The sequence below is a fragment of the Nicotiana tabacum genome, chromosome 10 (assembly GCF_000715075.1).
Source record: "Nicotiana tabacum cultivar K326 chromosome 10, ASM71507v2, whole genome shotgun sequence".
NCBI classification, from domain to species: Eukaryota; Viridiplantae; Streptophyta; class Magnoliopsida; order Solanales; family Solanaceae; genus Nicotiana; species Nicotiana tabacum.
In genome coordinates, this window is record NC_134089.1 from 8519528 (window position 1) to 8591616 (window position 72089).

The following is a 72089-nucleotide window of genomic DNA, read 5'->3' on the forward strand; positions in this document are numbered from 1 at the left end:
CCATGGCGAAGTGACAGAGTGTAGGAGCTCGCCCGCTTGGTGTATCATTGGTGCGTACTTTTGGCATTGCTCACACTTCTTGACGTATTCCGCTGCTTCTTTTTTCATAGTGGGCCAGTAGTATCCTACCCGAATGAGGCATCTAACGAGGGACCGGTTGCTTGTGTGGGCACCGCAGTGACCTTCGTGTACTTCTTCGAGAACAAGCATTGTTTGATTTGGTCCCAGGCATTTAGACAAAGGACCGCCGAATGTCCTTTTTTAAAGATCGTTATTTCTGAGACTGTACCTAGCTACCTGCATTCGAAGCTTTTTGGCTTCTTTTTTATTTTGTGGGAGTGTTCCTTCCTGCAAGTATGTCATGATACGGTTGTGCTAATCCCAAGTTAAATTTATGGAATGTACCTCTACTTGGTCTATTGACGAGTGGAGGAGGGTGACCACGTTTTCCTTGGTGATGTTTTTGGTTGTTGCTGCTAGTTTGGCAAGGCCATCTACTTCGATGTTTTGCGCCCAAAGTATCTGATCGAGTTGACATTCGTCGAATTCTGGCAGTAGCTTATGGATTTCTGCTTTGTATTTCTGTAGCCTTTGTTCCTTGATTTGTAAAGTCCCAGTAACTTGATTAATGACGAGTTGCGAGTCGCACTTGAGGACGACTCGTCGTGCACCACATTTGAGGGCCAGTTTCAATCCTGCAATTACGGACTCATACTCGGCCTCGTTGTTAGTCATATCGGGGCACCGTATAGATTGATGAATTACTTCGCCTGTAGGGACTTCAAGTATGAGTCCCAGTCCAGGTCCCAGTGCATTAGATGCGTCGTCGGTATAGAGGACCCAGAGGTCGGGTTGCCCAGAAGAGGTGAAAAACGCTTCTTGCTCGACCTCAGACAGTATTTCGACACTAAAGTCGGCGAGTACCTGTGATTTTATCGCTATTCGCGGATGATAGGAGATATCATGCTCGCTTAATTCTATGGCCCATTTGGCCAATCTTCCCGACAACTCGGCCTTATGTAAGATACTTTTAAGGGGAAAGGTCGTCACCAAGCTTTCGTGAAGCTACGGCCAACGCCAGAACCAGTTTCTCGAGGTGGGGGTACTTCATTTCAGCATCAATCAAGGTTTTGCTAATATAATAAATCGGGAATTATGTACCTTTGTTTTCGCGAACCAGAACTGCACTTACTGCGACCTCTGAGACACCTAGGTAGATCAGAAGGCGTTCGTCGGGGTCTGCTTTAGCGAGTAGTGGCGGTGAGGACAAGTATGCTTTTAACTTTCTCAGGGCCTCGATGCAACCTGAATTCTACTGAATCCCATTGTCCTTCCTCAGTACGTTAAAGAATTTATGGCATCTATCGGATGATCACGAGATATACCTTGACAGGGCGGCTATCTGGCCCATCAATTTTTGCTGGTTAGTATTTCGAGTATTCCTTCGATGGCTTTGATCTGGTCTAGATTGACCTCGATGCCTCTCTGTGATACCAAGAAACCGAGGAATTTGCTCGAGGTTACGTCGAAGGTGCATTTTTTGGGATTTAGCTTTATTCCATGCCGCCTTAATATGCTGAAGGCCTTTGTAAGGTGGTCAATGTGGTCCTATTTCCTTTTGGATTTGACCAGCATATCGTCGATGTAAACCTCCATCATCTTGACAAGTTGGTTTTTAAACATTTTGGTGACTAATCTTTGGTATGTTGCCCCCGTATTATTCAATCCGAACAGTGTGACTCTATAGCAGTATGTTCCTTGGTGGGTGATGAAAGTGGTTTTTTCCTGGTCTTCCTCCTCCATGAGGATTTGGCTGTAACCCGAATACGCATCCAGAAAGCTTAGCAGTTCGTGCCCTACTGTTGCATCGATGAGTTGGTCGATATGGGGCAGTGTAAAGGAATCTTTCGGGCAGGCCTTATTTAGGTCTATGGAATCAACGCACATCCGCCATTTTCCATTTTTGTTTTTTACCATATTCGCGACCCATTAGGGATATTTTGATTCTCGGATAGAATCGTTGATGAGTAGCTTATCGACTTTAGCGCTGACGACCTTATTTATTGTGGCATTAAATTTTCTCCTCATCTATCGCACCTGCGGATATAGCGGGTCGACGTTCAGCTTATGCGTAGCGATGTCTTTCGGAATGCCTGACATATCTGAATGGGAGAAGGCAAACATGTCGGCATTGTTAGTTAAAAATTTATGGAATATACCTGGTTCTGAGAGATTGTGTCAGATATAGGCCCTTTTTATGCTATCGTTGTTGTCTAGTTGGACGGGGCCGAGATCCTCGATGGTTGACTCAGCAGCCTCTACGATGTTAAGATCTTTGATAACGTACGTTTGTGCGTCGGGTTTGGTTCTTGACGTTGCTAATTGCTATGCTTTTGCGTTTGCTTTAGTTATTGGGTGTGTGCGCAATCTTGGGCGATACGATAACATTCTTGCGCGATGCATTATTCGCCTCGTATGCTGAATATTCCCCATGAAGTAGGGAACTTGATTACCTGGTAGAGACTTGACGGGATGGCTCGCATGGCGTATATATATAGTCGCCCTATAATGGCGTTGTAGGCTGTGTCTTGGTCCATGATGTGAAATGTTGTTTCCAGGGTGACTCCCCCGGCTAGGACGGGTAGCATTATTTCTCCTAAAGTTCATTTGACTATATTATTAAAACCCGTTAGTGTTATGCAACGCGGTATTATTTTACTTTCGAGCCCCATCTGTGCGAGGACTCGAGGATGGATAATACACGCGCCGCTTCCGTTGTCCACCATTATTCTTTTCACATCAGTATCTGCAACACGTAAAGTAATAACTAAAGCATCATAGTGAGGGAAATACAAACCGTCGGTATCTAACTTATCGAAGACGATACTATCTTCGAGGTTGTCATACCATTCGTGTGTGATCAACCATTTGAGTTTGTGTGTATTGGTGAATTTCACATGGTTGATTTCTGTCCCGTCACCTCCACCGATGATCATTTGTATGGTGCGAGCGGGAGAAGGTGGTTTTGGAGGTCCCTGGGGTTGCTCGCGTTTGCGGGCAAAATTGGCTCACCTTCGATCGCTCATCAGTTCTCTCAGGTGTCCCTGATTTAGCATCCTCACCGCCTCCTGCCGCAAACCTATGCAGTCCTCGATTTTATGGCCCCATTCCTGGTGAAATTCGCAGAGGGCATTTGATTTCCGAGTACTTGGATCGGACTTCATCTTCTGTGGCCATTGTACCTTCGTGCCGAGCTTCTCTAGCGCGTACACTATTTCTGAAGGAGAAACACAAAAATTGTGAGCAGATAAGAGTGGATGCATACCTCTTTCATATCACGGTGTCGTGGCATGTCGAGGAGGGCCATTCATGTTCCGCGGGGGAGGGGGGAAGGGTGTATGATGGTTGCTCTGAAGGGTTGATGTCTCTCTCGACCGAGACGGGGACCCAACTGATCCCTTCTACCATCATTGAATTTCTTCGCAAGTGGTGGGTGGATATTTCATGAGTCTGCTTACTAGCTTTCTGGATGCTCTTGACCCATTTCTGCTCAATCCATTCTGAAAGACTGCTACCGCTATCCCTTCGGATACATTCGGTAGGCTCATTCTCACCCTGTTAAATCGGGCTAGGAAGTCCCTGAGTCCCTCGCCAGGTGTCTGCCTGACGGCGAATATGTCATTTACCCTGGCTTCTGCCTTTTTAGCCCTTGCATGGGCGGTGACAAACTTGTTTGCCATTTCTTCGAACATTGCTATTGACCATGCTGGTAGTTGTGAGTACCAGGTTAGGGCTCCCCCTATCAGGGTTTCGCCGAACTGATTCAGTAGTACCGATGGTACTTGTTCTCTCGAAAGATCGTTGCATTTTACCGCTGTGACGTAGTGAAGGATATGATCTTCTGGGTCTGTAGTACCATCGTATATCTTCAAGTACGGTGGCATTTTGAAGGTTTTAGGAATGGCATGAGGGGCTGCTTCCTCATTGTATGGTTGTTCGATGAATCGGCCAATGTCCCATTTTGGTAACAACTTTGGGGCGCCTAGTATCTTATCCACGCTTTCTTGATGCTCCTTTATCTAGTCACAGAGCGCCTTATTTTCGTTTTCCATTTCCTCCACTTTCTTTAGAATGGCTGTGAGCGCGTCACTACATGCATCAACAATAGTGTGAGCATTACCAGTTCAAGGGGCATCGTGCTCGTCGGTGTCTGTCGTGATTTCTATGTGTGCAGCGTCCCTGTTCTCCCTTTGGGTGGGTTTGTCAAGTATGTTATTTAGAGTGCTTGTTAGCCATTCTTCCAGTAGCCTTTTTACCACCGATGGCGCCTCTTCCATCATTGACGTAAAGACTTCTTTTTCACGCGAAACAGTAACGCTTTCATGGGGGGGGGGGGTGAAGCATTTCGCCTAAGCGTAGCACTTGGCGTCACGTTTTCATTATCTTCCCTGTCGACTTCATTGATAGTGTTCAAAATGTTGGCGGTAACATCTGCTATCGCTTTCAATCTCGCATCTCCTTTCCCTGCCATTGTTAGTTTATGAAAAGCTAAGAAAAGATGGCTATCCCTTTCTATGATCTAGATGAAACTATAATTTCAACTAAAGAAATCCTCACAGACGGCGCCAAATTGTTTGACCAAAAGAAGTTAAACCCTTTGATTAAACCAATATTATGATTAGAAGAAGGCTAAATCTCAGTTAAGAATAATAAAATCTAGATCAAGTGATAAAGGAAATAAGCATGATAGATGATAATAGCTGCTATGTTGGAATCTGTGAAATACTTATAGATGCGATAACCTAGATGCGCAGCAGATATAAGTAAATGCAGTTGGAGCAGAAAAGAATAAATATCAGATGATTGTGGAATCTTTGAGCAAGGTTGTTCTTGTACTTACTCTCAAATGAATCTTTTACAAAGTGTTCTTCTGTTTTTTTTTCCTGAATGCCCTTTTCCTTACTCACTCTTCCTATTTATAAGGGACAATCCCCCATGAAACCCTAAAAGTACAATCATAAAGAATATTCAAAAAACATCTTCTCACTGTCTCTTATTAAGCTTACACTACCGCTGAGGTCTTATTTCGACTGACCGCTCTTGATCGTCGTTCTTCACCATGACGACCATCACACGACGCGTCGTGATAACCTCGTTCCTCTTTCTATTCGGTGGTTGTCATAGTTGCCAAATTCGGACCCATACAAGTACCAAATCCTCTTGCTCCGTGGTCCTCTCTTAATTACCTCCGACAACTATGACATAGTGAAGGAGACAAAATAAGCCAGTGAGAGAAAAAGAAAGAAAACAAAAACTTACAAATAGATATTTGAAAATTAAACACCATCCATACCAAGAGTTTCTTCTCTGCTAGAGCTTCCTCACTGACAGTTGATAATTATAACTTTATAAGAGTTTTTGTCCTAATAATTTTTCATTCATCACATATAAATAACCTTCACCAGAAGAAAATATGAAAAAGAAGAAGGATTGAAACGAACGATTTCGTTTTAATTCCTTATTTATCATGGAGAAAGCTCATCACAGGAAAAAAAATAAAAAGTTGAAGGTCGTAACAATTCGGAAAAGAAAAAGTTTGTAACCCTTGAAAGTGTTGGTTTTCCTTTCCGTATATTTTTGAAATACAAAGGCTTAATTATTAGAATTTACTAATGGATTATTTTATTGAATTGAGCGAGAAAAAAATTAAGAAAATGACAAAATAAATAAAAATATTTCCTTGTCTATGAGATGTGCCACTTCATCTCTCAATGTCCCTACTTTATATATATAGATTTTCCAAAAGGAAAATTAAACCTATGATTTCTCTAGACCCTAGTACAATTCGGCATTCTTATGGATGTAAATTTAGTTTCACTTAACAAGTAGTAATATTCTCACACAGTTAACGAATAGTGAAAGCGCTATAAACTGTAGAAGTCGAAATCGTAATACACAATTTAAATTGTGACATCTTTCACTTATCAGTATTCAAAACATGTCTCCCAAAAAAAACCAATGTTGTACATTTTTTTCAAATAAAGTTTCACTTTTCATCAATACACAAGCAGAAATTACAAAGTAAATAGCTTTTTTTAGTTGTATATATGCCAAAGTAAATCACGATTACTACTCCATAAACTTTCAACTGCACAATTATAAGATGAAAATTTAGTATTTTTAATTTCGATTATAAAAAGGACTAGAAGGAAAAACTTATATAACAATCATATTCATGTCATAAAAGTGTCCATGCTAAAATACGAAAAACCAGAGTAGATTTAAAGATGCAATACTTTGACAACTCCATCGAGCATTTATTCACGCTAGACGCTTTTTTGTGTTCAATTTAAAATCTAATAATTTTGAGAGAATTTTGCAGATCCAACTAATCTAGCTATCGGGGTAAAGCGCTTCCTATCAAACAAAAATTCGTTGAAGCGCTCGAACTTGAGATATCTGTTTAAGGATATTTTCTTTATTTTATTTGATTTGTTTTGTGTTTTGCCAATTTAATGGCATTTCAAATCCTAAAAATAAATAAATAAAAATTTATATTTTAATCTTTACATTTTAGGCCCTAATTACATGTTAATTGCATCTCTAAAATATGAAAATCACAAAATACTTCTAATTACTTTAGTTTCTGCATTTTTAGGTTGATTAATTAATTAGTTTATTAAGTCGCAATATTAATTAGTTCAGTAGGTCAAATTTGCAAAATAGTTTCAAGTAGAATTCATTAGGCTAGTTTTGAGAACCAAATAATAAAGAGAAGAGGGTCTGTTTGCTTACTCCACATTGGGCCAGCTTCAACGGATGGCCCAAATTCCACAAGACATCTGCCCCAACCCATCCTTTGATTCGACCCAGTCCACCTGCCTCTTTAATGAACTACTAAACGACGTTGTTTCACTTGTTCTAATCTCCACCATCCATTGATTTCAATCTGACGGCCAGGAACTCAAAACCTCTTCCCTTAAAGTTGTCGGAACAGACCCTTACCCCACCCACCAAACATCCTCTCAGACCCCTGTCGTTCCCTTACTGTTTCACCAACGTCCACCGCTGCCGGAAATCGCCTACGGCGGCGGGCCACCTTCAAATCCGCCCAAATCTTCACCAAACAATCCCTGTCCCCTCTTCTTACCAAGCCCCCTAACGTTGTCTCTCAAATCCCCATAGATTTTTCCGTTTTTTAGATCTAAAATTCCCAAAGTTGTATGTATCCTTTCTGATTTTCTTCAATAATTTGTTCGATTTGGCTCAAACTTACGTGAATCTATTTCGCTTGACAAGAGAAATCGATTTACGTTGGTTTGGCTCATTTCGAAGCCCCGGAGGCCGGTTAAAACGCCGTTGACCGGCCAGGAGCTGACTTTCACTGTCCGTTATGTTTCCTGCTAGCAGTAGTTTTTTACTAAGGTTAATAGCTTCCTCCTATTCTCCATTTCTTTTAGTTAGTTGACTAATTAGTAATTTGTTGGTTAATTGTTTTAGTCAGTTTCAATTTCTGTTAGTTAATGCATTTGCTGCTACATGTTTAGGTTAATAGCTAATTGTGTGTTTGATTTAGGGTAATTGTATTTTTAGGTTTTGTTTAAGAGAATTTTTCACAAAGCACCATCTTTTAGTCCTAATTATCAATTAATAGAAACTCTTTGCTATATTACGTCCTATAGATATCTTTTGTGTAATTATATAATGTATTTAAGGTAGTGTATTTAATAATACAACAAAAATTAGCGGCGTACAAAAAGGAAATTCAGCTATTTCTAAAATGTATTTACCTGTATTCAAACGTATGTAGCGCTAAATACGTAACGTATCTGCGCAATATCTGGGTCGACGAAGATGTTAAAAACGGAAGGAAATCAAATCAATTCTGATTTCCCTAATTTTACTCAACAAACTTAAAAGTTATCCCATCAATCTGTATTCTTCTCAAAGTCAAAAATACAGAAACGTGAAAGAAGCGAAGAAACAGAGCAGATTGCTTCTATATTGTGTGATTTTCTTCTCCTCCTTATCGATTGCGACAAATTATATACAGAAGAAGGTATAACTCTTCTATATATATGGCAAGCTTGACAGTTTTGTTGCGTCATTCTGGAAAGTGGAACAATGAGGGCAATTATATCGACTTTTTAATTGAGGGAATACTGATTAAGGAGTATGCTTCCTTTAATGATCTAGTTTGTTCAATTTCTAATCAACTGGGTATAGATTTGAGCACAAATACCATTAAAATACAATACAATGTTGAAGGCAATCGCACACCAATGGAAATACACAATGATATGGGTTACAGAGTGTATGTAAAATAGAAAAAAGAGAACAGAGAATTTGGGATGTATCCTCTGTGCATTACAACTATGGAAAAAGAGCTTATCTCTGGAGATGGTTTAAATCAAGGCGACATTGTGCAGATAGACGAAGCAGTTCAAATGTACGATTCCGATACAGATTATACACTAGCCATAGAACTTGCCAATTCAGGAGAAGCGATTGGAGTGTTCGAACTCCACAAGGATTTTATAATTTCAAAAACTAATCAAAAGGAGGTTATGGCTGGACAAGTGTATAAGGATAAGGCTACATTGAAAGAGGTGATGAATAATTATGCTATAGCTCAAAGGTTTCAATTCTGTGTTGATCGGTCTAATGCTGTCAGGTTTGATGTTTGTTTAACTTTGTTGTATTTAGTTGTAGTTGTGTGTATCCTCCAGATAATGAACACCTTTGAAAATTTATATTTGTTTAGTGTTCTTAATAATATGTATTCAGGTGTATTTTACTATTGAAAAAATACAACAGTGGCTATGATTATTTTCATATTATGTCTATAATGTTACTAAGTGTTTGATTATTCATACGAATGTATTTAGTTGTATTTATTGTATTTAATCACATCTAACAATATTGGAATTCGTTAGTATACAAAATTACATATACACAGATATCAATTTGGTACTTTATGAATAAGAAGTATATATGTTAGATTCGTTAAGTTGTCTAATGTATGAACTTTTCTGTCCAGCTATGCATTAATATGTATTTCAGAAGATTGTGATTGGAGGTTTAAGGCTTCAAGCATTAACAAATCGGAATTATTCAAGGTGAGAGAATTCAATGACAACCATACATGTCCGCTGAAGGATAAAGTGTACGAGCAGCGGCAAGCTAGTAGCAGCCTTATAAGTGGTATTATAAGGACAAAGCTTACAAACCATAAGAGGAAATACACTCCGAGGGACATTATTGATGACGTGAAATCAGATCTAGGTGTTGATGTTAGCTATATGTTGGCGTGGAGGGCTAAAGAAAAGGCAATGAATTTTCTTAGAGGTGAACCGGCTGATTCATACAAAAAATTACCAGGATACTTATATACAATGGATAAGACATATCCAGGTTCTCACATAAGAATGGAAAAATCGTCAAAGAATGAATTCATGTACGTGTATATATCATTGTATGCATTTATAAGGGGGTTTGATCATTGTAGACCAATTATTGTAGTGGACGGAAGTCATCTAAAATCCTACTACACCGGGACATTCGTTTCTGCAAGCACGTTGGATGGGCCAGGTGAGTACCTTAATAATAATACAATTTGTTAATGTTTAAAGCATTGGAAAACATGTATTTAAAAACAATTATATTCAATTGTATTAAACAGGTCATATATTGCCACTAGCATACGGTGTTATTGATTCAGAGAACGATGCTGCTTGGACGTGGTTCTTTGAGCAATTCAAGATAGCGTACGGTGTAAGGGAAAACATGTGCATTGTTTCGGATAGAAATGAGAGCATCATTAAATCTGTATCGAGAGTATATCTGGATTTACCGCATTGTGCTTGCATATGGCATCTATGGAATAACGTATACAAGAAATTCAAAAAGAGTCATGCCAAGTTGAGTGAGATATACTTCTCGATGGCAAAAGCATACACACAAACTGAATTTGATAGTCTGATGGAGAAGGTTGAGAAGGTAGATATTAGGGTGAAAGAATACTTAGAGTTAGCTGGTTACGAAAGTGGGCTAGGTTGTATGCACCTGTTAACAGGGGATGGATAATGACGTCAAATATCGCTGAGTCAATCAATGCACACTAGTTTCAACAAGGGAATTGCCAATATATGGCTTCCTCGAAGAAGTTAGGAAGATGTTTGGTCGTTGGAATTGTAGTAACCGTAAAGAAGCTACTCAGACATACAAGACGCTTGGGAAAAAATACCAGGAAATGCTGGAGTTGAATGAGACCATGTGTACCCGTATGACTGTAAGTTAATTTTTTATGGCATTTTTGTATACAACTGAATACATTTTTTTAGGCGGAACTACTGGTATGCATTTTTATGAATATCTGCTTGAACTAGTAAATAATATAGATGAATACAGGTAAATACATGTTATTATTAAGACTGTATGCATGTGATAATGGTTACAATGGAATTCAGGTGATTGATACAGTTTAAATTGATTGGAAATACCTGAAAACATCTGCTAAAAAAAGGTTGAATACAAATGAATACAAATGCAGACTGTAGAGTAATACAGTTGAATACAGTTGCATACAGCTGTTGGAATCAGCTGAATTTAACTGAAATTGAATGAAGTTGCAATTTTTGAAGTTGATAGTAACCATTTAACTCAGTAGTATATATTTGTTAATTCATGTAAATGTGTTCAAAACGTATATTTCTGTTTTTAAATGTAGGTGGTACCCTCAACTGAATACTTACATACTGTTAACGATGGTGGGAGGAATTACACAGTCTGTCTGCTCGAGAGAAAATGTGTTTGTGGGAGATTCCAAATTGATGAATTGCCATGCCCACATGCCTGGGCTGTATTGAAGAGCAAGTTTTTAATGCCTGAAGAATATTGCTCTAGCTATTACAAGCCAAGTACAATTGTAATGACATACGATGTGCCAGTGTACCCGCTACCGGACAAAAATGACTGGAATATACCAGAGCATGTTGCAGAGGAGGTTGTACTACCACCCAAATGGAAAAGACCTCCTGGAAGGCCAAAGAAGAAGCGCGACAAAAATTTAAGTGAATTGCTGTTGCCGAAAAATCAACATTCATGTAGCATATGTGGGCAGGGAGGACATAACAAGCGAACTTGTAGGAATGCTCCACGTAATAAATAGTTGTATTCTGACATGTATTGGTGACTCGACATTATCAGCTATAATGAATTCTTTTTTCGAAGTAATATATTGTGGAATGACTTTCGTTAATATTTTATGAATTTATTTAGTTGAAGTATTTTTATATATATAAATATATATGATTTGGCTGTGAGAATATCTTAGTATAGTTGAATACAACTAATTCAATTCCTTAATATAGGTGAATACAACATGTAGAATAGAGTTGCATATAGGTTAATAACACAGTTTAATTCAACTGACTTTGGTGGAATACACTGTAATACAGTTGAATACAGATCTGGACATCTGGTTGAAACAGTTGAATTTAACTGACATTGGATGAATATAGGTAATTCAATTGTTTAATACATTTGAATACAACATGTTCAATAATGTTGACTATAGGTTAATTCATATTAAATTGACTATAGCTGAATACATATGAAATCAGAGAAAAATACAGCTGAATACAGTTGAATAATACAACTAAATACAAGTTAATCAATATAACTTGTATTGTTTCTAGTCAATTCAAAGTTACATCTGAATGGATGCAGCTGAATATACTTGCATACCAACTGTAGACAACTGATAAATACACTTTAATACAACTGAATTGAACTGAATAATATAGATTAATACAATAAGCTAAACAGAATAATACAACTAAATACAAATGCTTAATACTGCAAGATAAAGTTGATCTTATGCAGCTGAATACAATTCAAAAATTGGCATTAACAAAAATCATTCAGCACATAAAGTTTCAGAAATTTTAACTAACATGTGCGTTAGCTAAAACCTGTTCAAGCAAACTTAACCAAATTTCAGCATGTAAGTAAATAGCATCTACGACCAAAACCGCTACAATAAGTATCATTGTTCAAGCTAAACTCAAAAAAAAAAACTAAAGCTATTCTAAAACTATCTGCATTTTTGCCTCCGACTCAGAGATTTGCCTTTCAATCTTTGAAGGTGCTTCACTCTCGCTTATTGCATCAGCATCTATCTTGCGCATAGTATAGTCCCATAACAGAGCACCATATCTTTGACGGAGAAGAGTGGCATCAAATGGTGTTTTTTGTGTAATCTCTCCAATAGTGCTCAGAAACTCCGCGAAGGCTGCAACATGCACTCCACAATCCCTAAACAATAATTGATTGAAACAGAATATAAATTAATTAATCCATATACTGTGTATAAAACATATAAGAATGATGATTGGATACTTACATGCTGCCCGCTTTCTGTTGAGGCAGATTTGGAACGAAGATAACTTCAAAAGGTTCGTTATGATCCTTGTTTGTGTATGCGGGATAAGCATACCAGTGAATGCCTTGACTATCTCTGTAAAAGCCACTAATTGACAGATACAGAGGTAATAGCTTAGCTAGCTTTACAATCTCAGAGACTACGTATGCATCATGACCGGAAGACGTGTACGAGTCGTACACTTTGATACATCTATCTTTGAAAGTCACAAAAACCAACAACCAATGAAGTTTTTCCTTCAAGTTCACTGGTATCAAGACATTATCCACTGTATGCCAGGGTATATTAGCATGTAATCTGTAGCCCCTAATATACTCACATACAACGTCTTCTTGTTTTGCTACATTAGCATTACTATCTGTATCTTCACACCTGTCATATATTTCATCTATTCTTGTCTTGAATATACAATCAACAGTAGTAAACGTGAAGTCCCTATGCTGATTGTACTTGCCCGTCTTTCACAAATAGTAGAATATGACATCCATATGCTATAAACAAAAGAGGTTGGTAGATAGTGTGAGTTTATTTGCTTGAACTAAGAAATAATATATAAGAATACCTCAATACAGATGCTAAAAAAAAGTTGAATACAACTGAATACAGAAAATAGAGGAATACACTGTAATACAGGTGAATACAACTGTATTCAGTTTATGGAATACAGTTGAATTCAACTGACATTGAATGAATACAACTAATTCAATTCCTTAATATAGGTGAATACAACATGTAGAATAAAGTTGAATATATGTTAAAAACACAGTTCAATTTAACTAACTTTGGTGGAATACAGTGTAATACAGTTGAATACAGATCTGGACAGCTGGTTGAAACAGTTGAATTTAACTGCCATTGGATGAATACAGGTAATTCAATTGATGAATACAACTGAATACAGAAAATAGAGGAATACACTGTAATACAGGTGAATACAATTGTATTCAGCTTATGGACTACAGTTGAATTCAACTGACATTGAATGAATACAACTAATTCAATTCCTTAATATAGGTGAATACAACATGTAGAATAGAGTTGAATATAGGTTAATAACACAGTTCAATTCAACTGACTTTGGTGGAATACACTGTAATACAGTTGAATACAGATCTAGACAGTTGGTTGAAACAGTTGAATTTAACTGCCATTGGATGAATACAAGTAATTCAATTGATCAATACAGTTGAATACCACAGTATCAATAAAGTTAATTATATGTTAATAATACAGTTCAATTCAATTGACTATAGCTGAATACATAGGAAATAAGAGAAAAATACAGCTGAATAATACAACTAAATACAAGTTAATAAAACAACATGTTATTGTTTAAAGATAAGATTATCATTTTTGGGAAAGACTCACATTGTCATCCCATAACTTCCCATAAATGGATAGAAGGTAAAACCAGTTTTTGGAATCAACTTGATCAACTCCAAAATCCAATGGAATGTGAAGTATAGACTTGTTTTTCTTGTAATGGTCGTCGAGATTACCTCTACAAGTATGATATAAAACTCATTATGTACATACCTTAAAAAAATGAAAACATAATACAATGAACGGGGGAAAACTCACTTCTGATCATGTCTTGCTAGAAGACCTTCACGAACCCACTTGTCATATTCTTGAATGAGTAACATAGGATGTGGACCCATTATTGGATCTTCCTCAAACGGGTGTCTTTTTTCAAAGATGGGTGTCAACTTTACAGAGGAACATGCTGTAAATAGAACATGCTGTAAATAATCACGATGAATGCTGATTATTACGTTTGTAAAATCACTTACCTCCTGAGTCGAAGTTAGACTGATAAGGCGAAGAGTTCCATCTACTTGGTCGCCTATTTCGTTGAGGTTGCACTGGTGTGGCTTCATCTTTTTTTGCACTTGCGTGAACAACTATTCTAGTTTCTGGAATTTGACTGGGTAGAAACTTGTCGTCCAGTTCAAATTGAGAAACATAGAATTCTTTAGATACATCCTCTTGGTTTGTGGTAGATGGTATGATGGACGGTACCTCTGAAATAGTTTTCTGGTAGATGTATGTATCATTGTTAGCATGGTAACTTAATGTTAGAAAAAAGATTAAATACATATAAGTAGCTAGTATACATTACAGAAAATGCAGATTAACCAAGCAGAATACATGTAAATACAGTTGAAATAAAATAAATACGGCAGTTTAAAGTGATATTACAGATTAAGTGTAACACAATTATGAATACATTTAAAAAAATATGCTCAATATGTTAAGATTTAAAAGTCAGACATACATATATGAATACATTTAAAAAAATATGCTCAATATGTTAAGATTTAAAAGTCAGAATACATATATATAGAGCTGAATAACAGTTAAATACATCAGTAAAATGGCTAGATTAAAACATATATGAATACAGCTAAATACATATGTTCAATATGATAACTGCTTTTATACCTCATTATTATCTCCGACATCTGTGTCAATGCCACCATCATGTCTCACTATGGGTTCAGTTTGCTGATTTTGTTGAAGTTGGTCTGAAAGCATCTTGAAGTTATCATTGATCAATGTCCTTAGAGACTTGAACTCTCCAACAACCTTAACAGTACAAAATAGTTAGAAAAATACTAAAACACATAGCTATCAAACTTTATTGATTAATCGGTGGGTAAATACTCACGTATTCTTTGAATGATTTTAGGTCTTTCCTCAAAGAAGATGGGTCCTCATTTTGGCCTTCTGGGAGCTGATGGTCATGCACAACTTTATGTCCAATGTCAGAAAGACAAACAGGAGGGACTTTGGGCTGATATTATGGTTCTTTTGTAGGAATCTTGGGTTGTTCCTTGACCTTTTTATGTGGCGGTGATGAAGATGGACCAACACTTTCAACATGTTTCTTCTTAGATTGAAGATTGGGTGTAGGAGAAAAGTCATCTGTATCCTGTCCCGATTTGTCTGAATGCGCAGGAGTAGGTATTTTCTCAATATCGGCGCACACTTGAGGAATCTGAAAAACAGCAAGCTCTATATCTAGAGGAGTGATGTCCTTGAACACAATCTGTGAACAAAAATAAGTTATGACTTACAAAAAACATATTAATGCATAACTGTATAATGCTATATTCATGTGTATTTAACTTTGTTGTATTCTGAATGTATTAAAATGTATTAATATGTATGCAAGTATTCATGTATATAAGCTTATGAATCCAATGAATACAACAGTAGGCTTCCCCTCTAACTGAATGCAAATATATGCAAATTATAGATGTATTTGTGTTCAATTATCTTCAGAATATTGATAACATTTGTATATTACCGTGTTTCCGGTGTCTTTGAACATGCCGTTCATCAGATAAGAAAATGTTGGCTGATTTCCGGTGGTTCTCCAATTGAGTATTCTGGGGACCACGTCGCAGACTCGGACTGCAATTTTGGAATCAACAGAAGAACAACACTCATAAAACCACACCTGCATAGCTAGGGGCATCCCAGCTATCCTGTAATACTTCTTCAAAGCATCCATCTTCTTGCTAATCGAGTTTATCAACAGCTCAAATGCTTTAATACCCCAATGATATTCAGAATAGCGCCCACTCTCTACTAAGTCAAAATCTAGCCTCGGTATAGTTGCACTATTCTTCTCAGATGAAAATATAAAGGTGTGGATGAAATACAACAAAGATATCTTCAAAGCATCCTCATCATTGTCGGGGCCCCATGCCTTGTCATTGAAGCATTGTCTCAAGTGTTTCTTCTTTACAATATTAGCACTTCCAAAATAAGTCGCAATAAGCCGGTTAGGAGGAGTTTCACTAAACTCAAAATCTTCATCTTTACCTACACATTTGAGGTCAGTCACAAGCGCAAACTCCCTTAATGTGAAATGTAATTCAGTACCATTGACGTATACTGCAAATACATTGTTTGGAGTGCCGTTTAACTGTCGAGCCATGAAGCATCTGAAGAGTTGATGTTGAACATCAAATCGCTTCATTTGAAGAAATGAGCCAAAGCATGTATTGCCGAATTGTTGGAACTGATCGGGAGTAAGCTTATCTTTTAGCTGGGATACTATATCAGTGTTAGTGTAACTACTAATATGGGGTGCTAATTTTGGCTGGTGTTTCACAAACAAATCAATTCCCTGCAATGAACATTGAAAGATACATGTTAATACAGATGAATACATTGCAAAAATACATATTAAGATTTTTTGGAATACATGTAAGACATGATACAGTGACAAAGCCAAATGCATGTCAGACAACTACAAACACTTACATAAGACTAGATACAATGACAAGGCTAAATATATGCTAACATACTTTGTAACATACAGATATAATACAAAATATTTCAGATGAATACAACTGAATACATATGAATGCATATGAATACATTTGAGGTCAAACTGGACAATTGAATTATCGCAAATATATATTAGCAAACGCTAAATACACATGAATACATATGAATACAGGTAAGATTACATTAAAAATGAACTGTTGGAAACAACCAAATACATATGAATACATAAACATACTGTAGAAGAAACAGACTACACTATACAAAAAGGTACAAAAATACAAGAGGATAGATATGAATACAACAGAATACATGTAACAAATACCAATTGCCTTTTGGTTTCTTGAATCTTTCATAGGTTTTTTCCTCTTTGAGCCAACTTGATTTTTGGTTTCTTTTGAAGCTTCATCAACTTGGACTTCTTTCAACTTGTCCTTGTGTATTTTACTTCTTCTTTCATCAACTTTGGATGCTGATAAACCTGCAAAATCTTTCTCCGCTTGAGTCAGATACAACGAGAAAGAGGGCCCATCAAAATAGAGAATTTTGGTGGGTATACCTCTGGGTAGTCTGTTGAGTGGCGTTGCATCCGACATTAGAGAGAAAACTCAAAGAATCCTGGTGATTAACAATACAAATGGAAGATATATCAGAAAATTGTGTAAATTCGCTAAAAAAACTTATAGAAACAAACTAATGAAAAAGCAATTGCGAAGAAGAATTACCTACGGGGAGAAAATTTCCAAAATACAACTGTGAAGCTTGCGAAGAAGAATATCCTTTGGGGCGATAATGGCGGAGGAGGGTTTTGGAAGTGTATGGAACGTGTGTTTGTGGGAGAAGAGGGAAAAGTGTATTGAAGAAGAGAGAGAAAAGCTGATGAGAGGAGATATACGCAAATTAGGTGAGAGAAAATAAAAAAAATGAGATTAGAAAAATATTTTGTAGCATATATTAAGCCTTAATTTTAGGATGGAACTAAATTTAGATTTTTTGCTATAAACTAAAAAGGGTATTTATAGAATGTAATATTTTAAAAGGGTATTTATAGAATATAAATAGGGTACTAACCTATTCTATAGGTGGTAAAATTTCCTTTGTTTAATCATTAATTGATGTTTGATGATTTCAATTAAGCATGAGCTTTGATTCAGGCGGTTCATTTTAGTCTAAAATTGGGCCTGTATTGTGTGAGGAAGATAGGCCCAACAGTTTAAAGTTGGGACCTTAGGGTGAATATCAAGACTTTTAGGGGTATGCAGAAGATTTAAAATTGAGAAAAACATGTCATGCAATTGACTTGAAGCTTCTAGAAAGGGATCTGAGGACTAATTTGCAATAGGAAAGTGAAGGGGTCGGGGGTGAGCAAGTAAAAAACAGAAACGGGGGGAGTAAAAAAGAAACAGAAATAACAGAAATTGCTGCATTCTGTTATAAAATAGTTCTCTCCCCTCACACGTCAGCACACCGACTATCATTCACACTCACGCAGATATTCACCCACATCTCATTCCCTCTATTCACTCACTCTCTCTCGTACTCTCTTTCTAATTCTCACGAAAGAGTAGTAAAAGAGAAGGAATTCTGCAATTGTTTTCGTCTGTTTGCTGCTGGCTTCCATTTGTTTTGGATTTCTGGGGGTAAAACTGCTGCGCTTGTTGCTGTGATCCTTTGCTGAACTCAAATCTGTCCACTTGGTTTTATTTGGCTTTCTTCTGCTTCTAAACTCAATCCTAGCATAACTAGGTATGTTTTCTTTGTATCTGTATTTTTCTGATTTTAGCATAATGTGAAATCATGATTATTTTGGTTTATTTGTGATTGTTGTTTGGATGTGCTGCTTCGAATTGGTCTAGTATAATAATTGTGGAGTAGTTTGTTGAGAATATTGTTCCTATTGACTGAAACTGTACTCATGAAAGTGATTTAAAGTCTCTGTTAATTTAAGTTTCGTCTTTGATTAATATATCTCTGCATGAGCTTGAAACTTGTTGAGCAACTAGAGGAGAGGAGTCTCTGTTAATTTAAGTTTCGTCTTTGCTTAATATATCTCTGCATGAGCTTGAAACTTGTTGAGCAACTAGAGGAGAGGAGTTCACAATTCACAGCCTACTAACTTAATGAATTAGCAAAGATATGGAGTTTGTTCGTCTGTTGAAGTATATTGGATTCTGGTATTTTGAATTGTTGATTCAAGTGTTAGACAATCCAAGTAATTCCTTGTGTATTGTTAAGAGACTTTTAGGGATTTGATTTTTTTTGTATTAGCTGGTTCAAGCCAAACTAGCAACAGTCATAACTAGTTCAACATTGTTCAGATAAATTGATCGTGTTCTTAATTGTTTATTTCGCCTGGCTATGTAAATTAATCATTCCAATAAATTCATGATGTTTTTAGTTGTTTATGTTGTGTAGCTATGTAAATTTAATTAATAGTCAGATCTTGTTATCTTAAACTTGTTAACTTTAATCTTTTGGGCATCTGTGATTGAGCATGTTGAATGGTAGTGGGCTGCTCTCTCAACTGGAAAAGCCCATTCGCAAATCACGCTCAAGAATGAATAATTCCTTGCCCCACCCGACTGGGCCAATATCTCGCGGCCCAGTTAGCTCCAGTTTACACGCTGGCCCCTTCTCACATGAGCTTTAGAACCTGGGCCACTAGTTTGAGCCCATATAATTAAATCTCACAGTTTTAGTCAACGGCCTTTTACCAGGTGAAATTCAAAATAGCCGGATTAACAAGTGGTAATTGAAAAATAGCCGCAGTTTCAAACGTAATTAAAATTTAGTCACTTTTCATGTAAAGATAAATCTAAACGAAAATACTGTTCAAAATCCGAAAAATATTCCAGCATAATATACTGGACTTCCAGCATAATATATTGGTCCAGCATTATATGCTCAAAGTTTATACATATATGTTCCAATTTCTGGTATATTATGCTGGAATATGTTGGAGTTCTAGCATAATATGTTAGAAGTTCATAGGCAGGTGCACCTCTCCACTATATTATGCTAGAACTTTTCGTGTTGTAGCCCCTTTTACTTGGGTAAACAATCTTATTTTTTGAACATCTTGTAATAGTCCGTAATCCACAAACAAAATCAAGTAGTTAATTATGATTTTCTTTAATCTCCGTTTAGTAAGTCTTATACTTGCCCCACAACAAATGAATTCCATAAACTTTGGTCGTCCATTCAGTCTCAAATTTAGGAGGATAACCAACTTTTGAACATCGTAGGACGCGATTAAAAATAAATTATTTTAATTATGAGTATGATTTCCGTGACATAGTTATGATACTTAAATACAAAATTCAAGTGCTTATTCACGCAACGTGACTTTACAATTTCAAATAATAAAATAAACATGTTATGAATTACGGGTACGTTTCACTTGACACGCTTTACGGTGTGTATAAAATAACAAGTATACGACATCATAACTTATTTAACTAAATTCCATAATTGCTACAATACGAACAACCAAAGTAAATTTAAAGATACAATACTTTGACAGCTCCATTGAGCATTTACTCACGCTAGACGCCTTTCTATGTTCAATTCAAAATCTAATAATTTGAGAGAATTTTGAAGATCCAACTAATCTTGCCATCAGGGTAATGTTGTATGCTGGGCCGGGCCTAAATGGGCCAAATGGGCCAAATGGGCCATGCTTAACGGGCCTGGACTTAGCGATCCCGGGCTCTGGCGGTCCCGAACTTTATGGGCTCAACGGGTGGAACCAGCCCATGACGGGCCTAAGCCCATATGGTCCTAGGCTAAACGGGCCAGGCTCGTGGGCTTAGCGGGCTATTTGTCCAATATGGCCGTTGGTGGTCATTGGGGGTAGGGCCCTCATTTTGAAAAATCTTGTTTTGTAGTATATATAGTATATATATATATATATAGAGATTTTCTTGTAGTATATATATATATATATTTTCTTGTAGTATATATTGTATGTTATATATATATATATATATATATATATATATATATATATACTAATGATGTTTCTAGGCGTTTAGAAGGTTGTCTATTAAAACTAGGGGTTTCTACAGATGGGTCAGACGGTACATCAATTGGGTTATTAACAGGATTAGTAGGTGTATCATCTAAATCCGGTTGGGTTTCATCTCATCCTCATTTTCCTCATCATTAGGATAAAGAGCATTCATAGTTTCATCATCTAAATTTTGACATGGTGCAACATTATGGCAAAATTAACTATCGAAAAATTGAAAACAGGGGTTATCACTATCAAGAATAATAGGAGCAGCAGGACGTCTACCAGATCTCGGTCGGGGAGCCGGGGGAAGGGTAGTAGGTTGGCCACTACTTTCACCAATTTTAATTTTACCCTTACCACCAAAAATATTTTACAAAGAAAATGTCATATTAATTATAATTATACTAAATAAAACTAACAAAACTATAACATTAAAACTTAAGAGTTGGAACGCGTTTCCCGAATTGCAGAACTTCTTGAAAATTGAAAATCGTTGAAGACTTGAATTCACCAACTTCACAATTTTTCACGAAATTTCAACAATAAAATAAGCAATTCTAGTTGAGAGAATGAGGGGGTATTTATAGTTGAGAATTGGGAAAAAGTATAATTATATAAAGTTTGGGGGCCAAATGGCTATTTTCTAAACATCCAAACGGTCAAAATTGCAGCCCAAACGGCTAGACCTGTTAAAATAATGTTTGGGGGCCGTAAGGCCCACTAGGCCCGGCCCAGGCCCAACTTAGGCAGTTGGTCCCGAGCTCGTGGGCTTTCTAAGGAGACCCGGCCCACCACAGGCTTTAAAGACCCATTAAGACCGACCTACCTGGACCAGCCCATCAGGCCCGTTAGGACCACGGGCCCGGCCCGGTTCGGGCCCGGCCCACCATACAGTCCTACATCAGCGTAAAGCACTTTCTACCAAACAAAAATTTATTGTAATACTTGAATTCGAGATATATGATTATGGACGAATCTTGATAAGACTTGCTTCTGTGATTGATTGTGGTTTGTCTTTAGGAATAGAGGATCATTATCGGTCGATCAGTTTTATGCTTTTGGACTGCGACTGATGTCACCATTGACGAGCAGATGCTGTTGCTGGGTTTATTTCATATTTTTTTGACCCCAGAAATCTTGGAAGAAAATATAAAGAATCCAAAATAATCACACTATATCTAAAGAAACCAACTCTTAATTCCTTTAAAGACTCGTAAAATTGTGAAGAGAGATGATAGCAAGCAAAAAAATTGCAAGACATTCAGTTGCCTCAAGCTTTTCTTCGTAGAGGGAGAGACAAATGGGATCCAACAAAAGTAACGTATTTTTGGAGTATCCAACACGGGAACGATATTAGGAGTATCCAACACGGGGACGATATTATTTTGGAGTTCACGTAACATAGCTTAAAACTCTGAAAGAAGTACAAGAAAAATTACCATAGTGAATGTGAAGAAGTAAAGGAAATAACAGAAGGAGAAATTGATTGTAGTTGTTGGCCATGTCTGTGTGTCTAGTGAAGTCTTGTACTTTGCCCAATGCTCAATTGTCCAAAATTAGCTTTAAATAGCAAATGGTTTTAGAATTTTTCTGGAAGTGGAAGAAGGAAAATTGGGCTAACTTTAACATAAATAGCATAGTTATTATAAAATAACGTGATGGCTGTTAGAAGATCATAAATAAAGTAAATAGTCTAGAGTGGATATCAAAATCAGGGTGTCGGCATCACACATATAGCATGTGTGCCATGAGTGATAGCGTGGTTGTAGATCAGCCCTCAACTCTTCTTTCGAAATTATCGAACATGATGACTTATCAACTTGAGGCTTCTTTTCTTTTCAAGCTGAGTACAATTTTACCGTTGCTCTAAAACTCTACTTCAACAAATTAAAATACACTAACAATATAAAATAATTTTGATCAACTTACCCAGAGAAGACCAACTCTAGCAGAAAGAACAACAATATCAGCACAAGAAACAGGATTAGGACATTCACTCTCAAGTGCCTTTTTAATACATACTTCAAATTTCTCATTCCAAAGTTTTTTGGAGATGCCTTCTCTGATTCCTGTCCATTTGCTGTGTCCAAATATATTGATGCATCACATGACTGCAAAGAAAAAAGCATATTAGTATTCAAGAGATCATAATGTTTATAGTTTTTACTTTAAATTGGTCTGCTGTTTTCTTATTAATTTTTGCTTCAGATTTCTTGGTATCTTGTTGTTGTTACTGCTTTTTCATCTTTTTTTGAGCCGATGTCTATCAAAAACAACCTCTCTACCTTCTTAAAGTAGAGTAAGTGGGGCCCTCCTCGGACCCCACTTATAGAATTTCATTGAGTTTATTGTTATTGTTGTAAAATGTTGTAGCTAGCAGTGTTATTAATTTACTTTTAATTGGAGAATTAATTAATATTTACCTTAGCCATGCAATCATGAAAAAGATTTCTGATCCAAGAAACTGCTGTATTGCCATGCTTGTGGTACAACTGTGCCACTTGTTCTTTGATTATTTCTTCAGCTCTTGGGCAACTCTCTGAGTAGTAGTTCAATTGGAGTTCACTTCTTACTGCAATTAAAACTCAGCAATTAGTACAATAATAGATGATCTTTACTACTAGGGAAAACTAAAAGTTAACTTTTGTTATTTTTGATAGAGTTGAAGTTTTATGTAATGATAGTGTAAATCTATTAGGTTACTTTGAACGTACAAAAGATGGTCAATGGAGGTTCATGTCCCTTCCAGGAAAGAGCTTATGCTCTAGTTATTTAAGTTGATAACATGGAAAATAAAGTAAAAAAACCAGCAATAACATGTTAAATTGCATAGATGGTGTAAAATTTATTTACACTAATATAGGTTTGAAAACAAATTTTTAGTACTAGAATTGAGTATCTCCCAGCTTAAAATCTATGTTGTTCCGATTCTCTAAAAATGTTGCCGGGTGTGTGTCGGGTCCTTCAAAAGTAATGTATTTTTGAAGGATCCAACACGGGAACGACATCATTTTGGAGCGTTCACGCAACATAGCTTAAAACACAATTGTATTTGGTCTAGAAGTTAGTCAAGATTTGAAAGAAGTACAAGAAGAATTACCATAGTGAATGTGAAGAAGTAAAGGTAATAACAGAAGGAGAAATTGATTGTAGTTGTTGGCCATGTCTGTGTGTATAGTGAAGTCTTGTACTTTGCCCAATGCTCAATTGTCCAAAATTAGCTTTATATAGCAAATGGTTTTAGAATTTTTCTGGAAGTGGAAGAAGGAATATTGGGATGGAAAATCTGTCCCACTAATTTAGCTACCAGCAGCCACTAGAATTTTAAGGTGTTTTCTTATGGAACAAGGGACAGGTTCACAGCTGTTCTAGAGGTGAGCGTTTTTGGGCCGGTTTTACGTTGTGATTAGTGTCTGTTTTTCAGACATTGTTTAGCTGATTTATATAAGTTTTTTAGGACTATTTACAACTAAAACTTGTACAACTTCAATAAAATTTGAAAAACACTGACAACGTTCTGATTAACAGATCATGGCAAAACCAAAGGCACAAGAACCAAACAAGGTTGTGAAGATAGTGGTAAGCTGCTCATGGTGTAAAAAGGAACTGCCCAACCAGACTGAACTTGCCAATCACTTGCAGAAGGAGTGTGTTCTCAAACGGCAAAAGGACGCTGCTAACCGTGCTAGGGTTGCTCAGGCTGCTCAGGTAGCTCAAGATGCTCAAATATGAACCAGATGAACAAGAGTTGAAAGTTTGGAGTTTTAATCCTGTTACCTTAATACTGCTGCGGGACATTGTTGATGCATTATATCAAATGCTTCAACCTTAATCAAAACAAAGGTTCAACTGATTGATGCATAATTTTTTATGTTGCTGAACAGTCCAAAATCAACTGTGTTTGATCAGCAATTTAGCAGCAAACTTATAGTTCTGGTTCCAGTTGTAACCAAGGGCTATCTGCTCAACTGAAGCCAAATTTCAGCACTATTATGGCTGCAAAACATATGCAGTTTTGGGCTACAGTTTAAGCCATAAGTCAGCAGCTTGTGGAGCTATTTTGTTGACTTGACATTATTTTGACTGCAATCGTAAATCTTAGAAGGTGGGATTTATATATAGATTTCTGCATTTTGGACTGTTTTCTGCAGTCTGAGCATACAAAAGTAAATACTGTGAATCCTATTGTCAAAATAAAACGACCATGAGAAAAGATCTAAAACAGAAATTTTATGGAAGTCAGGTCAAATAGAGTGATATAAAAACCTATCATGCATTACAAAAGATATAAACCAAAACAATATGAGCAGCTCATACCAAAGAATTTGAACAAAAACAAAAGGAGAAAATATCAGTTCCAAAACAATAGAAAAGATTGGAAATTTAAGAGGAAAATATAATTTGTAAAACGACTAAAAAGTAAATCTTGATACTAACCAAAGAATAATAATTAGATTTCAAGTAAAACAACCAAAAATCCATTATTTAAGATCTAAATCAACATTTGTTCGGATAATCATAACAAACAATTTCAACCAAACAAAATACAACAAGAATAAATTTAGGCACAAATAATACATCGGGAATTTTTTGAAGATACTTCATCCAATAAAAATTGAACCTTGCTACAAATAAACAAATTAAATTATAATATCATAACCGAATTCCATTATATAAGATCTAACAGATACCTAAATCAGTAACTCATACGAACGAATTAGAACCAAAAAAAGGAGTGAAATTATGTTCTGAACCAAGAAAATAAATCAGCATTTTATGGAGAAAATTAAAAGTGATGACAAATTAACCAACCTCAAATCTGCAGTCAAGATGTGTTTTTTTATAAGGGTAGATCTTGGTTTTGAATTGAGGTATTCATTGGGAGAAGTAGGCATAACGCTTCAGATTAGAAATATAAGATAAAGAAAAGATGAGTGTTTTGATATAGATCTTCTTGTATCCGAGGGGAGAGTAGGCATTCATTAGGTTAGGTTTACATACAAAGTACAAACTGATTATAGGCTGTCGGCAGATGTAGACGTTTAGTTTAGTTTACTTTGTAGACCCCTAAAATTTATTTAATTTGTTAGTCCTTCCCCTTCTCCAAATATTACTTTAGGCCCCAAAACGCAAAAGATAAAGACGCCTGCCGTGTCATATAACTATTGGCTATAACACGTCATTCACCCCCCAACGGTTCAAAATTTTGACTCATCGAATATTCTTGTATAATTAAACGCAAAAGACAAAAGCACCTCATTAATTCAAATAGCAGAACAATAGAATGACACATAGTATAATTAGTTATTAAATTAGTTATTGATTATTCTTTTTAATTTAAATATATCTAAAAAATAAAAATAATTAAAAAAACTACTATATATATATATATATATATTAATTGGTTACTTTAATTTAATTAATAAATATAGATTTCTTATCTATATCTATATTAATAATTAACTATAATAAAAATATAAAAAAATAACTACCCGTTCAAATTGGGTGGGAGTAGTTTCAAGTTGGAATTTTTAAATTATTTTAAAATCAAAAAGCAAAAAAAAAATAAAGCTATAAAAAACTGAAAAAAACAGAAGAAAAACTACCCATTCAAATGGGGGAATAGTTTCAAGTTGGAGTTTTATAATAATTAAAACAAAAAATATATCTTATAATTAACTATAATAAAAAAAACAAAAATATAAATATATAAGAAAATAACTACCCATTCAAATTGATAGTTATTTTTAATTAATAATTAGTTATTGGTTATTATTTTTGAATTTAAATATATATAAAAACGAAAATTAAAAAATACAAAACTACCATATATATATATATATTGGTTACTTTAATTGAATTAATAAATATAGATATCTTATAATTAACTATAATAAAAAAATCAAAATATAATCTATCTATCTATAATTAAAAGCAGAAGACAAAAGCACCTCATGAAGCCAAATGGCAGAACAATAGAATGACACATGGCATAATTAGTTATTAAATTAGTTATTGGTTATTCTTTTTAATTTAAATATATCTAAAAATAAAAATAATTAAAAAAACTACCATATATATATATATATATATATATATATATATATATATATATATATATATATATATATATATATATATATATATATAATTGGTTATATATATATTAATTGGTTACTTTAATTTAATTAATAAATATAGATTTCTTATCTATATCTATATTAATAATTAACTATAATAAAAAAATAAAAAAATATATGAAAAGATAACTACCCATTCAAATTGGGTGGGAGTAGTTTCAAGTTGGAATTTTTAAATTATTTTAAAATCAAAAAGCAAAAAAAAATAAAGCTATAAAAAACGGAAAAAAACAGAAGAAAAACTACCCATTCAAATCGGGGAATAGTTTCAAGTTGGAGTTTTAAAATAATTAAAATAAAAAAAGATCTATCTATCTATAATTAAAAGCAGAAGACAAAAACACCTTATGAAGCCAAATGGCAGAACAATAGAATGACACATGACATAATTAGTTATTAAATTAGTTATTGGTTATTCTTTTTAATTTAAATATATCTAAAAAATAAAAATAATTAAAAAAACTACCATATATATGTATATATATATAATTGGTTATATATATATATATATATATATATATATATATATATTAATTGGTTACTTTAATTTAATTAATAAATATAGATTTCTTATCTATATCTATATTAATAATTAACTATAATAAAAAAATTAAAAAAATATATATAAAAAATAATTACCCATTCAAATTGGGTGGGAGTAGTTTCAAGTTGGAATTTTTAAATTATATTAAAATCAAAAAGCAAAAAAAAATAAAGCTATAAAAAACGGAAAAAAACAGAAGAAAAACTACCCATTCAAATCGGGGAACAGTTTCAAGTTGGAGTTTTAAAATAATTAAAATAAAAAAAGATATTTTATAATTAACTATAATAAAAAACGAAAATATAAATATATAAGAAAATAACTACCCATTCAAATTGGTAGTTATTTTTAATTATTAATTAGTTATTGGTTATTATTTTTGAATTTAAATATATATAAAAAACGAAAATTAAAAAATACAAAACTACCATATATATATATTGGTTACTTTAATTGAATTAATAAATATAGATATCTTATAATTAACTATAATAAAAAAATCAAAATATAATCTATCTATCTATAATTAAAAGCAGAAGACAAAAGCACCTCATGAAGCCAAATAGCAGAACAATAGAATGACACATGTTATTAAATTAGTTATTGATTATTCTTTTTAATTTAAATATATCTAAAAAATGAAAATAATTAAAAAAACTACCATATATATGTATATATATATATATAATTGGTTATATATATATTAATTGGTTACTTTAATTTAATTAATAAATATAGATTTCTTATCTATATCTATATTAATAATTAACTATAATAAAAAAAATACAAAAAAATATATATAAAAAAATAACTACCCATTCAAATTGGGTGGGAGTAGTTTCAAGTTGGAATTTTTAAATTATTTTAAAATCAAAAAGCAAAAAAAAAAAAAGCTATAAAAACCGGAAAAAAAAACAGAAGAAAAACTACCCATTCAAATCGGGGAATAGTTTCAAGTTGGAGTTTTAAAATAAAAAAAGATATCTTATAATTAACTATAATAAAAAAACGAAAATATAAATATATAAGAAAATAACTACCCATTCAAATTGGTAGTTATTTTTAATTAATAATTAGTTATTGGTTATTATTTTTGAATTTAAATATATATAAAAAACGAAAATTAAAAAATACAAAACTACCATATATATATATATTGGTTACTTTAATTTAATTAATAAATATAGATATCTTATAATTAACTATAATAAAAAAATCAAAATATAAATATATGTAAAAATAACTACTCATTCAAATTGGGTGGGATTAGTTTAAAGTTGGAGTTTTTAAATTATTTTAAAATAAAAAAAAAACCTATAAAAAACGAAAAAAAAACAGAAGAAAAACTACCCATTCAAATCGGGGAATAGTTTCAAGTTGGAGTTTTAAAATAATTTTAAAATAAAAATAGATATCTTATAATTAACTATAATAAAAAACGAAAATATAAATATATAAGAAAATAACTACCCATTCAAATTGGTAGTTATTTTTAATTAATAATTAGTTATTGGTTATTATTTTTGAATTTAAATATATATAAAACACCAAAATAAAAAAAAAATACAAAACTACCATATATATATATATGTGTGTGTGTGTGTGTGTGTGTGTGTGTGTGTATATATATATATATATATTGGTTACTTTATTTAAATTAATAAATATAGATATATTATAATTAACTATAATATAAAAACGAAAATATAAATATATAAAAAAATAACTACCCATTCAAATTGGGTGGGAGTATTTTCAAGTTGGAGCTTTTAAATTATTATTTTTTAAAAGCAAAAAAAAAAGCTATAAAAAACGAAAAAAAGAGAAGACAAACTACCTATCCAAATCGGGAGTAGTTTCAAATGTGAGATTTAAAATAAAAAACGAAATAAAAAAATAATAAATTATCAATTCAAATTGGGGAGTAGTTTTAAGTTGGAGTTTTAAAATTATTTGAAAATAAAAAAACAAAAATAAATAAAAAAAAAAAACTTCAGAGAAAAATATTAAATAACGTAACATGCTAATGAAACTTTCTATTAACAATGTAGTAGCATTAAATATTTGAAAATATAATAAAGAAAAATACATAACAAAAAAGTTATTCGATGTGCTGCCTGTATAAGTCCCGTTAGTTTAACAAAGTTTTTATTTACTAAAATTTAGATAATATTATTAAGAACAACAGAATCTATATATTACTAAAAGGAGTGAAAAAATCTCTTTCGTTAAGCCAAGTGGCAGCCTAAAAAAAAGCCACATGACATAATTAGTTACTAAATTTATTATTTAGTTAATAATTAATTATTGGTTATTCTTTTTGAATTTAAATATATATAAAAAACGAAAATAATAAAAAAAAATATAAAACTACCATATATATGTATATATATATATATATATATATATATATATATATATATATATATATATATATATATATATATATATTAATTGATTACTTTATTTGAATTAATAAATATAGATATCTTATAATTAACTATATAAAAAACGAAAATATAAATATAAAAAAAAACTACCCATTCAAATTGGGTGGGAGTAGTTTCAAGTTGGAGTTTTTAAATTATTTTAAAATAAAAAAGCAAAAAAAAAAAATTCAATAGTAAAAAAAAAAGAGAGAAGAAAAACTACCCATTCAAATCGGGGAGTAGTTTCAAGTTGGAGTTTTAAAATAGTTTTAAAATAAAAATAAATATCTTATAATTAACTATAATTAGAAAATAAAAATAAAAATATATAAAAAAGTAACTACCTGTTCAAATTGGGTGGGAGTAGTTTCGAGTTGGAGTTTTTAAATTATTTTAAAATAAAAAAGCTATAAAAACGAAAAAAGAGGAAAAAAAAACTACCCATTCAAATTGGGGAGTAGTTCAAGTTGGAGTTTTAATATAATTTTAATATAAAAAACAAAATTGAAAAAATAATAAATTACTAATTCAAATTGGGGAGTAGTTTTAAGTTGGAGTTTTAAAATTATTTAAAAATAAAAAAATAAAAATAAAGTAATAAAAAAAACTTCAGAGAAAAATATTAAATAACGTAATATGCTAATGAAACTTTCTATTAACAAAGTAATAGTATTAAATATTGAAAGATATAATAAAGAAAAATACATAACAAAAACGTTATTCGATGCGCTGCATGTATAAGTCCCGTTAGTTTAACATAGATTTTATTCACTAAAATTTAGATAATATTATTAAGAACAACAGAATAAAATTTAAAATAAAAAAAATTCAATAGTAATAAATTATATATCTTCTCATATATTACAAAAAGAAAACGAATACTAAATATTGCTTAATATAATAAAGAAAAATAGAACAAAAAAGTTATTCACTGACTATATAAGTACGTTTGATTTAATAGAGATTTCATTATTGAGTATATCGTATTGACAAACAAGATGACAATTGAATTTTATTAAAGTAATACGATCTAATAGGATCAAACAAGCCTGATCCTAATTTAATTTAATTAATATTTTTTAAATATTGACCGCGCATTGTGCGGGTACGACTACTAGTACACCTTGTAAATATGGAAAAAATAAAAGTCAGATTTATTGTTGGCGTAAAAGAAATGTCTTTTTCCAATAAAAATAAATCTGACAGAAAATTCAAGGCGGCGATAATAAGTAGGGTTTCAGAGAGAGGCTCGTGGGCTGGGCTTAGTATAGGGGGTTGAGGAACAGGAATTGGTCCAATTGCTATGAATATAGAAATTTTACCAAGCAATTCTTCTTCTTTAAAGATTTCAATATTTGTTACAACTTTATTTATAAAAAATGTCCATATATTTGAAAATAAGTTGTTTTTTTGGTACAATTGAAAATAAGTTTTATCTTTATATACTTTCATTTAAAATACAGTAGTAGTAAAATATAGAAACGCCAATTTTTACTAATAATATTGAGCCAACACTAGTAAATAATTTTATTTGAAAACAATCGCAACTAGTCTAATTTTGCTATTATAGTATAACTAATCTTAAGATACGCGCATTGCGCGTGTACCCTATCTCAAAGAGTAATATTTTATTGGAAATTAGCTTGAGTTAATAAATGAAAATTAAGAAAAATCATAAGTTCTTATGAATACAATAAATTTATATACTTTGTAAATTAGGTGTTTATTGATATGAGTACACACACAAAACGCGCACCTGGAGATAATGTGTTTGAATTATACATAATTATAAAATAAAAATTAAAGAAAAATTCCTGAAATGATTAATGCCATCCCATTTAGCTAGCTCAATAAATGAAAAAATCTTATCATGTAGAAGTTTTCAAATGTCTTATTATGATTTATGAGGACTTATATATTTCAAAGATACAATAAAATAATGACAATTCATTTAGAATACATTCATACTCCAAATCAATGAGCGCAAATTTAAAAATTTACTTAATATTATTTTTAAATATATTTTGAGTTATAAAATAAGTACTTAAGAAAAATAGTTTAAATTCCTTATGAAGATAATATTGATCCTATTTTGCTAACTTGGTAAAGAACGAATGCCACATTTTCAATGAACCGATTTGCAGGCTTTTAGCTAATAGAAATATCACCTAAGTACTTAAAAATTTCTTTGTTAAACCTTCCTGGCGAAATCACAATTCAGGACTTTCAACATTTTATTTTTCCTTTTATGCTACCTACATTATTATTATTATTATTATTATTATTATTATTATTATTATTATTATTATTATTATTATTATTATTTTAATTTGATATAAAAGGAGAAGAATAATATCAACTGTAAGGGGGAAAAATTGCTAAGTAAATTTTTTATTTACCACCATCTTTTCTCTTTTGATCTAAATGCGTATATGTCTCTTTATTTTGAGGTTTATTCAGTCAAGATTTTTTTTGTTGTTTCTAATAACATTCCATTATAAATTGTGTAATAAATTCCAAATTAAAAATATTAGAAAAAAATTAATTGCAATTCTATTAACGTTATATTAATGCTTTATTATTTTTAAACTTAGTATAATATATATATATATATATATATATATATATATATATATATATATATATATATATAAATATAAATTTATTCAGTTCGATCAGGTATTTTTTATTTTATTTAAAAAATAAAAAAATTACCCTAAATATTCGTTGCGGTCATAGATTTTTATCGGACCTATAACTTTATCAAGAAAAACCTAATAATCGGTTGGAAAGGTCCTGTTAATTTGGTTTTCAGTTGAGTTTCATAGAATCATTGACATCCCCTATATAAAATCTAATGGGAACGTCTTGTTTATTTTCATAAAAACCAAATTTTAATTTTTTAATTTTTAAATAATATTTTTATTTTAGGTAAAATAGAAAGGAAAAAAACACACGATATTGTCTTGTTTGCTTAGAACTTTTTGAACATCTTTGTTCACTTGGCCTAGAAATTTTAGGAGCTTTTTGAATTTTCTTGCTATCATATCCTTCTTCACAATAATAGTAATCTTATTATTTTTAATTTGATAAATTAGGAAGTATTTAATAAATACATTTTAATTGATTTAATAATCATAAATATTAGGAATAAAAATATGGGAAATTATGATTTTGTTACCTAATTCGGGTAAGGAAAGAATTTATATAAGGTAAAAAGAAAAATTGATTTTAAAGAAGGAAAGATTTAAAAGTTTAATTAATTTTAAAATTTTAAATATTAGGAAAAATAAATAAATGACAAATTTGTGCAATCAAGATGTGCTTAATATCTAGTAAAGAAATATTTCGGATTTGATAAAAAACTATCTTATTCAATATGGACTATAATTTGAAAGAAATATTTTATCTTTTAAAGAGTATAAGTAAGTCCACTTTTGTTTTCTAGATTCAAGCAAACATGACGAGTTAATGCCAACTAAACAGCGCTTTAGAATGATCTAATGATCTTTCCAACAGGGAAAATTAACTTGAAGTAGTTTCAAACGTTGAGAAAAATAATTATAGAATACGCATGCTTTGCGCAATCAGACTCACATGATATAGAATACGTTTTGTCAAAATTATATTGCATTATAACATTGCAATAAGTAAGGATTTATATAAGATTATAAAATCTTATTTGATTTTAACTTCCTACGTGGTAGTTTAAATAAGGAAATATTCAATAACCTAAATTTACTTGACTTCAAATTCTAAATATTAGAAAAATAATTAAATTACAATTTTATCCAATATAAAATCTATTGTTAAAGGGTAAAAAAGGCGAACGATATTTCGCTAAAGGCCTTCGTGCTTTTAATATAGTATAGATTTGATTTTGGAAGTTACCAATGGACTAATAATGCCCTATTAAACATCGATGTCCAATATTCGTATTGGAGTCCAATTATATTCGATTTTGCGTCGCGTTAATGTCTATTTAAGCGGGAAGCGTTCCCTAATCGGATTTTTTTCATACTCATAGCTCGAGTCCAAAACATGTGGTTAAAGGTGAAGTGATCTTATCCATCCTAGCATAACTGATGTTACTAACTTCTACGCATTGATAGAACGTGAGAATAACATATAAAAAACCTCTCTAAGTTATATTCCTAAACAATAGTTATATTCCTATACAATAGTTATATTCCATCAAGACTATTCTACGAGTTTTGGAAACTTTTCCTAAATGCTTGTAGCCTCCTGTTTATAAGTATGGCGCGCTTCATACACATAAACAAGACTCTACTAACACGGCTTCATAGACCCTTAGGACTCCATAAACCTGAGGTTCTGATACCAAGTTTGTCACGACCCATTTTCTGAACAAGCCGGGACCGACACTCGATCACTAAACATGACCGAGCGAGCCATCTCTGCTTATCAAATCTATTATAACTCCAAACTTTATATGCAACAAGGCAATACTCCAACCAAATACTTTTGATTAATGTAAATATTTAAATAAATTAACTCCAAAACTTTATTCGTAATAACTACTAAATTTATGCTAAGTTATTATAAAAAAACATCTGAATCTTAACACGTTGACTATGTCTATGAATCCTCTACTAATAAACTGACGCACTGCTCAGGACATGAGATTTCCTGGCCAGTTCTCTAAGTAACAAAGAAATAACTAAATAAAGATGACTCTAAGGAATACTCCACGAACAAAGCGGAGCTCACCAATAGCACTGGAAGAGAAGGAAGTCCTAACTCGTAGCCTGCTCACCTGCAAATCCGGTTCCTACGTTGTGACGAAGACCAACGTAGGTTCCTAAAAGAGAACGTCAGTACCATCCATTGTACTCAGTGAGTCTCAACAACAGGGGGCGAAACTTTAATAACATATACATTATGAGCAAAGGTTCTAAATGCATGTAAAACATAAAACTTATAAGAATAATTCTAAATAATCGCAAAACAGCAGTTTTTGAATATTCTAAAAGAAATTCTTTTCTTTTTCTTTCTTAAAAAAATATACTTCACTTTATACTTTGGGAATTTAAACTATTCTAACTTAATTCTGTTTCAGTCACCATGTGATCGGCACGGGTTCGATCCCAACCTGATCGAATAGGCCCAATCCACGAGGTGTCACTCGCTTCATGGTTCTCAGCGCTCATCTCTCATACCTTAGCATGGCTAAGTAAATTCTTAGCAACGAGACCCTCGGCTCGTGTGCTCCCAACTTTGGCACAAGTAGTTTCAGGAAGTCAACGCCTTGGTCAGGACCCTAGGCCTGGACGATGACCCCTTCTCAGAATAAAAGATACTCCCAAAAATCTTTTCTTTCTAAAACTTCTTCTTGTGACTTCGCAAGTCTAAATCTTTTATACATACTCACATTGGTATCCTTAAATGTAAGGCATGACATAAGAATGGAATAAACATTCAAAAGTATTTATAAAGATTCTTGATCCTTCATGAATTTTAAACATGAAGATGGCATATAAGAATAACATAAAAATCTGAAATTTATGCACATAAATCTAAATAATCATCTAAACTTTAGCTAGAAAATAATTCTAAGCTAATAGGCACTTACTACTCTAATTAAGTATATATTAACTATTTTATGCACTTCATCAAACACCTTGTGTGCGTGCATTTGTGAGTTAAACTACTTTAGTAAAGGGTTATATCAACTCACCTCAAAACTCCTTGAGCCAATACGTAGACCCTAGTCCAATTTATACCCGTCAAACAATCGATTCTATAACAACCAGTGCATTTTAATCAATTTTAAAGTTTCATATCTAAACATGGAATTTACTGTTGATATAGAGGAAGAAGGGAATTAACTAATCATTTCTTACCTGTTACTACTTTAGGATGATTGACAATATGAAATTTTATATACCTGAGTTCAAGAATAAGTGAGTTATAATGAACCCTAGAATTTTTCCGTGCCTGAGCAATTCCTGGCTGCCTCAGTTCGTAAGGCTTTAAACGTTTTCTATGCCTGGCGTGAATAAACAGAACATTAGTTCTGTATTGCATTAAGGCTTTAAGCCTTTGCTTTTTGAATGACACACGTTTCTTACCCTTTCCAAGGCTTTAAGCCTTTTTTTTTTATGTTTTATTATTTTTGTCTTTTTGTTTTGTTTTGCCTTAACTAATAATTAATGATACCCACTTTTAAATATTACTGATATTAAAATTATTAATATTTCCCTAATTGTATATCCAATTATTTAAGTGTATTTATACACACACACACACACACACATATATATATATATATATATATATATATATATATATATATATATATATATATATATATATATATATATATATATATATATATATATTTCACTATAGGCAAGATAAAATAATAGTAATAATAATAATTCAGTTCTATAATTAGCATATCTTGAAACTTTTATAAATTTGAGGAGTGTTACAGGTTTGATAAACGTTTTGATCAAAAGCGGAATTCAGAAGATTTTGGAACATTAGGCTTGAATTCGATGTGATTTGGTGGATTTGATGTTGTTTGAGGTGTTTTGAAGATTGATATATGTTTGGATAGTGGTATATTACTTGCTTGTGCTTTTGGTTGAGGTCCCGGGGTCCTTGGAGTATTTTCGGATGGTTGTCGGAAAGTTAGGAGTTGGGAGTGTGCAGCTGAAGTTTTAGGACTACTGTCATAACCGCATCTGCGGTTGGAAGGCCGCAGACGCGACCCCCGCAGATGCGAAAGCTAGCCGCAGAAGCAGCCAAAGAGGGCATCAGCTGGAACCGCAGTAGCGGTTAAGGAAGCGCACATGCGATATCACAAGTGTGGGATTTGCATCGCATATGCGTGACTTGGACTTTAACTGAAAACCGCAGATGCGGTGGGCTAGGCCTTATAAGCGGGACTGCAGAAGCGGAAAATGGGCCGCAGGTGTGAAAACCCTGGGCCAGAAGGTATAAAAGATTTCCTTCGCGAATTTTTGGTTATTCCACCATTTCTAAGATGACTTTGGAGCTTTTTAGGAGATTTTGAAGAGGGATTCAAGGGATAACGTTTGGAGGTAAGATTTTTGAACCTAATAATCGATCCTATGGCATTATTTTACTGATTTAGCTTGAAATTAATGAAAATTAAGGGTTACAAATTTGAGAATTAGGGCTTGGTATTAGAGACCTTGACTTGAGGATTTGAGAGACCATTTGTGACTGGATTTTGGGACTTTTGATATGAATGAACTCGTGGGGAGATAAGGAGTTGACTGATATAAATTTTATCAAATTCTGAGACGTGGGCCCAGGGGTCGGGTTTTGGTTAATTTCAGGATTTGCGTGGTATTTTGATTACTTTCGATTGGGCTTTATTCCCTTAGAACATTTTTGATGGTTATGTACTAATTTCGGTAAGATTTGGAGCATCCAGAGGCTGATTCGAGAAGCAAAGGCATCACGGGCTAGAGTTTGGACCGGATAGAGGTGAGTAATGATTATAAATGTTGTCTTGAAGGTATAAAACCCCAGATTTCACATCGTTGTGCTATTTTGAGGTGACGCACATGTTTGATGACGAGCGTGGGGTTATGCACCGTTGGGGATTGTGACTTAGTCCATCCCGTATGACTGTTTTACCGTGTATTTGATTGAAAACTGTTTGCTATCATCATGTTTTGGGCTGAATGCCATATTTGGGCCTCGTGCCAACTGTTTTGGACCCTTAGGGGATTTTTACTACCTTTTCTCACTATTTTGACTTTATACTTGTACTTAGTCATGCTATATTCCATTGTTTTCATAACTCAACCATGTTTACTTTGTTTTGACATCTTAAATGATATTTTGAGCTGAGTATCATGTTTTACTGTGCCAGAGTGGCTTTTAGAGATTTCTGACTGAGTAGGGCCGAGGGCCTGTGTAGTGAGGATTATTATGGGATCGGGCTGCACGCCGCAACAGTGTTGTACTGATGATGATTATGAGGCCGAGGGCCTGAGTTGTACGCCACAAGGTGGCTTGATATGAGGCATAGAGCATGTATTATGCCACGAGATGACTTGATATTACACTTGGGCCGTAAAGGGCCCCTCTTGGAGTCTGTACACCCCAGTGAGCACAGGTACCCAGTGTGATATATGATATAGCCCGAGGTGCTGGTGTTGTTCCATGTTATTGCTCGAGGGGATGATTTTATGTGTTTATATTTTCTCGCTTCTTTTCATTTACTTGTTTAACTATTATAAAGGTGTTTTAAAGAAGCTTATACTGAACTAAGGTGTTTTATAAGATTTCACTGTTTTATTGCATTGTATTAGTGTTTACACTCCCTCTTTTAGCATGTTATTGTGTTTTACATGATTTCTTATCGCTTAGTCTTCATTTATTTTTATTACTCACTGAGTTTGAGTACTCACTTTACTCCCTGCATCCTGTGTGCAGATTCAGGAGCTTCGAGTCTTGCCAATGAGGGTTGATTGCTCCCAACAGGCTATTCGGAGTCCACTAGGTAGCTGCTCGGAGTTCGAAGCCCAGTGTTGCTCCCTCCTATCTTACTTTCTGTTTCTAGTTTTTTAATAGGTTGTATAAACTCTTTCAAACTCTTAGACACATGTTTAGATGCTCATGACTGGTGACACCCCGATGTCGGGCTGTGTTGTTTTCCGCAAATTGTACTAGTTCACTTTTATTTTGGGATTATTAGCATATTAATGACTTAAATTATGTTATTATAATTGTTTAAAATGAATTAGGTGTTTTTTCGGCTGGCCTCGTCTTCAGAAAGGCGTCATCACGACCGGGTCTGGGTGTAGGGTCGTAACAAGTTGGTATCAGAGCCTAGGTTACATAGGTCTCACAAGTTATGAGCAGGTTTAGTAGAGTCTTGCGGATCGGTACAGAGATGTCTGTATTTATCCTCGAGAGGCTGTAGAACCTTTAGGAAACTTCATATTCTTGAAATTCTTGTCATGCGAATCTATTGATCCGAGTACTAAACTTTTGTTATTCTATTCTCTCACAGATGGTGAGAGCACGTGCTATCGGTCAGGATAGACGACCACTAGTACTACCAGCTGTGGCCACTAAAGGCCGGGGATGCGGTCGAGGCCATGGTAAGGGTAGGGGTGTGGCCCACATAGTAGCTAGGGTAGCACCTACAAATCCACCAGCCGCCCCAGTTCACGATCAGGTTCCAGTTGTGGATGCTCCAGCAGCACTATCTCAGGCACAAGTTGTGCCCATTGTGATTCCAGGTCTTCTGGAGGCCCTGGCTCAGATTGTATCAGTATGCACTGGCCTAGTTCAGGCGGTCTCAGTTATTACAGCCGCAATTACTTCTCAGGCTGGGGGAGGCACTCAGACTCCCATCGCTCGCACACCTAAGCAGGTCGTGCAGGGACTTCAGACACCGGGGCACCTCTAGCCCAGCCGGTTGTAGCTGCTCAGGACTAGGTAGCTCCTGCCATGCCAGAGGACGAGCAACGCAGGTTGGAGAGGTTTGGTAGATGCCCAGGGTTTCTTGGACAAGTGTTAGAGGATTCTTCGTCTAGCGGGGTCGCTTTCACTACCTTTCAGTTTTCTGGAGCTGCCTTCACTTGGTGGGAGGCTTATGAGAGGTGTAGGCCTGTTAGTGCAACACCACTTACCTGGCAGCAGTTCTATGTTCTCTTTTTGGAAAATTATGTGCCACAGTCTCGTAGAGAGGAGCTGCACAAGCAGTTCGAGTGGTTGCGTCAGGGAGATTTGACTGTGACGTAGTATGATATGAGGTTCTAGGAGTTAGCTCGCCATGCTGTTTGGTTGGTTCCTACAGAGAGAGAGATAGAGAGGATTAGAAGGTTCGTTGATGGCCTCACATATCAGCTTCGTATTCTTATGACCAGGGAGAGGGTGTCTGGTTCTACTTTTGAGGAGGTTGTTGACATTTCTCGTGATATTGAGTCAGTTCGTCGCCAGGAGAGAGATGAGAGGGAGGCCAAGAGGCCTCAAGGATCTGGTAGTTATGGTGGTGCTCCTTCGAGGGGTCAGTTTTAACACGGCAGAGGCCGTCCATTCAGGCATGCTCAGCCAGCTTGCCCAGTTTATCGTGGGGCGTCATCGGGTCATGGTTCTCACAGTTCTTATTAGGGCCAGTCATCACTTAGTGCCCTTCCAGCTCAGAGTTCGTCCGGTGCTCCATCAGTTTAGGGTTCTTCTATGCCAGGTGCATCTGCTAGTCATTTCGGTGCTAGGAGTTCCCTTCAGTCCCTGTCTCCAGCACCCGAGAGTTGCTATGAGTGTGGAGATATGGGTCATATATGGAGGTAGTGTCCTCATCGTCTTGGGGGTTCATCTCAGCAGAGGAGTTGGCCATCGGCTTCAGCACCAGTTACTTCACCACCACCCACCCACCTAGCTAGGGGTAGAGGTCAGTCAGCTAGGGGACGCCCTAGAGGGGGAGGTCGATTAGGTGCCGGTCAGGCCTATTTATATGCACTTCCAACTAGACCCGATGCTATTGCTTCAGATGTTGTGATCATAGGTATCGTCTCAGTCTGTCGCAGAGATGCCTCTGTATTATTTGATCCCAGTTCCACTTATTCTTATGTGCCATCATACTTTGCTCGTTATTTGGATATGCCCCGTGAGTCTCTTGTTTCATCGGTTCGTGTATTTACTTCGGTGGGCGATACTGTTGTTATAGACCGTGTGTACCGGTCATGTGTGGTGACTATTGGGGGTCTGGAGACCCGAGTGGATCTATTGTTGTTATGTATGATAGACTTTGGTGTTATATTGGGCATGGATTGGCTATCTCTGTGTCGTGCTATTTTGGATTGTCATGCTAAGACAATGATATTATCTATGCCGTGTGTGCCATGGATTGAGTGACGAGGTTCGACTGATCATGTTCCCAGTAGGGTAATTTCATTCTTGAAGGCCCAGCATATGGTTGGGAAGGGTTGTCTTTCATATCTAGCCTTTGTGAGGGATGTCGGTGCAGAGACTCCTAGTATTGATTCTGTTCCTGTTGTGAGGGATTTTCCTGACGTGTTTCTTGCAGACCTGTCGGGCATGCCACCGGACATGGATATTGATTTTGGTATTGATTTGGTGCTGGGCAATCAGCCCATTTCTATTTCGCTATATCGTATGGCACCAGCGGAGCTGAAGGAGTTAAATGAGTAGCTTCAGGAACTCCTTGATAAGGGGTTCATTCGGCCTAGTGTGTCGCCTTGGGGTGCGCCAATTCTATTTGTGAAGAAGGATGGCACTATGAGGATGTGCATTGATTATAGGCAGTTGAACAAAGAAACAATTAAGAAAAACTATTCTTTGCCTCATATCAATGATTTGTTTGACCAGCTTCAGGGAGCGAGAGTGTTCTCCAAGATTGATCTCCGTTCAGGTTATCACCAGTTGAAGATCAGAGACTCGGATATTCTTAAGACAGCTTTCAGGACCCGATATGGTCATTATGAGTTCTTGGTGATGTCTTTTGGGCTGACCAATGCCCCAACAACGTTCATGCATTTGATGAACAACGTGTTTCGACCTTATCTCGACTCGTTTGTCATAGTCTTCATTGATGATATTCTGATATACTCACATAGTCAGAAGGAGCATGCAGAGCATTTGAGATTTGTGTTGCATAGATTGGAGGAGGAGCAACTTGATGTTCCGGAGATTTCAACACATTTAACACAAATTGCTTAGATTTTAGCTTGTTTTAAATGCAATTATCTTTTATATTTATGTAATTTTAATGTTTTGCAGTGTATGAGGTTTAAGGACCCAAGAACATGGAAATGAAATCAAAAAGCTGCAAAAGGACAAGAAAAGGGCAAAATGCGGTCGCAGATGTGAGAATGCGGACCACAAATCCAACATGGGGACCACATATTGCTTAGAGGAACTGCAAAGCCAAACAGTCTGTTGGCCAAATTCAAGCGCAAGAAATGCGGTCCATTATGCGATTGCATAACAGGTTTGCGGGCCACATAATGGATCACAAACTCGCTGTAGAAGTTGCTGAAGCTGGAAATATAGTGACATTATGCAGTCGCAAATCAACAATGCGGACCGCATAACCAAGATGCGACGACTACCTGGAAACTAGGATTCGAAGATACAATAGCTTTGACGAGAATGCGGACCGCATGTCTGTTATGCGACAGATATGCGGTCGCATAATCAACTTGGAGGGGCATTTTTGTCCGAAATTGGTCCCCGAGTTTTAGCCCACTATAAATGGATTTATTAGGGTTTTGTGGGGGTATCTTGTCTGGTTTTTGAGCTATGTTCCATCCTTTGAATATTCCTCTCTTTTGGAAGCTTTAGGAGTGAAGAATCTTGCACTTTGTAAGCTTTATGACATTTAATATTTTCATCTTTTTGTATTTTAGCATGAGCAGCTAACTTTAAATACTAAGGTTGTGGACCCTAAATGGGTGTTATGTTAATGAGTATTTAACATTGAATATATATATAATGGTTGGTTAATATATATTTATTTCTCATTCTTCAGTTATTGTTGGTGGTTGCAAATATTAACAAGAGTCATTAAACTCTTTCTTTACTTGGAAAAGTGAGTTAGAGTTTGGTAGAAGTAAATATCAAAGACTCAAGGCTTTAAACCTTGTTTAATAGAATCGCTTAGGAATAAGTGGGTTTTATTTTAGCATAAATTGATTGCTCTTAATTGCAACTCTTTTATATTTGAAAAAATCATAAAGAGGAAATACTACCCAACTATTGAAAAATATTGGGTAGTCATTTAGAAATCATTTGCATATCTAAAGAACCTTCCATTAGAAATATATTATATTAACACCGATAGCTCTACATTTCATTGAAGGGGACACAACCTTGGTTTCCTTAGTCAAATTATTTACATTCTCAATGTTACAATTAGTTATCTCTTCAAATCACAATCATATCATACTCTTGTTACGATTAACAGAATAGAATTATGACCTAAGTCAAGTAGCACACTACTCGACTAACCTTTTCATGCCTATTCCCTATGGGATTCGACCCCAACCTTGTTGGGTTATTATATCTGACACCGACCTCCTTACACTATTTAATTAAAGTGTAATTTGAGCGTATCAAATTTTGGCGTCGTTGCCGGGCAATACGGTTTTGAAATTACTAATTAGTGTGTGCTTTGCTTTACGTCTTATTCTATTCCATCACACTTTGCTTGTTTTGCTTGGTGTTGATAGGAAGACATGGCCGAATATGAGGAAGAAATGGAAGAAAATCCTTTTGCGGACATAGGTGAGTACATTGAGGATACAAATGCTATTGTACCTCCGGTTGTTGGTGCTGCAACTTTCAAAATGGAACATGATTTAATCCTAATGCTCAAAGCGGAGGGGTTTTTCAGGAATTTCACTGATGATGATCCGACACAACATCTTAGAAACTTCTTGGGTGTGTGTGCGATGCATAAGCATAACAACGTCTCAGATGATGCCCTAAGGTTGAGAGTGTTCAAGTACTCACTAGTTGGGGACGCAAGGAAATGGCTTCAAAATATGCTACCAAATTCCATTCATTCTTGGCTTGAACTTGTCCGAGCATTCTTAGCTAAATGGTTCCCGCAAAGTAAGAAATCTGAGCTCCGGGATAAAATTTTCTTTTTCAAGCAAGTACCGGGAGAACATCTACATAAGGCATGAGATCGATTCAAGTTATATGGTTAGGTCTCCCAATCATAGTTTTCCAGATTCTATCTTGTTGGAGAAATTCTACATGGGGTTAGATCCTATGAACCAATCTATAGCCAAGAATGCAGCTGATGGATCTTTTATGGAGAAAACATTTGCAAGGGTCACACAAATCCTTGACAAAATGGCACAACATAATCAAGCTTGGAACTCAGAGGACACCACAGGTGGAATTGCATATGGTTCTCCCTCTTTGACCACCATGATTAAGGAGAATCAAGAAAGAGATCAAGTAATTGCAGGGCTTGCCACCAATGTCAATGTGTTGACAAAACTGTTCACTGAAAGCCAAACGAAGAAGGTAAATGTGGTGGAAGATGTGTAACCATCATCAAGTGAAGATTATGAGGAAGCCAACTATGTCAACAACTCTCAAAGAGGCTATCAAAGGCAACAATACCAAGGTCAAGGACAACAAAATCAATGTAGGCCTAACCTGCAAGGGCAAGGCAACCAACAATGGCGAAATGACCAAGGTGGCTCAAATCAAGGAAATTGGAATAACAACAACAACTTCTCAAATCAGAGTTCAAACCCTTATGTTCCTCCAAAGGGTTAATATTCAAATCAAGGTTCCTCAAATGATTCCAAGTTGGAAAGCATACTTGAACGGGTATTGCAAAATCAAGAGAAGTCTGACACTTCTATGAGGAATATGACCGAGCTTGTTGGCTCTCATACTGCATCTATTCAAAAATTGGAGATGCAAATGAGAGATCTCTCTAGGGAACAAAATCCAAAGCAAAAGGGAATACTTCCTAGTGACACAATTGCGAACCCAAAGAGTAGTGGGAGTGGCCCAACTTCTCATATCATGGCAATTACTACTCAGAGTGGGAAGGTACTACAAGGAGAGAGTGAACAAGTGGTTGAAGTAGAAGAGTCCGAGAGGTTGAGGTTGAAGAGCCAAGTGTTGTTGAAGTTGAAAAGGTTACAGAATAGTTGAAAGTGAAGAAGTAAATCGGGAAGAGGTAAAGGAAAAGGTAAAAGAGACACCAAAAACTCTAACACCTATTCCTAAACCTCCTCCTTCATTCCCTCAAAAACTTGCTAGGAAGGTTGATGATAGCAAACTCGAAAAGTTCTATGACATTCTCAAGCAGTTATCGGTGAATATTCCATTTGTGAAAGCATTTCAAGAGATGTCGGGTTTTGCTAAATATTTGAAAGACTTGATCACCAAGAATAGAACCACCAAGAATAAAGTGGTGAATATGACTCACCGGGTTAGTTCCATCATTACAACATCCACTGTTCAAAAGAAAGAAGACTCGAGAGCTTTCACCATTCCATGTACTATTGGGGCACATGATTTTGCAAGAGCCCATTATGATAATGGGACTAGCATCAACTTAATACCTCTTGCCATTTACAAGCAAGCAGGGTTAGGTATGCCAAGGCCCATAAATATGAGATTGAAAATGGCTGATCGTTCCATAAAGAGACTGGTGGGAATTATTGTTGATGTGCTTGTAAAAGTGGGACAGTTTCATTACCCGCCGATTTCATAATCCTTGATTGTGCAGTTGACAAAGAAATCCCTATCATCTTGGGAGACCATTCCTTGCCACAGGAAGAGCACTAATGGATTCGGAACGGAATGAGATCAAATTCTGTATGAATGATGAAGAGGTTACATTCCAAGAAAGCAAGGGTATGAAACTACCACATGAATATTAAAGCATCTCGGTGATTGATGTTGTTGATGAAGTGGAAGACGCAGTTGAAATGAAGATGGAAGAACAATGCCTCGGTGTGGCATTGGTGGCTATTTTGGTAAACTTCAATGGTGAAGATATAGAGGGATATATGGAATCAGTCAATGCATTGGAGGGGCTTAGGTCCTACACTTATGCTCCGAAGAAGCTCTCTCTCGACTTGGAGAATAGAGCCACTCCTCCCGCAAAGCCTTCTATATTGAGCCACCACAACTAGAACTCAAACCACTTCAACCACACTTGAGGTATAAATTTCTTGGCTCAAATGATACTCTACTGGTAATCATTTCTTCTTTGTTGAATGATGTGTAGGTAGAACAACTGTTAGATGTCTTGAAGGAACATAAGCAAGCTATTGGGTGGACAATTGCGGACATCGGAGGGATTCCCGCTGGAATTTGCGAACACAAGATCCAATTGGAGAATGAGACTAAACCAAGTGTGGAGCATCAACGACGATTGAACTCGACCATGCAGGAGGTGGTAAAGAAAGAAATAATCAAGTGGTTGGATGCCGAGATAGTCTACCCCATTGCCGATAGTTCTTGGGTGAGCCCGGTGCAATGTGTGCCACAAAAGGGAGGCATGACCGTGATTGAAAATGATAAAATTGAGCTCATACCAACAAGAACGGTGAATGGATGGACGGTGTGTATGGATTATCGGAAGCTCAACAGTGCCACGTGCAAAGATCATTTCTCTATGCCTTTTATTGATCAAATGCTTGATCGGCTAGCAGGAAGGTCATTCTATTGCTTTCTTGATGGATATTCCGGTTACAACCAAATCAACATAGCATTGGAGGACCAAGAGAAGACAACATTCACTTGCCCTTATGGAACTTTTGCCTTTATTCGGATGTTGTTTGGTTAGTACAACGCTCCGGCTAGTTTTCAAAGATGCATGATGTACATCTTCTCAGACATGGTAGAGTATTTTCTAGAGGTTTTCATGGACGACTTCTCAGTGGTAGGTGAGTCTTTTGAGCATTGTCTTAACAATCTTAGACAAGTGCTCAAGAGATGTGAGGAGACCAACCTTGTGCTTAACTGGGAGAAATGCCACTTCATGGTGGATAAAGGTATTGTCTTGGGTCATAAAATTTCAAAACATGACATAGAGGTTGACCGGGCAAAGATCGAGATCATTTCCAAGCTTCCTCCACTTATTTCAATTATAGGTGTCCGAAGTTTCTTGGGGCATGACGGATTCTATAGGCATTTCATTAAGGATTTTTCCAAAATTGCAAATCCTATATGCAAACTCCTTGAGAAAGATGCAAAATTTGTGTTTGACGAGAAGTGCCTCAAAGCCTTTGAGGAATTGAAACAAAAGCTCACCACGACATCTATTATTGTCCCACCGGATTGGTCTCTTCCATTAAAACTCATGTGTGACGCCAATGGTATAGCTATTGGGTAGTGCTTGGCCAACGACATAACAAGGTTCTCCACCCAGTCTATTATGCAAGCAAGACACTCAGTGGCACGCAAATGAACTATACGGTGACTGAGCAAGAACTTCTTGCCATTGTCTATGCCTTTGAGAAGTTCCGGGCATATTTGTTAGGATCCAAGGTGATAGTGTACCCAGACCATGCTGCTCTTCGCTATCTTATGGAAAAGAAGGATGCAAATCCTAGCTTGATTCGGTGGGTTCTGTTGTTGCAAGAATTTGACTTCGAAGTCAAAGATAGAAAAGGGACGGAAAATCAAGTGGTGAATCATTTATCAAGGCTTGAAGAGGCAGGGAGACCAAAGGAAGATCTTGGAATCAACGATGCTTTCCCGGATGAACACATATTGGCATTATCTAACACTTTTGCTCCTTGGTACGCCGATATTGCCAACTACTTGGTTAGCGACCTTATTCCAGATGGATTGGAAGCTTATCAGAAGAAGAAGTTTTCGAGAGATTGTCGGCAGTACTATTGGGAAGAACCATTCTTGTTCCGTGTTTGTTCTGATAACATCATCAGAAGGTGTGTTCTAGAAGAGGAGATTATGTCAATTCTAAAGGCATGCCACGACTCACCGGTCGGGGGTCACCATGGGGGAAATCGAATGGCGGCAAAGGTGCTTGAATGTGGTTATTATTGGCCGTCGATTTATCATGATGCCAATCAAATGGTCAAGGCTTGTGACCAATGTCAAAGTTAAGGATCAATCTCCAAGAGTCATGAAATGCCAATGCACTTTGTGATGGAGATAGAGATCTTTGATGTGTGGGGAATTGATTTTATGGGCCCCTTTGTGAGCTCTTATGGTATGAAATATATCTTGGTGGCTGTGGACTATGTGTCCAGATGGGTTGCAACAATTGCCTTACCAAACAACGAGGCAAGGAGTGTGACCACATTCTTAAAGAAAAACATATTCACGCGATTTGGCACTCCTAGAGCCATTCTTAGTGATGGTGGGTCTCACTTCTGTAACAAGGTTTTCACGGGGCTACTAGAGAAATATGGCATCAAGCACAAGGTGGCCACACCTTATCATCCCCAATCAAGTGGCTAAGTTGAAGTTTCCAACTGGGAGATAAAGAATATTCTAGCAAAGACTGTTAATGCAAATAGGACCGACTGGTCAAGGAAGCTAGATGCGTTGTGGGCATACCGCACGGCGTACAAAACCCCTATTGGCATTTCTCCATATCGGTTAGTCTTCGACAAGGCTTGTCATCTACCCGTATAACTGGAGCACAAAGCCATGTGGGCTTTAAAAAGGTTAAACTTGGACTGGGCTGAAGCTGCAAATTTGAGGTTAACACAACTCAATGAAATGGAGGAATTCCGTTTCCATGCATATGAAAGTGCAGCTGTGTACAAAGAAAGGATGAAGTTCATTCACGACAAAAAGATCTTGAAAAGGGAGTTCAAGTCGGGTGACTTGGTTTTGCTCTTCAACTCAAGGCTCAAATTATTTTCGGGCAAGCTCAAATCAAAATGGTCCGATCTGTTCAAGGTGGTAGATGTCTCCCCTTTTGGAGCTGTGGAATTAGAATCGGAGGATGGGCTCCGAATCTTCAAAGTAAATGGCTAGCGAGTCAAGCACTACTTGGGCACAGATGGAGAAAAACACTTGGTGGAACAGTTGGCTCTCAAAGATGGTCCACGCACGACCAATGAGTGAACCCAAATAAAGGCCAACTTCGTCCTGCCGCGACGTTAAATCAAGCGCTTCATAGGAGGCAACCCATGTGTGGTAATATCCTTTTTGTCCTTTAAATTTTAACTTTTGTTAAATAGATTTAATTGAGCAATTTAAAGTATGTGTTTGAGTGCAGGTGATTCAAAAGATCATAACACAGGGTAAAATTACGTGTAAAAGGGAAGAAAAGTCACCATGGGCAGTCTACTACACATATGCGGTCGCATTTTAACTATGCGGACCACATAGTGGTCGCAAACCTGGGCATTTTGTTTGGAAAATATTGATGGTAGAAATGCGGCGAGGACGTGCACTTTGTGGACTGCATTTCAGTTATGCGATCGCACAAGTGCACCACATTGTGTCCATAAGAAGCTCAAGTTGAAACCACCGCATAACACTTATGCGGTCGCATAAGGTGTTATGCGGTGACTTATCCACTGCAAAATTCACAGATAAGTGTCGCACCTCCTTTTTCCGCGCCCGCGAGGGTGCGTAGGGAGTTTTCTCCAATTAAAGGACAGTCGAAACGGCATTGGTTTATTTGTTTCAGAGTCGCCACTTAGGAATTTTAAGGCGTCCCAAGTCACCAGTTTTAATCCCTGAATTGAGGAGAATATGACTCTGTTTGTTATTCTGCGAACCAAAAATCCTGAGTAAGGAATTCTGTTAATCCGGAAGAAGGTGTTAGGCATTTCCGAATTCCATGGTTCTAGCATGGTCGCTCAACTGTTTTTATTCTTGGCTTAATTATCTTGATTTTACTAAATACATTTTTTATTGCATGATTTTGTTACCGCTTTTATTTAGATTGTTTACAATTATATAAACGAATTACGCGTACGTATACTCGTATTATATACCTTTTATAATCATAAAGAATCATGCCACGCATACGTGTACATAAAAAGGTTGATAATATTTTTTATATTTTTATTATAAAAAAATCATACGTTCGAAGTTAGAAATAAAATTAAGAACATCGTCGCCCTTGTATGATTAAACAGTGAACTGCACATTTCGGGTTATATGAAATTATTTTAACATCCTTGGAGAAATCCCTTTTATTAAATATTCGCTCGAAGTTGTGCGAACGCATAATCCGAATTTGCTTTTAAAAATATAATCAGGTTACGCGAACGCATCCCTAATCGCGCAAAATATTCGTAATGGTATTACGGATTTTCCACAAATTGTTTATTATATCCATACATTTTTATGTGAAAATCATGAGAAATTCCCATTTTTGAGATGCCCTTAAATTCTTTGAAAAGAATTCACAGTTTATTAAATGTTGACCGCTGATTATATTTTTCGCGTATGAATTACATTCCTCCAAGCTATTCAAATTTAAAGATAAGAAATAAACATATGATTAACACTATTTTTTAGTAAATACAACATATGTATACTAAAAATGTGAATAGCGTATGAAACTAAAAAAATCAGTTCTTGAAAGGAAATGATATTTTCGGAGAATTCTCATAATTCTTTTTGCAACGAATGCTATTTTTGCACTCTTAAAATTGTTACACGTTATAAATCTAATCTACTTCTACATCGCTTGTTCTTAATCTGATATGCATGATTATTTTAGTTAATTCAGCTTATGATTGAGTTTGGGATACACATAACCGAAACGATTTCTATTCTCAACCTATGCGAACTATTGGAAAACGCTAACTTTCGCATTGTAAAATTCCTAGGCCATTTGTTATTAAAAAAGAGAACAAATCTACCTGTTGACTTAATAAAATGATATTGCATACAACATTATTCGCCATATTTTGACATTGTGAACATAACGGATTTTACTAATGCAACTTTCAACTATTGATTGTAAACATAACCATTGTTACGCCATAATATAGCAAAATGCAACCAACATCACCTAGATTTAAACAACAACTAACTAACTAACAAAATAAACCAATAATGTATTTTTTCCTTGATATTTCCATATTATGCTGTACCTAACTAACAATACCATAAAGTTTAAATAATGGCCAACTTTCTGCCATGTTCCTTATTTTGACAGTTCAAATATAACTAAACTAATGAGATTTCGAAATGGATAACATTATTACAAAGCTTTTATACGAATTTCAAAATAAGACAATTAACTTATAGCCATCGTGTCGAACTCACTACTAGTTAACCAACATGAAGCAAAGCTGAAATTTAAACTAATGAACTTAGACGAATGGAAAACAGAATTATAATTTCCAAGCTTCATTTATTTGTCATGTTGAAGCTCTTCACAATATGAGTTTAAAAGATATGTACATGGAAATGAAAGTAGAAGAAGTAAATTTCAGCAGTAGCAGCAGTAACAAAATCAGCAGAATACCAGTATTTCCCCAGATTTGAGCAATAATAGGACCCGAGGAACCCAGATGCACAGTAACAGTATTTTTAAGAAATTTCAGATTTTTAACTGAACAATGGGATCAAATAAATCCGGACAGATTCAATGAAAGAATAATATTTCTGATTTTGAGACTTTAGACAAAGCAGACTGAAAAAGCTTTCAATTTCAAAACACAGAGTCAGCTTCAATACTAGTTTCCGATATAGAATTCTGTTTTACTGTTTCTGTTTTCCTTTCTTAACTTCTATCCAGATTTTTCTCTCTGTGTGTATGTATTTCTATGTGTATTAAAATCTCAGTCCAAAATCTGAGTTCTTAAATCTCTCTCTAAAATTAGATTTTTTTTCCTCTTCAAATCAGATCTCAGTTTTCCTTCTTTTTTAAATCTCTCTCTCAAAAATCTGATCTCTCTCTTAAAAAATCTCTCTTTCTTAAAATCAGATCCTGTATTTATACAGGTCTGCCTTTTTTCTTTTCAGTGCTGCCTGGACCCTTTTCTCTTTTAAAAATCAGAAAGTCCCATTAAAAATCTGTTTTTCTACTTTAAATCTCATTAAGTGACCTTTTCCCTGATTTTCAGCATCCCATTACCCTTTGTTTCCCATTATCTCATTAAGTAATAGCCATTATCACTCCACTATCAGCACACTATTATTATCACATTACCCTACTGTTTCTATCCCAAAAATACCCTTGAAAACCTACTGTTATTACTGCCCATTAATACAAAATCAAAATCTATTACAAAACAGAAAAAATCTGTTCAAACCTAATTATCAACCTTATTTAAAACAGCTAATACCAATTCTCTTAAGTTCTGGACTGAATCTTAACTGAGAATGCACTTTTCTAACACAATGGTATCTAATCAATATTTGTGAGATTGAATTTAAACCTAATATCACAACAAATTATACTGAATTCAACATAACAAGTCAAACTGAATTTCAGCATTGAACTAAGATCAAACAAACACAGGAGCATTGTCAATATACTGACAATGCCCTGAAACTTAATGTTCAGACAATAACATATACACAACACTTATTTTGACAGATTCACATAAACCAGGATGATTTAACTGACGAGTATTAATTAAAACTGATTATTTACAACAATCGTCAACAAATAACCGATAACAGATTATTTCAAATAGCATTTTCAGAAACAGGATTCTATGATGTAACTACTCGACGAACTTAATCGAGTCGATTACTCACATTGTAAATAATCATAACCAACAGAAACAATTCATATTTTGATCAAGTAGACGGGTAGGAGACAGAATCACAGAATTAAATAAACAAAAATATGAAAAATTTCACAGGTTATTAAAACAAACTATACATACGTAGGAAACAAAAAGAAGTATAAAAAAATACCTCTGAATCCTTAATTTCACGGACCCAAGCTTGACTTTGAATTCGGACCTTTTTGAAATCAAACAGACCTTAGTCGAAGTATTTTCAACTGAAAATACTTCGACTAAGGTCGATTAGACCCCAATCTTCTATTTAACTCGGGCAAATTCCATGTTTTGAAATTTTTAGGGTTTTTGATTCTTGGATCCTAAATTCGAACACTTCTGGGAAGATTCGAAGGGAACTAAAGATGACACAAGGGTGAGGGAGGCCTAGAGGTCATCTGGTGTTAATTTGGAACGAATCTGAGTGAGTTCATTTGATTCGAACCTTCAAAAGAAGATTCGAAGAGTTCTGAGGGGATTCGAACCAAACCAACACTGGATCCATAGCTAAGGTAGTTAGGGGAAGCTACGGTGTGAATTTGGAGACCATCGGAGAGGGTTGAGTTTTCAGACCAACCTTCGATTTAAGATTCGAAGAGTTGGGGTCTGATTCGAAGGAAACTAATCCTGGATCCGTAAAGAGGGGGTTGTGATAAGTCTGCGGTGTTAAGGTGGTGACCGGCGGCGTTGTTGCCGCCGAGTTTCAGGCAATGGAGAATGAGGGCGGCTAGGGTTAGGGGTGTGATTCAGAGAAGACGATGAACAGTAAGGAAGGGGGGGGGAGGGTGTTAAGTTAGGGGGCCGGGGTAGGGATTTGGACTTTATATAGGGGAAGGGTGGATTAATCTTGACCGTTAGATCAAGCATGATACACGGTTAAGATCAGTTCATTAAACCAAACGATGTCGTTTGGTTTAATGTCAGGGTCGGGCTGAGTCGGGGCAATGGGTCGGGTAAAGGTTACGGGTAAGGGATGTGGGATCTCAGCCGTTGGATGGATTGGATCCAACGGTCCATGATAAAACGTGACCAAACGTTGTCGTTTGGTTTGGTCGAATTGGACCGGACCTGGAGTTGTTTGGATTGGGCTGTGAGGGGATTAATTGGTTTGGGCCTGGATTTTAATCCAGGTCCGATTTTTTTAATTTTTTTTTCAACCTATTTTCCATTTCCTAAATTTATCCCTAATTATTAAAATCCTAATTAAAATTATAAAAACAAAATTACCCTTACAAAGATATTAATTACCTTTTTAATAATTATTAACACATAGACAAAACATTAATCACACAGTGGAACATTTAAAATAGAACAAATGCATATTTTTTTGTGATTTTATTTTTAAATCAATTATTAAGTGCATAATTAAATCCTAGATATGCATGAAACATGTATTTTTATTTTAATTTTGTTTATTTATAAAAAAAAACATTTACGGACAAGACAAATAATTAACAAACACCACACAAATTCTAAAAATTGCACACTAACAGAGATTTGTTTTATTTATTTTTGATTTATTTTGGAGTTGTTTTCGTGAGGCAAAAATCACGTGCTCACAGCTGCCCCTCTTTGTGCGGAAACTCGAAGAGTTTTCGTGCAAAGATAAAGTGAGCGGATACGAGCGATTTTTGCCCGTTCAAATACTCCGTGGGAAGCATTTTTTGAAAGATTTGACCGAACCTCTGCTTCAAAGGTTTCCTACATATCCTTGGCTATAAAGGAATCAGGTCAATGTAGTTCGGGAAGTTTTGGGTAGCTGGGACTGCCGTGGGACCGTGATGTTACTACTGCTTCGTGCTGTTTTTACTGCTTGCTGATATCCTTATTACACCTTGCTTCAAAGGTAATACAAAAAGCTAAACTAGACTATGGTACATGAATTATAAAATCTTATCTATATCATGCCCTTGCGTTTCTTGTTGTCTTGATATCTTGGTGACTCTTGGGCATTTGGCTCATTCCGCATTCCCTTTCATTGTGTCCCGTATTTTCTTTCTCTGTTTGGGACTCTTGTTGTTTCCTGCTGGGGACTTTGTTGGACTCCTCTGCTTTATTAACTCTAAGTGTGCTCCTTTCTCATACGAGCGGGCTTTTGATTTCAATACTTCAATTATATTCCCTTGTTCTCCAGGTGGGCGCCTGATTTCTGCTGCTTCAGTTGTATTCCCTTATTCTCCAGGTGGGCGCCTGCCTTCTGCTGCTTTAGTTGTATTCCCTTATTCTCCAGGTGGGAGCCTGACTTCTGCTTCCTTTTTCATCCTTCCTTTGTCCTTGTTCTCCAGGTGGACGCCTGATTTCCTCCTTTCTTTGTCCTTGTTTTCTAGGTGGACGCCTGAATTCTTTTTTAATTTTTCATCCTCATTCTCCAGGTGGACGCCTAATTTCTTCTTAAATTCTTCATCCTCATTCTCCAGGTGGACGCCTGACTTCTTCTTAAATTTTTCATCATCATTCTCCAAGTGGACGCCTGATTTCTTCTTAAATTCTTCATCCTCATTCTCCAGGTGGACGCCTGATTTCTTCTTAAATTCTTCATCCTCATTCTCCAGGTGGACGCCTGATTTCTTCTTAAATTCTTCATCCTCATTCTCCAGGTGGACGCCTGACTTCTTCTTAAATTTTTCATCCTCATTCTCCAGGTGGACGCCTGATTTCTTCTTAAATTTTTCATCCTCATTCTCCAGGTGGACGCCTGATTTCTTCTTAAATTCTTCATCCTCATTCTCCAGGTGGACGCCTGACTTCTTCTTAAATTTTTCATCCTCATTCTCCAGGTGGACGCCTGATTTCTTCTTAAATTCTTCATCCTCATTCTCCAGGTGGACGCCTGATTTCTTCTTCAATTCTTCATCCTCATTCTCCAAGGTGGACGCCTGATTTCTTCTTAAATTCTTCATCCTCATTCTCCAGGTGGACGCCTGATTTCTTCTTAAATTTTTCATCCTCATTCTCCAGGTGGACGCCTGACTTCTTCTTAAATTTTTCGTCCTCATTCTCCAGGTGGACGCCTGATTTCTTCTTAAATTCTTCATCCTCATTCTCCAGGTGGACGCCTGATTTCTTCTTAAATTCTTCATCCTTATTCTCCAGGTGGACGCCTGATTTCTTCTTAAATTCTTCATCCTCATTCTCCAGGTGGACGCCTGACTTCTTCTTAAATTCTTCATCCTTATTCTCCAGGTGGACGCCTGACTTCTTCTTAAATTTTTCATCCTCATTCTCCAGGTGTACGCCTGACTTCTTCTTAAATTCTTTATCCTCATTCTTCAGGTGGACGCCTGACTTCTTCTTTAATTCTTTCTCCGGGTGTTTCCTGACACAAATGTTGTTTTTGCCCCTATTTTAAATCAAAGAAAACTTTGTTAGTTTTAAAACATGATGGTTAACTAGGGCATTCTTGCCGATGGTGGGGCTTCTCTTCGTCTTGTTTTGTTGCCTTGGAATGGTCGAAAAGACTGTTTGTCCTTGTAATTGACCCTTAACTATAGGATCCCCATCGGTATGTTTTCCTTCAAACCCTTTTAACCGTAATCATATGTTCTCCTGACATTGGTGATCCGCTTTTGATTTTTCTTACACCCATATCTTATTATTTTTTATTACCTCCTGTCCATCATGGCCGTATTTTTGTCCTATGCAACCTTGAATCTTGGTAGTATACCTTGACATTCTTTCTTATTTGTTTGGAACAAAACTCATCTCAAAATCTTTAGAAGAGTAAGATTATTAGTGACGAAAACATGATGATTTCGACAATCTAAAAAGAAAAATCCAATGGATGATTGTTGGAGAAGGAATAAAGGACTTATCTGATTGGAGTCACTGGCGCCAATGATCATGGTATGCAATTTGGATTAATCAACCCAGTCTTTTAATCAATCTCCTTTTGATTGTCTCATTTTGTTTTCCCCAAAATTTCCATAACCCAATTTGGGTCGCTGTATCTAAAAGAGTTTTCACCGGCAAACCTTCCTCAATTGTTTATTTCTTCATTCCTTTTCGCCTTATGGTGCCTGCGAAGGTTTTCACCAATAAGACTCTCTCATTTTACTTTCTCTCAACTTTCGTCGTCTCATGGTGCCCGTGTGGGGCTTCACCTATAAGACTCTCTCATTTTTACTTTCTTTTCTTGTTTGGACCAGAGTGTTAGGAACCATCTTCATTTGCTCGACTCGGCATTTTTCTAAGATTGGTCGAAAGGTCTTTTTGGTATGGGGTTGGAACGGAAAGGTATCAAAATTTAAACAGTTTGATATGGGTTTAAAATTACAACTCTTGGAATCTTTTTCTTATCTCTAATACAATTCCTGCCCCAGTTTCTTGATTGGGGTCTCTTGATGTTTCTTTTTGTGCACATTATGCATATCGTGCACCCTATGACCGAGCCGTGAGGCGCCTACGTATCCTTCTTTGAGGAATCAGGTCAAACGTAGTTCACTAAATGATAGTGATTTTGTTTCCTTTTTTATTATTATTATTATTATTATTATTTCATATTTGATTTTCATTGATTCCAAGAGAGGGTAGGAAAGAAACAAATATGGCTCAAAGGGGAAGCAAAGGGTATAGTGTTTGGATAGCAGAATAAATTGCCTTTGTCATTCCAATCTTCGAAATAATGCTAAATACAAACATTCAAAAAGTTATGCATAATATCTCTTTACCGCGTCAGAATTGATAGCCATGTCTATGCATTTGCCTTCAATATCTGTTAAGCATAGTGCACCATTCGATAATACTCTGGTCACAATGAATGGTCCTTGCCAATTCGGGGCAAATTTGCCATTTGCCTCAACCTGATGTGGAAAAATACATTTCAGCACATGTTGACCCACTTCAAACTTCCGGGGACACACCTTTTTGTTGTATGATCTTGCTATTCTTCTTTGATATAATTGGCCATGACATACTGCGGCCAATCGTTTTTCATCAATCAAGTTTAACTGTTCCAGACGGGGTTTGACCCATTCATCATCATCAATCTTTGCTTCGGCGATGATCCGAAGGGAAAGAATTTCAACTTCTGCAGGAATTACTGCCTCAGTGCCATATACTAACAAATAAGGAGTTGCTCCTACTGAGGTGCGAACAGTAGTGCTATATCCCAACAACGCAAATGGTAGTTTTTCGTGCCATTGTCTTGAACCTTCTACCATTTTCCGAAGTATTTTCTTTATGTTTTTGTTGGCTGCCTCGACTGCTCCATTCGCCTTGGGCCGATATGGGGTAGAGTTGCGATGTGTAATCTTAAACTGTTGACATACTTCCCTCATTAAGTTACTGTTAAGATTAGTACCGTTATCTGTGATGATCACCTTTGGGATTCCGAATCGACATATGATATTTGAGTGAACAAAATCGACCACAACTTTCTTGGTCACTGATTTGAATGTTTTGGCCTCAACCCATTTGGTAAAATAATCAATGGCTACCAGAATGAACCTGTGCCCATTGGATTCTGCCGGCTCAATTGGTCCAATCACATCTATGCCCCAGGCGACGAAGGGCCATGGTGCTGACATTGTGTGCAACTTGGATGGTGGAGAATGAATCAAATCTCCGTGCATCTGGCATTGATGACACTTGCGCACAAAACTGATACAATCTCGCTCCATGGTAAGCCAATAATAACCAACTCGGAGGATTTTCTTTGCCAACACATATCCGCTCATGTGGGGTCCACAAACTCCCGAATGTACTTCAGTCATGACAGCCGTAGCTTGTCTGGCATCTATGCATCTTAATAATCCAAGATCTGGTGTTCTTTTATACAAAACTCCTCCGCTTAAGAATAATCCATTTACCAATCGCCTAATGGTCCTTTTTTGTTCTCCTGTGGCTTGTGCGGGATATATCCCCATCCTGATATACTCCTTGATGTCGTGGAACCACGGTTCACCGTCAAATTCCTCTTCAACCATATTGCAATAAGCGTGCTGATCGTGGACTTGAATATGTAGTGGATCTACATAAGCTTTGTCTGGATGATGCAACATTGATGCCAGGGTAGCCATCGGCAACCTCATTATGGATCCTTGGAATATGCTGGAATTCCACTGATTGAAAACGCTGACAAAGATCATGTAGACATTGTCGGTATGGTATAAGCTTCAAGTCTCGGGTTTCCCATTCTCCTTGAATTTGATGTACCAGAAGATCCGAATCTCCCATGACTAAGATTTCTTGGATACCCATGTCTGCAGCTAGCCTTAACCCCAAAATACAAGCTTCATATTTAGCCATGTTATTGGTGCAATAAAATTGTATTTGAGCCGTAACTGGATAGTGATGCCCTGTTTCAGAAATGATTACAGCTCATATCCCGACTCCTTTCATGTTAGCAGCCCCATCAAAGAAAAGTTTCCAGCCAGGTTTTTCAATTTGCTCCGTCTCATCGATATGCATTATTTCTTCATCAGGAAAATAGGTTTTCAATGGCTCATACTCCTCATCGACCGGGTTTTCGGCTAAATGATCGGCCAGTGCTTGGGCTTTCATTGCAGTTCGAGTCACATAGATGATGTCAAATTTTGTGAGCAATATCTGCCACTTTGCAAGTCTTCCCGTTGGCATGGGCTTTTGAAAAATATATTTCAACGGATCCAGACGCGAGATGAGGTAAGTAGTGTAGGACGACAAATAGTGTTTCAACTTCTGTGCTACCCACGTTAGGGCGCAACATGTCTTTTCCAGATGAGTATACTTAACCTCATAAGCTGTGAATTTCTTGCTAAGGTAGTAGATGGCCTGTTCTTTTCTGTCGGTGAGGTCATGTTGCCCCAATACACAACCAAATGAATTTTCCAAGACCGTCAAGTAAAGAATTAGAGGTCTTCCTGGCTCTGGCGGGACCAGCACGGGTGGGTTCAACAAGTATCCTTTTATCTTATCAAACGCTTCTTGACACTCATCGGTCCATTTGACCACAACATCCTTTTTCAACAATTTGAAAATAGGCTCACACGTTGTCGTAAGCTGAGCAATAAACCTGCTGATGTAATTCAACCTTCCCAATAAACTCATTACTTCAGTTTTGTTCCTTGGAGATGGCAATTCTTGGATGGCTTTGATTTTTGACGGGTCTAGCTCGATGCCTCGTCGACTGACGATGAATCCCAGCAACTTTCCAGATGGAACTCCAAATGCGCATTTGGCAGGGTTAAGCTTGAGATTGTACCTGCGAAGTCTTAAGAAGAATTTCCTCAAATCCCCAACGTGGTCAGCCTGATGCTTTGATTTTATGATCACATCGTCCACGTATACCTCAATCTCCTTGTGTATCATATCATGAAACGCTGTAGTCATTTCTCTCATGTAAGTTGCTCCGGCGTTCTTCAAACCGAATGGCATTACCCGGTAGCAATAAGTTCCCCATAGTGTGATGAATGCTGTCTTTTCTGCATCTTCCTCATCCATCAGAATTTGATGATACCCGGCATAACAATCCACAAATGATCCTATCTCATGCTTGGCACAATTATCTATCAAAATATGGATATTGGGTAATGGGAAATTATCCTTCGGGCTCGCTTTGTTGAGATTGCGATAATCGACGCATACTCTGATCTTGCCGTCTTTCTTTGGCACAGGAACGATATTAGCTAACCAAACAGGATATCGAGTGACTCGAATGACCTTTGCTTCCAACTGTTTGGTGATTTCTTCCTTAATTCTCACACTCATATCAGGCTTGAATTTTCTCAACCTCTGCTTGACAGGAGGCACCATTGGATCGGTGGGCAATTTGTGAACCACTAAATCAGTGCTCAAGCCTGGCATGTCGTCATATGACCATGCAAAAACATCTTTGAATTCTATGAGTGCTTTAATTAACTCTTCTCGGATCCTTGGTTCTAGGTGGACACTTATTTTAGTTTCTCGAATATTATTCGTGTCCCCTATGTTGATGTCTTCGGTATCACTCAGGTTAGGTTTGGTTTTTTCCTCAAAGTGAATTAACTCTTTACTAATCTCTTCAAACGCCTCATCTTCATCATATTCTGATTCACAATCACAATATATTTCTTGAATTATTATTTCGGAACCAGATTTATTTTTAAGACTGGGCTGAGGAGTCCTCATGCATGCCATATCACTAGAGCCAGCGTAAAAAGAACTGTACAGAAAAAGAAGAAAAAAGGAAAAGAAAACTATCAGGAATGATAATGAAAAAGGAAACTGTATTTTATTGGATGATGAAAGATAACAAGGTTTGCACACTTCAAACAAACTGTAAGATAAGCATTAGGATTACAACCCTGAGGTAACCCAAACAAACTGAAGGAAAATCAAAAAATAAACTACCAAGACTCCTTTCGAATAGGGAGAGGAGTGACTTTCCAATTATTAAGCTTTGTTTCTGGTCCAAATAATTGAACTTCTGCGTTGCTACAACCTTCCCCGCTTTCTACCATATTCACATCGTCAAACAATTTCTCGAATCTTTCAATTAATTCCTCCTCAGGATTGACCAGGGATTTAGGAATTGTTGTTATCGGGCGATTTTTAGCACCGGTCTTGACGAAAGACTTTGATAGATGTGGGACTGGTTTTGGAAGAACCCATGCCTTTTGTTTCAACTTTCTGGCCTTTCTCATGTCGGTGACAGTGGGTATGAATCCCAAACCAAATGTTCCCCAGTTCTCGGGGAGAGATACTGGTTGTATAATTCCTTGCAAAAATGAGCCCAGACCTTTACCGGGTATAAAACTATTTTTTAACATTTCATAGGCTACCATGACTGATGCAGAGGTTATCTTTGGATTCGGAAGGTACTTCCCCTCTGGAATTTTCTCTACCGACACTGTGTCGTATACTTGGTATACCCATGGTCCCTAGTCATTTTCTATTCCCTCGACCAGTACAATGGCACTGCCGCGAGCATTTAAACTTTCTTCCCCATGCACAACTATTTCTTGATGATCCCATTCAAACTTGACCGCCTGGTGTAGTGTTGACGGGACTGCTTTAGCAGCATGGATCCATGGTCGACCCAACAACAAATTATAAGAAACAGTTATGTCCAGTACTTGAAACTCCATCGTGAATTCAACTGGCCCTATTGTCAGTTCCAACACTATGTCGCCAAATGAATCTCTGCTTCCACTGTCAAACCCCCGTACGCAAATGCTATTCTTCTGGATCCTCTCCTCTTTGATTTTCAATTTGCTTAAAGTGGAGAGAGGACAGATGTTTGCACTTGACCCGTTGTCAACCAATACCCGGGTTACTACGGAGTTTTCACATTTCACGGTGAGGTAAAGAGCTCTGTTGTGCTCAGTCCCTTCCATAGGCAATTCATCATCAGAAAATGTAATTCTGTTCGCCTCAAAGATTCTGTTGGCTATTCTTCCCAAATGATTTACAGAGATTTTATCGGGAACGCGAGCCTCATTCAGGATTTTCATAAAAGCCAAACGGTGTTCCTCTGAATGGATCAGTAATGACAACAATGAGATTTGAGCGGGCGTCTTCTTCAGTTGATCCACAACAGAATAGTCATGGAGCTTCATTTTTCTTAAAAACTCTTCCGCTTCTTCTTCCGTCACAGCTCTCTTTATTGGTGTTGGATTATTTTTAGTTTTTCTTAACTCTTCGGGAGTAAAACATCTTCCCGAACGAGTCAAGCCTTGCACCTCACAGACTTCTTCCTTGACTTCTTTTCCCTTGTACATTACAGTCACCCGTTCATAGTTCCATGGAATGGCCTTGTTGTTGATCACTGGTAGCTGGGTTACAGGTTTGATAATAACCCGATCTATATGGGCTCCTTCCACGACTACAATGGGTTTGCTGGCAACCCCTGGTACTATCACTTTTGGCCTTTCTTGCTTTGTGGCAACTTTGCTCGAAGATCCCTTCTCGACTACCATAGATGATTCATCACCATTTCTATTCTGCTTAGGTACTGACTTCTCCTCTGTTAACTGCTTATCCGGCTTGGCTTCATGAGACCTGATCATCATGACGGTTTGTGACGACCTTTTTGTCTCCCCATCAACTTGTACTATTTCTATCATATTAGCCTCCTGATGGGCTGGCATTGGATTTCTATTGATATTGGGAGCTTCGGGGGTTTGAACCTCGATTTTATTAGTATCAATCAGCTCTTGTATTGCATTTTTTAAATGCCAGCATTTTTCCGTATCATGGCCTGGTGTACCGGAACAATACTCACAGCTAATGGTGTAGTCTAGATTCTTTGGAGGAGGATTGGGTAGCTTAGATTATATTGGTCTTAGCATGTCCAGTTGTCTCAGCCTGTGGAACAGACTGGTGTAGGACTCTCCCAATGGGGTGTAGGTTTTCTTTTTCTGCTCCCTTTCTCCCCTGAATGCTGGCCTAGGCCTGAAACCTGGTCCGGGATAGGCTCGTGGGTAAGTACTTGGTATGACAGGAGCACGCCAGTTAGCGTGTGCCGGTGGATGATTGTATGCTTGTGTATGGTTGATGGAAAAATGAGGTTCCGAAGGATGATAGTAGTGTTGAGATGAATTGTGGTGGTGGGTTGATTGGTGAGGTCGATGTTGATTATAGTAAGGAGGTGAACCTCTCAATCCCAACCAAGTTCCTGAATCAACTACCGCTGCTTCTTCCCTTTTCTTTCTTCCAATTCCTCCTACCCCGCCTTGAATAGCTTGAGTAGTCGCTTTGATGGCCGAATAACTCATGATTTTATTTGTCTTGAGGCCTTCTTCCACCATACCTCCCATATTTACTACTTCGTTGAATGATTTACCTACCGCTGAAACCAAATGGGCATAGTAAGTTGGTTCCAAGGCTTGAAGGAAGTAGTCTACCATTTCACTTTCCTTCATAGGAGGATCCACTCTTGCTGCCTGTTCTCTCCACCGGAAGCCATACTTTCTGAAACTTTCATTGTGTTTTTTCTCAAATTTTGTCAAAGATAGTCGATCTGGGATGATTTCCAGATTGTATTGGAAATGGTATGCAAATGCCTGTGCCAGGTCATCCCAGGTATGCCATCTCCCATGGTCCTGGCGTGTATACCACTCCAAAGCTGATCCGCTTAAACTTTGACTAAAGTAAGCCATCAATACTTCGTCCTTTCCCCCAGCTCCTCGCATCTTGCTGCAGAAACCCCTTAAGTGGGCTACTGGGTCTCCATGCCCATTGTATAGGTCAAATTTGGGAAACTTGAAGCCAACTGGCAATTGCACATTTGGGAATAAGCATAAATCTTTGTAGGCTACACTGACCTGTCCTCCTAACCCTCGCATGTCTCGGAACGATTGTTCTAGGCTTTTGACCTTTCTGAACATCTCTTCTTGTTCAGCATTTTTGACTGGTTTGTCAATTTCGGTTGGGAGGTCAAAACGAGAAGTAGTTGAATGGATTTCGGAGGCCTTGAAGGTGGGCTCCGGGGGGTAGTATTGATTTTCCTGGGTCTGGAATATGGGCTCACTAGGAGATTTGTGGAATGTAGCCGGGGGAGGTGCTACGAAAACAGGAGTCACTGGTGGAGGAAAGTATGGAACTGGTTTCGGAGGGGGAGACTGCGGTGTCTGAGAGGTGGTGCCTCGGTAGTGTTGGTAGATGGGGAAATTTGGGGATAATTCAGTGGTAAGATTATCCTGAGTTTGGCCATTGATGGAGCAGGGTTAGTTGGGTAAGATGGGGGTGACTGCCCTGTAGACCAGGCCTGGTACATTTCAGCCATTTGCTGCTTGAGTTTAAACATCTCTTCTTTCATTTTCCCGACATCCATCTCCTCTAGCTCAATACCTGTGTCAACATCTGGGATAGACATACTTTCGGGTATTGGTCCTTTTGATCTCGTGTGATAATGATAATATGCCAGTATACTCTTTAGAGAAACTAACTGCTTGAATTCTGGAAATGAACAAACTTGTTAGTTTTGAGAGTTTAACACATATATAATTACACGTTGAGATGCAATGCTCCTAGACAAATAACCCATTTCTATTATGCATTTGCTTGGCTGCTTGTGTTATCCCAGCTTTTCTTGGTCTTTTATTCTTATTTTATTTTATTTTTTATATATCTTTTATTGTGGTGGTCGAATCTTATAGAGATTGCCTACGTATCATGCCCCCGCATGAATCAGACCTTGCGTAGTTCGGACCGTAAGGCAAACACTTTTATTCATTATACAAAGATGGAACAGACATTACATTTGAAAACCTTATAAGAAAATGGTTTGAAACACACACACTTAAATTAAAATAAAAGATACAACTCTTAATATCTCATAACATGTCCCACTTTCCACTTTTGTTGTCAATCATTGGATTATCTGCTCAATGTGGGGCTTGACCTGGATGACCTCCCAGCGTACGATACATACTTTCCAACTCCATTGCTAGATGACGGGCAAAAATGGGTGCATGCTCTGTAAACCTTTCATAATCCATTCCTTGGCAGTTTACATAACTTTGAGAGGTGTAGACCGCCAGGTCGTGGATTTGTGCCCTGAAATCTTGGAGGTGTTGGTCTTGGTTCTGCAATTGCTGCTGGCGAGTGGTGGCTATATCTCTGACACGGTTTTCATGATCTAGAGCTGACTCTAATAGAGCTCGGAGTCTGGCCTGCTCTAATCTTGCCTGCGCTCTTTCTCTGTCGATGTCCGCTTGTTGATCTTCTCTGTTGTATCTTCTTGCCTCTTCTAGTTGTGCACGAAGTTGATCTTCTGATCGTATCCAATGGTCTTTTTCCTTCTTGAATTGTGCCCTATCTTCTTCGGATTGCCTTACTTGGCGTTCTTTATTAGATCTGGCTTCTTCGTTTAATTGTTGGATTCTTTCTTTTGCTTTGCTCAACGCCCTTTCGTTTTTAGCAAGAATGGAATCATAATCTTGCATTCTTTCAAAAAGATTGGCGATGGTTTTTTGATCCTTCCAACTCCTCATTGGTGTTTCAGAAGCCTTTTTCATTTTTTGAAATCGAGCATGAAGATTTTCCTTCTCACAAGCTAGACTCTTCTTCTCGCCTTCGACTTCTTGTGCTTGCAAATCTTTCTCCAGACTGAGGCTCCTCAGATTTTACTTTAGGGCATGGATAGTTGCTTTGTACCCCTTTTCCTTTTCTCCCCAAATCAACCGCTCTTGGATTTTATCATTAAAGTTTTGAACATGGGGTCTTTTTGTTGGCCTACTTAGCTCGGGTTCTGGTACATCATCCACGCGAGACCGTTTCTCAAACCACCTTGCATACCCAGGATTTATTTCACCCCTTGTAGTGTCTGGGACTTGAGTATCACTTTTCAAGTATCGACATCCATTCCACATCTGCTGAATTAGAGCCTCGGGAATAGTGGCTTCAGGGTGTAATTCGATTACTTGCATACTCAAATCTTCATCATCAGGAACTACTTGGTATCTCCCTAGTTGTCTTAGGACTCTTAGTGGCGCATATGGCTGGATGCTTCTCAATCCCAATAGTAGCAAATAACTATTTGAGGTTGACATGTGTATCACTTCCCTCATCGGGAGCCATCCCAAAGTCCACTCAATTTGATTTGCCGTTAAAGCCCTTAGATGAGATACCCATGCTTCTATCCCTTCTGGGGACTTATAATCTTTTGTTCTTTCCTCATAACTCTCGATGCAATTATCATTGCTTGGCCCATACTGTATGATCTTGGGCTGTTGTTGGAGATGTTCAATCACCCACATTTGCAATAAAATTTTGCATCCTTCGAAGACTTTTGCTCCTGATTTACATAAAGTCAACGCCCGATAAATGTCTGAGAGAATGATTGGAACAAGGGAGTGATTTTCCTTGGTGGTGAGGACCTGCACAAATTTCGCGGTGCGAATATCAATTGTTCGCTCTTTGTTTGGGAAGACCATGATTCCTAGAAAAGCCACTATGAAGGCGAAGCGACGGTGAATCTGCCAGGTGTCTTTGTTTTACTTGTTAGTAAGGCCTTTCTCGTGAATTTCAAATCCATCTGGCTTTCCGAACCTTGAATACAAGAAGTTGAAAGAACAACATCCGTTGATGACATTGCTTTTCCTGATTTGATTACTGATGTTCAGAAGACCGAAGAATCGATGTACCGAGGGAGCCTTTGTAAATATTAGGTTTTGATTTCTTAGACTTCCGTCAAAACCAGCATATCCAGCTATCTCCTCTAATGTAGGAGTAAGCTCGAATCAGAGAAACGAAAGACATGGTGAATAGGGTCCCAAAAGGTTACTAACGCCGCAATCAGATCATCACGGGGTTTAACTTTCATAATATCCGTGAGATTTCCCAAATGCTTGACGACCCATTTTTGACCATCTTCGCCTAATTCATACCACCACATTTGAAGCTGAAATAGAAACTCGTCTGTATTCGTGGATGGGGGGTTTTGTGTGGTGCTCATTTTGTATCTGAAATTTAATTTTAATAAAGGCAAGACTCATTTTGAAAATATACACTAAAAAAAAATCATTTTCAATTTTTATTTATTAAACACTTTTTATTTCAAGATTTAAAACTAGTTTTTGTGAATTTTCTAAAAATAACCCATTTTATTCCTCGGCTTTCAAAAATATTTTCAATTTAGCTGGTCAACAAGAAAATCCGAGGCAAATGAATGCACAGGTAGCAAGTAGGATGCATCAGGATGGTCTTTTTATTTCGGGTTCACCTGTCCTAGACAGACCCAACCCCTGTGTTGAGTCTCCAAGGCCAAATGTACATGATGCAAATAGACGCTCCTACTAGGGATCCGGTTATTCTAGGTGAAAAACTTGAGGCATATTGTTCTAAACCTGGCTCACCCAAACGGACAGTTTGAGCCGAAGTGAGGGCAACGTACCGGGAGCACGAAAGTCTACCCGACCTAGTTACTTGTCCCAACTTCGTCTTATTTGGTATGACCTTTAACAGAAAGGTGGGCCACGCGCACGTGTGCACCATAAATTCAGAAGACTCAGAAAGAAGGAGGTTTCGTAGCAATTGTATATGCATAATTCAAATAATATTAAAGCAGTAAAAATTTCATTTAGCATATTGAGCATATATCATGTAAAAATCAGATAATAAATAAAGCCAATTATAACAGTTATTTTAAGCTCGAATTCTTAAACCCTGAACCAGTGGTTCTGGGTTCTAACTAAAATCCCCAGCAGAGTCGCCAAAGCTGTCGCACCTCCTTTTTCCGCACCCGCGAGGGTGCGTAGGGAGTTTTCTCCAATTAAAGGACAGTCGAAACGGGATTGGTTTATTTGTTTCAGAGTCGCCACCTGGGAATTTTAAGGCGTCCCAAGTCACCGAGTTTAATCCCTGAATCGAGGAGAATATGACTCTGTTTGTTATTCTGCGAACCAGAAATCCTGAGTAAGGAATTCTGTTAATCCGGAAGAAGGTGTTAGGCATTTCCGAATTCCATGGTTCTAGCATGGTCGCTCAACTGTTTTTATTCTTGGTTTAATTATCTTGATTTTACTAAATACATTTTTTATTGCATGATTTTGTTACCTCTTTTATTTAGATTGTTTACAATTATATAAACAAATTACGCGTACGTATACTCGTATTATATACCTTTTATAATCATAAAGAATCATGCCACACATACGTGTACATAAAAAGGTTGATAATATTTTTTATATTTTTATTATAAAAAAAATAAAAAATCATACGTTCGAAGTTAGAAATAAAATTAAGAACATCGTCGCCCTTGTATGATTAAACAGTGAACTGCACATTTCGGGTTATATGAAATTATTTTAACATCCTTGGAGAAATCCCTTTTATTAAATATTCTCTCGAAGTTGCGCGAACGCATAATCCGAATTTGCTTTTAAAAATATAATCAGGTTACGCGAACGCATCCCTAATCGCGCAAAATATTCGTAATGGTATTACGGATTTTCCAAAAATTGTTTATTATATCCATACATTTTTATGTGAAAATCATGAGAAATTCCCATTTTTGAGATGCCCTTAAATTCTTTGAAAAGAATTCACAGTTTATTAAATGTTGACCGCTGATTATATTTTTCGCGTATGAATTACATTCCTCCAAGCTATTCAAATTTAAAGATAAGAAATAAACATATGATTAACACTATTTTTTAGTAAATACAACATATGTATACTAAAAATGTGAATAGCGTATGAAACTAAAAAAATCAATTCTTGAAAGGAAATGATATTTTCGGAGAATTCTCATTATTCTTTTTGCAACGAATGCTATTTTTGCACTCTTAAAATTGTTACACGTTATAAATCTAATCTACTTCTACATCGCTTGTTCTTAATCTGATATGCATGATTATTTTAGTTAATTCAGCTTATGATTGAGTTTGGGATATACATAACCGAAACGATTTCTATTCTCAACCTATGCGAACTATTGGAAAACGCTAACTTTCGCATTGTAAAATTCCTAGGCCATTTGTTATTAAAAAAGAGAACAAATCTACCTGTTGACTTAATAAAATGATATTGCATACAACATTATTCGCCATATTTTGACATTGTGAACATAGCGGATTTTACTAATGCAACTTTCAACTATTGATTGTAAACATAACCATTGTTATGCCATAATATAGCAAAATGCAACCAACATCACCTAGCTTTAAACAACAACTAACTAACTAACAAAATAAACCAATAATGTATTTTTTCCTTGATATTTCCATATTATGCTGTACCTAACTAACAATATCATAAAGTTTAAATAATGGCCAACTTTCTGCCATGTTCCTTATTTTGACAGTTCAAATATAACTAAACTAATGAGATTTCGAAATGGATAACATTATTACAAAGCTTTTATACGAATTTCAAAATAAGACAATTAACTTATAGCCATCGTGTCGAACTCACTACTAGTTAACCAACATGAAGCAAAGCTGAAATTTAATCTAATGAACTTAGACGAATGGAGAACAGAATTATAATTTCTAAGCTTCATTTATTTGTCATGTTGAAGCTCTTCACAATATGAGTTTAAAAGATATGTACATGGAAATGAAAGTAGAAGAAGTAAATTTCAGCAGTACCAGCAGTAACAAAATCAGCAGAATACCAGTATTTCCCCAGATTTGAGCAATAATAGGACCCGAGGAACCCAGATGCACAGTAACAGTATTTTTAAGAAATTTCAGATTTTTAACTGAACAATGGGATCAAATAAATCCGGACAGATTCAATGCAAGAATAATATTTCTGATTTTGAGACTTAGGACAAAGCAGACTGAAAAAGCTTTCAATTTCAAAACACAGATTCAGCTTCAATACTAGTTTCCGATATAGAATTCTGTTTTACTGTTTCTGTTTTCCTTTCTTAACTTCTATCCAGATTTTTCTCTCTGTGTGTATGTATTTCTGTGTGTATTAAAATCTCAGTCCAAAATCTGAGTTCTTAAATCTCTCTCTAAAATCAGATTTTTTTCCTCTTCAAATCAGATCTCAGTTTTCCGTCTTTTTTAAATCTCTCTCTCAAAAATCTGATCTCTCTCTTAAAAAATCTCTCTCTTTCTTAAAATCAGATCCTGTATTTATACCGGTCTGCCTCTTTTCTTTTCAGGCAATGGAGAATGAGGGCGGCTAGGGTTAGGGGTGTGATTCAGAGAAGACGATGAACAGTAAGGAAGGGGGGAGGGTGTTAAGTTAGGGGGCCGGGGTAGGGGTTTGGACTTTATATAGGGGAAGGGTGGATTAATCTTAACCGTTAGATCAAGCATGATACACGGTCAAGATCAGTTCATTAATCCAAACAATGTCGTTTGGTTTAATGCCAGGGTCGGGCTAAGTCGGGGCAATGGGTCGGGTAAAGGTTACGGGTAAGGGATGTGGGATCTCAGCCGTTGGATGGATTGGATCCAACGGTCCATGATAAAACGTGACCAAACATTGTCGTTTGGTTTGGTCGAATTGGACCGGACCTGGAGTTGTTTGGATTGGGCTGTGAGGGGATTAATTGGTTTGGGCCTGGATTTTAATCCAGGTCCGATTTTTTTATTTTTTTTTCAACCTATTTTCCATTTCCTAAATTTATCCCTAATTATTAAAATCCTAATTAAAATTATAAAAACAAAATTACCCTTACAAAGATATTAATTACCTTTTTAACAATTATTAACACATAGACAAAACATTAATCACACAGTGGGACATTAAAAATAGAACAAATGCATATTTTTTTGTGATTTTATTTTTAAATCAATTATTAAGTGCATAATTAAATCCTAGATATGCATGAAACATGTATTTTTATTTTAATTTTGTTTATTTATAAAAAAAACATTTACGGACAACACAAATAATTAACAAACACCACACAAATTCTAAAAATTGCACACTAACAGAGATTTGTTTTATTTATTTTTGATTTATTTTGGAGTTGTTTTCGTGAGGCAAAAATCACGTACTCACAGCTGCCCCTCTTTGCGCGGAAACTCGAAGAGTTTTCGTTTCCCTCTTAAACAAAACAAAAATAAAAAGGAGAAAGGAAAACGGCTAGTGTAAACAACGATCCCATTTGTTGAATTCATCTCCCAAGTGTTCTAAATTCTCCAGTCCTAGTATGTTTTCCTTTCCAAATTTCATCCCTGTAAAGTTTAGTTTAAATTTTGTTGTGTGTTTTCCTGTTTTTAGTTTCCTTTAGTGTTTGTTCTTTCTTCCTCTTTGTTATTTGAGTATCTACTCATAATTGGAGGGGGGGGGGGGGCTTGTATAATTAGTTAGGCTTGGGGTGCTGGGTAGTGAAATTAGTGTAACCATTGTAGAGGGTAGAGTTCAAAACATTGAGGACAAAGACCTTTGCAGACCGCATAGTTGTTTTGCGGTCCTCATTGTTACCGCATAACAAACCCTAGGTGACTTGAGGAAGATGACAATTTGCGGAGGCTTTGCGATCGCATAAGTGATATGTGGACAACAAAGCCAACACATACTTAAATAGTTTCTAACTTTTTGTACGATGTTGTTTGCGGCTGATTTGCGATCGCAAATCCATCTTTGCGGTGGATTTTACGATTGCATAGTGTAATGAAATTTCCAAGCGCATAGTTTTGCGATGGTTATGTGAACTGTATAATGGATATGCGATCGCATAAACCATCACATAACTGTTTCCTTTCAGCAGACAAACGTTCTGCGACAAGTTTGCGATCCACATAGTGGTTATGCGACCCCATAACCTGTCACATACTTGATTTTCTTTGTAATTGTTTCTTCTGATGTCTGCTATGTCGCTCACACTTCGTCTCTTTGCAGATATGGCTCCCAAGAAAAATATTGCTTCTAAGAAAAGGGCCTCCACCAGTCGTCAGGCACAACAAGCCAAACGTTCACGATCGGAATCATCCCAACCTACTGCTACACATCCCTCCCAGTCTAATAAGGAGGAAACCTTGCCATCTGTTGACCTACAAGCTGAGGCAAGAAGAAAAAAAGGAGATGATTTCCAACTCAGGTTTGGGGTCGAAGGCTCTAGAGATCTGTATAGAGAAGGGCTCACGAAACGGAAATTCCTTGCCGAGAAACATCTGAGTCTGAATGGGCTACATGAGCAATACCCTCACATACTGGAGAACATCAAAGCTAGAAACTGGGAGTGCTTCACTGAGCTGACTGATGATTACAATGAAACATTGGTGCGTGAATTTTATGCATCTTATGGAGCCTCCAGAACCTCTCACCACAAGTGCAACAAAGTATTCTGTGAGACTGTCTTGGTTCGGGGGAAGCAGGTGTTCTATAGCAGTGACACTATAAATGAGTTCTACTTTCCAAACTAGAGATCGAGCACAGCTGAGTATGACACCAAATGGGCCAACAGAGAAAATGGGCGTGGTTGGATAGCCTCAGTGATAGCCAAGGGGACCCCCGCTTGGATTGACCCTCTGCATAAAATATTCAAGGAAGATCTCACACGAGAGGGTAGATTCTGGCTCAGCTTTGTCACATCTCGATTGATACCGTCCCGAAATGAGACTGATATAAGCATTGAGAAAGCTCTTCTCATTGCATGCATTATGAATGGGATAAAAATTAATGTGGGTGACTTTATCTTCGGAGAGTTA

At 36.4% G+C, this 72089-nt stretch overlaps 4 protein-coding genes across 9 annotated transcripts; 3 read left to right on the top strand and 1 right to left on the bottom strand.

Annotated features, from left to right (window-relative positions):
- The first annotated feature begins 6993 nt into the window (after positions 1 to 6993).
- On the top strand, positions 6994 to 11239 carry LOC107828204 (uncharacterized). Of its 2 annotated transcripts, XR_012695342.1 has the most exons (4): positions 6994 to 7425; positions 9041 to 9591; positions 9683 to 10291; positions 10730 to 11239. XR_012695342.1 is itself a non-coding variant. In XM_075222556.1 (3 exons), exons 1-3 carry the CDS (start codon positions 7394 to 7396, stop codon positions 10084 to 10086), a joined length of 987 nt encoding a protein of 328 aa, XP_075078657.1. In that variant the 5' UTR covers positions 6994 to 7393; the 3' UTR covers positions 10087 to 11239. The 2 variants fall into 2 exon arrangements, 1 of the variants encoding a protein (XP_075078657.1); XM_075222556.1 differs by having other exon boundaries at positions 9683 to 11239.
- Positions 10175 to 11170, top strand: LOC142164974 (uncharacterized). The gene is made up of 3 exons (XM_075223636.1): positions 10175 to 10291; positions 10401 to 10469; positions 10730 to 11170. The coding sequence occupies exons 1-3, from the start codon at positions 10175 to 10177 to the stop codon at positions 11168 to 11170; spliced, it is 627 nt and encodes a 208-aa protein (XP_075079737.1).
- A 5332-nt stretch (positions 11240 to 16571) lies between the features above and the next one.
- On the bottom strand, positions 16572 to 25801 carry LOC107780248 (peroxidase 21). Of its 5 annotated transcripts, none has more exons than XR_012695344.1 (6): positions 25575 to 25799; positions 23186 to 23334; positions 17473 to 22873; positions 17307 to 17365; positions 17073 to 17228; positions 16572 to 16586 (listed from the first exon to the last, which is right to left on the bottom strand). XR_012695344.1 is itself a non-coding variant. In XM_075222558.1 (4 exons), exons 2-4 carry the CDS (start codon positions 23924 to 23926, stop codon positions 22688 to 22690), a joined length of 399 nt encoding a protein of 132 aa, XP_075078659.1. In that variant the 5' UTR covers positions 23927 to 24914; positions 25575 to 25772; the 3' UTR covers positions 22575 to 22687. The 5 variants fall into 5 exon arrangements, 1 of the variants encoding a protein (XP_075078659.1); XR_012695346.1 differs by lacking the exon at positions 16572 to 16586 and adding an exon at positions 24540 to 24914 and having other exon boundaries at positions 16910 to 17228; positions 25575 to 25801; XR_012695345.1 differs by lacking the exon at positions 16572 to 16586 and having other exon boundaries at positions 16910 to 17228; positions 17477 to 22873; positions 25575 to 25798.
- A 20997-nt stretch (positions 25802 to 46798) lies between these two features.
- LOC142164975 (uncharacterized) lies at positions 46799 to 47464 on the top strand. Its single transcript, XM_075223637.1, has one exon. It carries the CDS (start codon positions 46799 to 46801, stop codon positions 47462 to 47464), a length of 666 nt encoding a protein of 221 aa, XP_075079738.1.
- The last annotated feature ends 24625 nt before the right edge of the window (positions 47465 to 72089 follow it).

Coding starts and splice junctions, on each gene's coding strand:
- LOC107828204 (XM_075222556.1), top strand. CDS start 7,394: ATGTTTCCTGCTAGCAGTAGTTTTTTACTAAG. Junction 7,426..9,040: donor AGCAGTAGTTTTTTACTAAG/GTTAATAGCTTC, acceptor TTTTCTGTCCAG/CTATGCATTAATATGTATTT. Junction 9,592..9,682: donor AAGCACGTTGGATGGGCCAG/GTGAGTACCTTA, acceptor TGTATTAAACAG/GTCATATATTGCCACTAGCA.
- LOC142164974 (XM_075223636.1), top strand. CDS start 10,175: ATGTTTGGTCGTTGGAATTGTAGTAACCGTAAAGAAGCTACTCAGACA. Junction 10,292..10,400: donor CCATGTGTACCCGTATGACT/GTAAGTTAATTT, acceptor TAAATAATATAG/ATGAATACAGGTAAATACAT. Junction 10,470..10,729: donor ATGGTTACAATGGAATTCAG/GTGATTGATACA, acceptor TTTTAAATGTAG/GTGGTACCCTCAACTGAATA.
- LOC107780248 (XM_075222558.1), bottom strand. CDS start 23,926: ATGGCCAACAACTACAATCAATTTCTCCTTCTGTTATTACCTTTACTT. Junction 23,335..23,862: donor ACTTCTTCACATTCACTATG/GTAATTCTTCTT, acceptor TTTTAATTGCAG/TAAGAAGTGAACTCCAATTG. Junction 22,874..23,185: donor TTCATGATTGCATGGCTAAG/GTAAATATTAAT, acceptor TTTTCTTTGCAG/TCATGTGATGCATCAATATA.
- LOC142164975 (XM_075223637.1), top strand. CDS start 46,799: ATGAACTATACGGTGACTGAGCAAGAACTTCTTGCCATTGTCTATGCC.